The following is a 72,089-nucleotide window of genomic DNA, read 5'->3' as shown; positions in this document are numbered from 1 at the left end:
CTCCCGTCACATCCGGTAAGTCGCTGCGTATATCCGGCGGGGAGTGACACGCCCTCGGCTCGTTAGCTCCGCCCCAGATGGAATCGGTCCGCCCTTCTTATTGGGTGCGGGGGGGTTACCAGGCTCCGCCCTTGACGAGGAGCTGACAGCCAGCCCCTTCGTGGTAACCCCGTGGAGCGCATGGGTAATGGCGGCTAACCGAGCCGGAGTGAGGACGCACACTCCCCGCGCGCGCCGTTGTTGTAGTTGTTGTAGTTGTTGTTGTAGTTGTTGTTGTAGTTGTTGTTTGGGGAAGAAGATGGGAGGAGGTATGGGAAGGTCCTAAACTCACTACTGGTGCCATATACTCGACTTCCGGGTTCGGTTGCGAGAGGACGCTGGCGTTGCATATTCGCCGCTTCTCCGACTGGATGGATGTACAGGGTCCGCTTCTACCTTTCTGACCTGACATCTCACACCTGTCCTGCCTTTTCACACCCGCACGTGCCGCGTGTTCTCCGGCTGGATAACGGAATCTGCTTTTGATGGTACGGAATACGGAATTCGAAAGGCCCGCTCCCGTTGTTTGTGGCCGTGGCCTTGTTTGCCGGTGGCCTTGTGGCCTTGTTTGCCGCTGTGGTCTTGATTAGCGGCTGCAGTCGTTTGCCGCTGCGTTTGCCGCTGCGTTTGCCGCTTTGCCTCCTCGACCTTGGCCTCGTACTCGTCCCTTCGCTCCTGCCTGGCATGGCTCTGAAGTACTCCGCCGCAAGGCTTCTTCTGCTCAATACCCGCTCCACCCCATCATGCATCTCTGCCATCAAATCAAATGGACTCCTCCGACGACCCAGGTACATTCACCGTGGCTCCGGTCGCAAGTTTGTTTATTCGCAATCAGGTCACTCCATCCCCGTCCTCTGGTCGGCTCAGCGCACTCTCACTCTTCGTCCCAGCGCACCTGGTCACAGCAACCCACACGATCGCACCTCTTGCCTACGAACCCTGGCTAAATCACCTGAATTCATCCCTGCTGTTCAAAACAACATCAAGCTCACCCTGTTCAACACCCGGTCCCTCAACAATAAATGCCTCATCCTGAACGAATACATCCTGGATAACAAACTGGACTTTCTCTGTCTCACCGAAACCTGGCAACAACCTCTGGACTACTACACACTCAACCTCACCACACCCAGTGGATATTCCTACGTCAATAAACCACGCTCGGAGGGCCGAGGTGGTGGAATTGCCGTTATCCACCGTCAAGACATCAAGACCAACCTCATCTCCATCTCATCTGCTCCATCATTTGAACACCTGGCTTTAAAACTCTCTGGTCACACGCAGTCAGTCATGGCTGTCGTCTACCGCCCTCCCAAACCACACCCATCATTCCTGTCTGACTTCTCCTACTTTCTGACCCAGCTATGTTCCCTCTCCCCCTCAATCCTCCTCCTTGGTGATTTCAATATCCACATGGACTCCACTGACTCCACAATAACCACTGACTTCACTGATTTACTCACCTGCTTTAACCTCACTCAACATGTCGACTTTCCTACCCATATCCGTGGTCACATTTTGGACCTTGTCTGCTCCACTGGATTAAATTTGCACCATCTCTATGGCTCCGACCTCACCCTCTCTGACCACTTAGCCATCACTCTGACCATCAACATCCCCGCCCCAACACCAAGGCATTATCGCACAATCAACTTCCGTAAGCTAAACGCTCTTTCACCTACCTCATTCTCATCCACCCTCTCTGAAAAAATGTCCACTTCTCCCTTCATTGACCTCCACACCCCTTCCGACCTCACTGACTACTACAACCACACTCTCTCCTCCTGCCTTGACCAGCTTGCGCCTGTAAAAACCAAAACAGTTTCTTTCACCCATTCTGCTCCCTGGTTTACCCCTGAACTCCACCTGATGAAAACTCGTGCTCGCCAACTTGAAAGACTCCGCAATAAAACGGGTCTCACAGTTCACTCCCAAGCCTACAAGGACCACATACAACACTACAAAGATGCCCTCTCCCGCGCCCGCTCTGCCTACTACTCTCAAATTATCCACTCTGGCTCCGGAAACCCAAAAGCACTCTTCTCGACAATAAACAAACTCCTCCGCCCCCTGAACACCACCACCCAGTCATTCACAGTAGACAACTGCATCTCCTTCCTCTCTTTCTTCCAACGCAAAATTGACAACATCTACAACAGCTTGACCACCGCCGCACCCGCTCCCCCTCCAACCACCTGCCCCCCCCTTGTCCTGCCATCCCCTGTCTCGGTTCTCCCCAATCTCTCCTACTGACCTCTCTGAACTCCTCATAGGAATGAAAACTGCCACCTGCACTCTTGACCCCATCCCCTCCAGCTTTGTCAAAGCCTCCCTCCCTGCTCTCTCTCCACTTATCATTGCAACAATAAACTCCTCCCTGTCTACAGGCATCGTCCCACCTTCCCTCAAAATTGCTGCTGTTACCCCCATTCTAAAAAAACCTGGTCTAAACCCTGACACCCTAAACAACTTCAGACCCATCTCCAACCTACCCTTTCTGTCAAAAGTTTTGGAACGCGCTGTAGCCACTCAACTCAAACATCATCTCTCTGCCAATAACTTGTATGAAACATTCCAATCCGGATTCCGCTCCAACCACAGTACTGAAACTGCTCTCCTCAAAATCACCAACGACCTTCTCCTCTCCTCTGACGCTGGCAACCTCAACATTCTCGTCCTCCTCGACCTCAGCGCTGCCTTTGACACCATCGATCACACTATCCTCCTCACCCGACTTGAATCCACCTTTAACGTCACCGGCACTGCCCTCTCTTGGATTAAATCATACCTCTCTGACAGATGCCAGTTCATCTCCATCAATAACTGCAAATCCCCCACTGCTCCCCTCCCCCAAGGTGTCCCCCAAGGTTCAGTTCTTGGCCCCCTCCTCTTCATCCTTTACCTGTCCCCGCTCGGTCACTTAATCCGCCGTCATGGTCTCCAATTCCACTGCTTCGCTGATGACATCCAGCTTTTCATCTCCACCAAGTCCGTCTCCACCGACACCCACTCTATCCTGACAAACTGCATCACTGAAATAAAATCCTGGCTTCAAATCAACTTCCTCAAGCTTAACTGTGATAAATCTGAAATAATCATCATTGGCCCAAAAACGCTCACAAAATCCACCCATAACTTTGCCCTCAACATCGACGGTATCCCAGTATCCACCTCCCCTCACATCCGGAATCTTGGCGTCATCTTTGACCAAACCCTTTCCTTCGACAAATACACTAAACAGATCACAAAGTCAGCCTTCTTTCACCTGAAAAACATTGCCCGTCTCCGCTCGTCCCTCTCCTCCACGGCTGCAGAAACCCTCATCCACGCCTTCATCACCTCCCGTCTGGACTACTGCAATAGCCTCCTCTATGGTTCACCCTCAAAAATCACCAATAAACTCCAATACATTCAGAACTCCGCTGCCCGTCTACTCACTCATTCCCGGACCCGTGACCACATCACCCCCGTCCTTTACAAGCTTCACTGGCTCCCCATCCCCCAGAGAATCCAGTACAAAATCCTCCTCTTGACATACAAAGCCCTCCATAACCTGGCCCCATCCTACCTGGCTGACCTCCTCTCCAGACACACTCCCACCCGCAACCTCCGCTCTGCTGGTACCAACCTCCTGACCCCCTCCATCCGGACCAAATTCAGATCCTGGGGGGACAGGGCCTTCTCCATCGCTGCTCCCACCCTCTGGAACTCACTACCTCACACCATCAGAGACTCCTCCTCACTCACCACATTCAAAACATCACTAAAGACCCACCTGTTCAACGCTGCATTCAACATTCAACCCACAGCATTTAACCCCTGACTATCTCTTCTCCTTCTCCCTCCTTTTGCTTTAAATATTTCCCTATTGATTCTTGTCTTGTCTTTTTGATTCTTGTCTTATATATATGCCGTATTTCGCTGCTGTTTGTTTTCTTGATTCTTGTCTTTTTGCAATTGTTGTTTTCATGTATTGTTATGCATTATGTTTTCCACTCTGTCAAAGCGCCTTTGGGCTTCTGGAAAAGCGCTATACAAAATAAATGAATTATTATTATTATTATTATATAATCACATTCTGGTGCAACGAAGAGTCAGAATTAATGGAAACGAGTCCTTAACTGACATAGACTAAGAATAACTAGCAAGATGTCCGAAAGTTGTCTACATGAGATGCGGTGGACCTGGGCACGACATTTAATGGGGGAAAAAGGGGAAGGTCGGTTCTACAGAGTGTTGTTTACAGACAATGGGACTAGGGAATGGGGGATTGGGGATAGTTGGGGAGTATTGGGGAAATAGGGGAATATTTACAAGCGGATATGGAGGCCAAATCCCATATTCGCAACAATATTTTTTTTTTTTTTATTTATTTATTTAGACCAATCGTCCTTGTCGCGAACCAAAATCGAATTGGCTTGTTCTTGCCACCTACGCAAATCATCCACTAATTTTTGCCATAATCCGTCAACAACTTTGTTAATGTCTTTGTCAGAATAAGTCCACAGCACAACTTTTTGAATAATTGTGTTATATATCGTTTTTGACCCCATCTTTCAATGGCGATGAATCACTTCGGAACCGGATCTTCGCCAAAATCGAATTAATTTGTCCTTGTCACAAACCCAACCTGTCCACCAAGTTTCCTCTGGACATTTTTTTTTGTATACGCAGTCGAGGCGCAAGAAAGAGCTAGTACACTGAATGGATTAGCACGTAACAGAATGCAAAAGGAACAGTACAGACACACTCAAAATAAACAGGAGAGAGGGGGGACACCAACATCAGGGTAGTAGGTCAAGATAGAGGGAGACTTGGACAGACAAAGGGTGTGGAGAAGAATGGGGGCAGAAGAGGATGTATGGGGTGACAAGATGGGGTGGACAAGATGGATAGAGAAGGAAACTCAAAGGAGGAAAAACTGGAATTTTGGATGTAGGAGGGATTTGGGGTGGGTTAATGGGGATAGAAAAGATCATGGTTTGGGATTAGAGAAGATGTGAAATGATGGTAAACAGCTGTCTTGAAGATCTGGAGGCAAGAATGAGATTGAAGAGAATGTGGAAGTTCGTTGCACAGGCGAGAAAAGAGAGGTACGAATGACTGGAGGTGAGCAGTGATCCTGGATTTATGTCGTTTCACCAGAAGAGGGTTGATTGTCGACCGTGTGTGCCCTGCAGAAACCTGGGGGAGGCAGGGTGGGGGGGAGGGTGGAGGGACAAAGCACGGTAAGAGCAGAGTGTGCAAGATCCAAAAGGAGGCGGTAGAAAACAGAGACCAACCAGTGACCTGTCTACTTCATCACGGGAGATTCCAATAATCTTGAAAGCCTTGGTTTCCACGACGTCAAGCTGAGCAAGATGTGAAGCAGAGGAGCCAGCCCAGTGGGGAGAGCAGTACTCCAGCAAGCTGCAGATGAAGGCCTTGTAGAGTTGTAGGTGAATAGATGTTCACGTGCGCGATGGAAGAACTTTGTATGATGGAGGCTGCCTCGGGACTTTGTCAGGGGCTGGCTTTAGAGACCAAATTTGAAATGTGTGTTGCCCGGTAAACTTGGACACAAAAACTCACTCGGGGTTACTCAACTGGAATGATTTTGCTGAAGAGTCACAAAATTGAAACTTTGGAATTTTAATCTGCAATTCACAAACAAACTCACCGTCACACTGGTAACTAGACAAGGCAAAATAGGCAAAAATATACGAGAGTGGCAAAGGCCAAGGTGGCAGTGGCCTGAAACAAGGGAAGGAAGCACAATCCCCTTTGATCTACTCACAAACACGTGTTGTTTCTCGTACCAGACCGACACTAATCTCCTCCAGATATCTTCCCCACGAGGATGGCACCACACGCGGCCTTGTGTGCAAACTTTTCACAAAAATCATGGCAATCGTCCCGTCGTCTCAAACGTCACGACCACTCAGCCTACGTAATTTCCGCTCCCAATGGGCGTGTGGCGTGACCAACACAAACTCTCGCGGGACTATGTTGCCTTCCGGTGCGAGTTAGCGATTTTTTTTACCACCTGGTTATATATGCTTTGCCCAAGGAGCCAAGAAAGATCATGGTTGATAGTGAGACCCAGGAGTTTGTTTGAGTGGCTGAACTTCCTCAAGAGGATTGTAAGAAAGTATATAGGGTGGGGGGGAGGGTTTTGCCAGATGGTCTGAGAGAGAGAGAGAGAGAGAGAGAGAGAGAGAGAGAGAGAGAGAGAGAGAGAGAGGAGAGAGAGAGAGGAGAGAGAGAGAGGAGAGAGAGGAGAGAGAGAGAGAGACTTTTTTTTGACTTTTGACGTCCTTTTATTCCAAAAAATATAAAGTGCATGGATGTACAGTGTATAAAATCAACAAAGGCAAAAACAAGAGAAAACGATGAAGCGAGGAAACAATACAGATACATGCGCTGATCAGTTCAAATTTTACCGAAAACAAATGCAATCTTCTGCAGCAATACTACGAAGTGTAGAAATTATGAACAATCAAGAGAAAAATAATACCAACTCGTTTTGGCGGACTTCACAGACACTTTTCAAACACCATTTTTCTACAAATCCATCAATTTCACCCATGATCTTGGAAAACTCAAACTCATGTTTTAGCCTTGCAGCACACAGTGCATTGAAAAACGTCATGACATTGCATTGATGAATGGGCTTACCATTCCGCTTCTCCTTTCTGGACAGGTAAGTAGCAAGCTTTGCTGTAGCTACAAAAAAGCACAACAGTTCATATTCTTTGTTGTGTTGCCGTCTCTTTTTGAGCCCAAAAATAAAGGATCGAAAAGTAAATCTGAAATTCATTTTGAACGACACAAAGTCTAACCATTCAAATAAAGGAAAAAGTCTTTCACAACCAATAAAAAAATGAAAAACATCCTCATTTACAGAACAAAAGGGGCAACATGCAGATATTGGGGCAAAATTCCATACATATGTATTGCATGGGATGATCCAGTGGGCAAGGCGCCACTGAAGATCACCTGTTCTTTTGTTAATCAGCTTACAATACATTGATTCCCATACAGGTTCATTGGGGGGCCCGGCAGGGAGTAGCCTCTTCCATCGTGCTACTCCATTTAGCGGAGGAATACCAAGAACTTGAGATAACCACCACCTATACAGGCTCTTGCTGCTCTCAGCGTGCAATACACTTGTCCCTGTGCTAACAGGTGGAAGTTCCTTGGGAAAGCAGTCAAAAATCAGTTTCGGAAACGGGGACTCGTTGGGGTGTCCAAAAGTATTCCAAGTCCAAAGTTTCTGTAGCTGATGACGTTTTTGAACAACTTTCCTCAAAATCGTTCCAATTGTCCTCTTGGACCGAATCGCCGTCAAGGTTGAAATTTCCTCCACATTCCTCCACCCGACACCGGAGTTTGGCCGAAGGTGCCATACTTTGTTTATGCCTGCCTCAATAAAGCGTTGGCACAAATGACGACTCTTGAGAACATCAGGGAAGAGAGGATTGAAGAACAGGGGTTCAACCTCGAACATCCCTGGGGAGTAAGTGTCCGCTTTACGGCTCACGGAAAGTCTTTCCCAGGCACTGAGAAGGCTCTGGTAAAATATGGGGAGCGTTGATGTATTCACGTACTTAAGGTGAGTCAGGAATACTTCGAGACCATAGCCGAGTCTACCCGCCTGCTGTAAAATATGGCAAGCCAAGGCATGGTTTGGCAGGTTTTCACCAAATAGGAGGCGTTGAATGGAGCACAGGCGAAAAGCCATGAGACGGGATCTCACGTGAACAAGGCTCTGACCACCTTCAGATGAAGTATGGCATATTACGCTTGGCCGCAGCCAATGATGGCCTCCCCAAAAAAAGTCCACAAGTTTGGCCTGTATCCTGTCCAGCAGCACTTCTGGTGGTTGCAGGCAAATAAAGCGATGCCACAACGTTGTAGCAACCAAGTTGTTTGCCACTAAGACTCGGCCCTTAAATGAGAGGTGCGGTAGGGCTCTTTTCCACAGGTTCAGCCTCCTGTCTATTTCTCCAGTCACACCTTCCCAATTCCTTTTCTCAAATTGTGTAGAGCCCAGGGACACACCAAGGTAATCAACACCATCTGCTTTCCACTCCAAGTTTTCTGGAAGAGCAGGCAGATGTGTTGAGACAGGTAGGCAACTATTAAGGTATGGCACCCAAAGAGCTTTGCTTTTCGTCCAATTAACCTTCAGAGATGAAGCCATGAAAAAGGTTCTTAAGGACTTTACAAGAGCAACAATGTCTTGGTGGTTTTTTATAATGACGCAAACATCATCTGCATAGGCCGATATAGTCATTGGTGGGCTTCCAGGAAAACAGGTCAGGCCAGAGATATTCTTTCTCAGTGTGCAAAGTAATGGCTCCATTGCTAACGCAAAAAGCAAACCTGAGACTGGGCAACCCTGCCGTACCCCCCTCTGAACCTTTATGGGGGGAACCAGTTCATTGTTCACCTTAATTACACTGGAGATGTCAGTGTACAATAGAGTTATAAAGGCCCTGAAAATTACCCCAAACCCACATGCTTCAAGAACATGGCACAAGAAAACATGGTCAATGCTGTCAAAGGCTTTTTCAAAGTCTAGAAAACATATTCCAAAATCATTTTGGTCATGGCGAGCATCTATCTATAATTCCAGTAATCTCTGTGTGTGTGTGTGTCTGTGTGTATGCGACCGCTGTTTCTCGACAACTACCGGTCCGATATACTTGAAACTTGCCAGGTATATTGCTGGGGACCCGAGGATGTGCCTTTTCAAGGTTTCATATTAATCGGAGAAGTAGTTACCGAGCTATGGCGATTTCTTTACCAAACTCCGCAAGCCGTTCGCTTTGGACCAAACCATTGCATGTAAATAGAGGGGGGGGGGGGTTCTGTGGTCGTTACTGGCTTTGCGAATGGACCAAAGCATTTCATGTAAATAGAGGGGGGGGGGGGTTCTGTGGTCGTTACTGCCACGTGGTTTCAAAGTTGTTTTTTGTTGTTGTTGTTTGCTGCAGCTGTTTGCAGCAAGGCAAGGCTTTTCCTTTTTTCCCTCTTCTCTTTCTACTTTGCCTTGCGATTAAATTGCAAAAAACCAAAATACGTTGGCGCTAATTGAATAATTGGGCATTAACACTAAAATAATCGTCACTGCGATATGCGAACTTCCGGACAGTGAAGACTTCACTGCTGTTGTTGTTTGCAGCAGCTGTTTGCAGCAAGGCAAGGCTTTTCTTTTTTTCCCTCTTCTCTTTCTACTTTTCCTTGCGATTAAATTGCAAAAACACAAAATACGTTGGCGCTAATTGAATAATTGGGCATTAACACTAAAATAATCGTAACTGCGATTTGCGAACTTCCGGACAGTGACGACTTCACTTCCGGCCTTACGAAAGTGACGACTAACTGTCTCGATTGTATCTTACCACTGTCTTATTGTTAGATCTATCTATTCTATCTTTGCTTTTCTTTTTTTCCCTCTTCTCTTTCTACTTTTCCTTGCGATTAAATTGCAAAAAAACAAAATACGTTGGCGCTAATTGAATAATTGGGCATTAACACTAAAATAATCGTAACTGCGATTTGCGAACTTCCGGACAGTGACGACTTCACTTCCGGCCTTACGAAAGTGACGACTAACTGTCTCGATTGTATCTTACCACTGTCTTATTGTTAGATCTATCTATTCTATCTTTTCTATATTATACTTACCGTCTATATACTTACTGTCTAGCTTATAGATAGATTGTAGATAAAGACAATGCCCCAATCGAGTCGCCGTTTACGAGACCGAAGGAACGAAGCTGCACGTCGTGCACGCGCAATGGAATCTGACGAAGAACGAGCTGCTCGCCTGACACGCGTCGTTACGCGCATGAGAAGACGTCGTGCAGAAGAAACGGATGAAGAACGGACTGCTCGCTTGACACGCGACGTTACGCGCGTGACAAGGCGTCGTGCAGCTGAAACGGGTGAAGAATGGACTGCTCGCTTGGCAGACAACACTGGACGCGAGGCAAGGCGTCGTGCAGAAGAAACGGATGAAGAACGCGCTGCTCGCTTGACACGCGACGTTACGCGCGTGACAAGGCGTCGTGCAGCTGAAACGGGTGAAGAATGGACTGCTCGCTTGGCAGACAACACTGGACGCGAGGCAAGGCGTCGTGCAGAAGAAACGGATGAAGAACGCGCTGCTCGCTTGACACGCGACGTTACGCGCGTGACAAGGCGTCGTGCAGCTGAAACGGGTGAAGAATGGACTGCTCGCTTGGCAGACAACACTGGACGCGAGGCAAGGCGTCGTGCAGAAGAAACGGATGAAGAACGGACTGCTCGCTTGGCAGACAACACTGGACGCGAGGCTAGGCGTCGTGCAGAAGAAACGGATGAAGAACGGACTGCTCGCTTGGCAGACAACACTGGACGCGAGGCAAGGCGTCGTGCAGAAGAAATCCCTCACCAGCGAGAAGACCGGCAAGTAAGGGATGCCCTGCGCCATCAGGATGTACACCGTGTGAGACTAGAGCAGGCTCACCATGACAATCGCAACCTTGCTCGATACGATGATACCGATTTCTTCCGAGAGGTACTTCATGGTGAGTACAGGCACGCGTTGAGCAGGACCTCAATATTTCAATGCACTAAATGCTCGCATTGTGCTGCTTTGGTGTGGAATGAGGAGAGAAGAGGATTTTGCTGCAACCACGGCAAGGTCGATCTTATGCATGATCCTACGAATCCAAAACCCGGTTCAATTCCATCACAACCTCCAGATGCTATTAAAAACCTTTTCCTTAACCAGGCCTTTGTGAAGCACGCAAAACAGTACAACAACGCGCTGGCAATGGCAAGTATCGGTGTCCGAGAGATACGTATGCCTGGCTTCAATCCTGGAGTGCGCATACAAGGTAAGGTTTACCATTACATTGGTGCTCCTCTTGCCGATCTGGGTTGTACCCCACGCTTTGCTCAGATCTACTTTCACGATCCAGCCCATGAGCTGGATTATCGTCGTGCCCACACCTCGAACAGTGGCCTGAATGAGCAGTTTTTGCTAAGAGCACAACAGGCCATTCATGAGTGCAACCCATACGTCCAGCAATTCAAATCAGCCATTGAGTATGTGGTTCATAATGATAGCGCCAATGAACTGAATATTGTGTTAACAGGTCGCACGCGGCGCCGAGACCTTCATCATGGTACCGTCAACCTTCCCTCACCAGACAGCGATGTGGCTGTCATTGCTCCAGGGGCAATGACAACAGAGCAGTTTGGAAGGCTGGCAGTCGCTGTTCACCTCAGAGGAGGAGGTTTACAGACAATAGATGCCATGCATCCAGCGTATGACCCACTATCATACATACTTCTGCTACCCTGCGGCTCTCAAGGGTACCACACTGAGTTGGCAGGGACAACGCCAACAACTTTCTACCGCTACCATCTACAAGTACGTGATCCTACTCATCACTTCAATCTACTGCTTCGTGGTGGAAAGTTGACACAGCAGTACGTATGCGACATGATGGCAAAAATTGAGTCACACCGTCTCAATTGGATTCGCTGCAACCAGAAGTCAATTAAGGCAGAAAAGTATAAGATCATCGTTGATGCGTTGAACAGTGATGCTGAGGTGCTACCTGGACGCCTCACCATTCTGCCACCGTCAATTTATGGGTCGCCACGTTGGTATGCCAAAGAGTTTCAGGATGCAATGGCTTTAGTCCGAGTCAAGGGAAAACCAGACTTTTTCCTAACATTCACCTGCAACCCAAAGTGGCCAGAAATTAAAGAATCGGTTTTTGAGGGTCAGCCACCCAATGCAAGACCTGATATCATCGCCCGGGTGTTTCATATGAAGGTGGAAGCACTCCTCGCAGACATCCTCAAGCATGACATCTTGGGGCATGTGGACGCTTACGTGATGGTGAAGGAAACGCAAAAGCGTCACCTTCCCCATATACACATGTTCCTGACCGTGGTACCTCGCGACAAGCCCAGAACACCAGCAGATGTCGATCGCGTGGTCTCTGCTGAGATTCCTGACAGACTCACAAATCCGGAACTACACCGTATCGTGACATCACACATGATTCACGGCCCATGTGGGGAATGGAACATCTTGAGCCCTTGCATGGCGGACCGGAAGTGCACAAAGGACTATCCCAAAGCCCTACGACAAACGACAAGCTTCTCTGATGACTCCTATCCCCTGTACAGAAGACGGGCAGAAGCAGCACCTGGTGATCCCATCATGAAGACAATACGAGGCGGTGCTAACGTATTAGTTAACAATGCATGGGTTGTGCCTTACATTCCATATATTGTCCTCAGGTACGATGCTCACATCAACCTTGAGATCGTCTGTGCTGTCACCTGTGTCAAGTACCTGTACAAATACCTTGAAAAGGGCCCGGACCAGTGCCTGGTCAGACTAGAGCCTCATGAGAGGATGCGAGAGGCATTACGACATGATGAAGTGGCACGCTACGAACTAGGGCGTTACATCACCGCATCTGAGGGATACTGGCGCATATACGATTTCCCCATTCAACGCAAGTACCCACCAGTCGAGATGCTGGCACTCCATCTACAGGATGAGCAGGTGATCACGTTCAATGACGAAGGTGCCGTACAGAACGTGGCAGAGTCAGGACCCCCTGCAACAACCCTCACCGCCTTTTTCGAAGCCATGAATCTCCATCCACACATGCGTCATGTTCTATATCCAGATGTATTCCAACACTTCACCTACTTGAGGAAAAGGTTTCAATTGCGGAAGAGAAGGCTGAGTTTCCAGGATAACCGTATGGCTGATACGGTTGGGCAGCTCCCCATTATTCCCGTCAACTCACATACTGCCGAGTTGTACTATCTCCGCATGCTACTGTACCGCGTGCCTGGCCCCACATGCTTTCTGGATCTCCGTCGTGTTGGTGGTAGGGTCATGGAGACCTATCTGGCAGCCTGCATTGCATATGGCATCGTTGACAATGACCAGGAGGTGGATTCTGTTATGGAAGAGGCTGCAAATATTGCATTTGGCCCTGCAGTCCGCGAAGTATTTGCCAACATGCTCATATTCGTTCTCAGAGGCAACCACGTGCAGTTCTGGGAAAGGCACAAGTATGTGCTGTGCGAGGACTTCATGCGTGCAGCAGGTGTGAATGAACCAAATGGACACATTGTGAGTGCAGTGCTACTAGAGCTGAGGAACAAAGTTGAGTGCCACGGCTTTTCGCTCAGTAAGACCTTTGGCCTTCCTGAGCCTGAACCAGTTCATTTCCAGTCTCGCATTCCGCGCGTCATCGAGCACGAAACAGTGCACAATATAGGAGAACTTGAGGCTCACATCGCTCAAACAGAGTGCCTTCTTAATGACGAGCAGCGCGTTGTTGTCGATAAAGTGATGCGGAGTGTGGAACACGGACATGGCTGCATGCTTGCAGTTGATGCAAGTGGTGGGACTGGGAAAACATTCACATTGTCTCATATACTCAACAAAGTGCGAGCAATGGGCAAAGTGGCTCTTGCAACTGCTGCAAGTGGTATTGCAGCTACGCTGCTGCCTAAAGGGGCCACCTTCCATAGTAGGACCAAGTGTCCTCTCATTCTCACTGATGAGTCCACTTGCAACATCAGTGAAAATGACACCACTGCAGCACTCATACGCATGACTAATCTAATGGTGGTGGATGAGGTTTCAATGATGGATCGTCGAGCATTGGAGGCAGCAGATCGAACATTCCAGTGGCTTCGGGGCTCAGAGGAACCATTTGGCGGCATTACAATGGTTTTCAGTGGTGACTGGAGGCAGATCCTTACTGTTGTGCCACACGGTAGCCGTATTGACATAGTTGGAAGGTGCTTCAAGAGCTCATACCTGTGGAGAAAAGTGCAGATACTTCGTCTGAGAGTAAACATGAGGATCATGCAGGGTGCTGGAGAACAACAGGACGAATCTGCTTTTGCAAAATTCCTGCTGGATCTGGGTGAAGGGAAGATTCCTGTCAATCCAGAAGAGGGTGAATTTGCTATTGAGCTCAGGGAACCGCTCATTCTTCCAGGTGAAAAACTTCAGGATATTGTCACTTGGGTGTACGAAGACTTGCATAACAACATTAGCAACCCCAAGTGGCTATGCGAGCGTGTTATACTATGTCCGACCAATTCCGAAGTTGATCAGGTAAATGCCTACATGACGACCATATTTCCAGGGGAGGAACATGTTTGCTGTAGCGTCGATACAGCGGAATCTGAGGGTGATCATTTGTATCCGCCTGAGTTCCTGAACACCCTCTGTCCATCTGGTATGCCTCCACATCGAATCTCTCTCAAGGTGGGTATGGTAATCATGCTGCTGCGAAACTTCGACCAGCAAAGCGGGCACTGCAATGGCTCAAGGTACATCATACTTCAGATCCTTCCAAATCTGTTGGTTGCACAATCTGTGATGGGTGTCAATTCTGGACGCACATTGCTCATTCCACGCATAACCTTGAGTCCATCTGACAACATGTTCCCGTTCACTCTGCGGCGTCGGCAGTTTCCGGTACGACCCTGCTTTGCCATGACTGTGAATAAATCCCAAGGACAGTCGCTACACCATGTTGGGATCTTCTGCACAAGAGACTTCTTCAGCCATGGTCAGTTCTACGTGGCGGCCAGTAGGGTTGGCAGTTCCAGCAGCCTCCGCATTCTTGCCCTGGACGAGGAAACAAAGAAGAAGCGCCGTTTCCTCAGCAATGTTGTTTATGAAGAGGTGCTAACGAGATAAAGGTGTGTACAATGTACATGTAGACAATTTTTATTATTCTTTGTTTATTGATATTTATTTATTGAAGAAAATTTGTTTCGAAAATAATTCATCTAAAAAAGTGCACAACTTTTTTTGACAGTCGTACACCATGTTAGGATCTCCTGGAGAAGTGCCGTTTCCTCAGCAATGTTGTTTATGAAGAGCTGCTAACGAGATACAGGTGTGTACATGTGGACACTTTTTATTATTTCCTTATTGATTGAAGAACAATTGTTTCGAAAAGATTTCATCAAAAAAAGTGCACAACTTCTTTTGGCAGTCACTACACCATGTTGGGATCTTCTGCCCAAGAGACTTCTTCAGCCATTGTCAGTTCTACGTGGCGGCCTGTAGGGTTGGCAGATCCAGCAGCCTCCGCATTCTTGCCCTGGACGAGGAAACAAAGAAGAAGCGCCGTTCCCTCAGCAATGTTGTTTATGAAGAGGTGCTAACGACATAAAGGTGTGTACAATGTACATATAGACAATTTTTATTATTATTTATTTATTGAAGAATAATTGTTTCGAAAATAATTCTTCATAATAACGTGCACAACTTTTTTTGGCAGTCGTACACCATGTTAGGATCTCCTGGAGAAGTGCCGTTTCCTCAGCAATGTTGTTTATGAAGAGCTGCTAACGACATACAGGTGTGTACATGTGGACAATTTTTATTCTTTATTTATTGCTTGAAGAAACATTGTTTCGAAAAGAATTCATCAAAAAAAGTGCACAACTTCTTTTGCCAGTCGCTACACCATGTTGGCATCTTCTGCCCAAGAGACTTCTTCAGCCATTGTCAGTTCTACGTGGCGGCCTGTAGGGTTGGCAGATCCTGCAGCCTCCGCATTCTTGCCCAGGACGAGGAAACAAAGAAGAAGCGCCGTTTCCTCTGCAATGTTGTTTATGAAGAGGTGCTAACGACATAAAGGTGTGTACAATGTACATGTAGACAATTTTTATTATTCTTTGTTTATTTAAGAACAATTGTTTCGAAAAGAATTCTGCTCTGTTTCAATTCTGTTTCAATTTGGTGATAATTTTTTGTAATTTGTTATTTGTAATGAAATTTGTAAATTTTGTAATGATTATAATTGTTAATGTAACATTAAGGGAGGGTGATGTTAAGTTAAGTAAGATCAGTTAAGGGAGGGTGATGGCAGGGTGATGGGAGGGTGATGGGAGGGTGATGGCAGGGTGATGCGAGGGAGATGGGAGGGTGATGGGGGAGAGTGATGGGGCAGGGTGATGGGGCAGAGTGATGGGAGGGTGATGGCAGGGTGATGGGAGGGTGATGGCAGGGTGATGGGAGGGTGATGGCAGAGGGTGATGGCAGAGGGTGATGGCAGAGGGTGATGGCAGAGGGTGGTGGGAGGGTGATGGCATGGTGATGGGCGGGTGATGGGAGGGTGATGGCAGGGAGATGGGAGGGTGATGGGGCAGGGTGATGGGGCAGGGTGATGGGGCAGGGTGATGGGGCAGGGTGATGGGAGGGTGATGGCAGGGTGATGGGAGGGTGATGGCAGGGTGATGGGAGGGTGATGGCAGAGGGTGATGGCAGAGGGTGATGGCAGAGGGTGATGGCAGAGGGTGATGGCAGAGGGTGATGGCAGAGGGTGATGGCAGGGAATTAACATTAACGAATAAGATTTGTAATGTTATAATTAATAATAATAAAGAATTCTGCTCTGTTTCAATTCTGTTTCAATTTGGTGATATGCTTTGCAAACCTTTTTTTTTTTTAACTATTTTTAAACTAAAACAATTCGAACATGGAATACATACTGACACTGCACTTTCAGGTCTCCTACAAATCCTACCCTGTCGCCTCACCGTGGCGTAGGAGTGGCAATGGTCAATGGCATCGAATGTCATGGCTAGCAAAGACAGGGAGGTGATGGGAGGGTGATGGCAGGGACATCATGAGATGGGAGGTAAAACATTTTATTTTATCCTCATATATACACAAAGAATTAAGTTAAGCACCCCCCCCCGTTTTTTTACAACCTCGCACATTACAAGTTTGTTGTCGTCAAAACAGTGTAATATACCCATGATATTGCTATATTTTCTGGAGAAGTGATATTATGGTCACATAAAAACATAACAATCATGCCGTTTTCAATATTTTATTCTGAATAATTTAAGGTGAAATTTTTTGGGAATTTTAGGCATATTTTCACCTCAATTTAAGTATGGAGCTATAGGTCCATCACGGACAGTGTGGATGACGTTTATGTTTTCTAACGTACAGTCATTGTTCTGAGAAGACCTCTAGCGATCTTTGCGTCAATAACGTGTGTAGGACCCACGTGATCGGATCACTGACTCAACCAATCACTTTTTTTCACTTTGATCACTCAATTTCATCAATGGATAATTGCTAATGTCATACCAATCATTATTTGATCTCACATACCTTAGAATATATGCCAATGTATACATATACACAAAGAATATATATTAGGGGGTGCTTACCTTAATTCGTTGTGTAGGGGTGCTTAACTTAATTCTTTGTGTATATATCTTTTTTAGCAAATAGTTCAGAATAATACTTTCTAATAGTGATTTTTACCCCATCAGAACTTGTAATTTCATTCCCACTGGGGTCCTTAACTGATAAAATAAGCTGGGGAGGCTTCGTTTCAGCTTCTAAGTGAAAGAAGGCTTTGCTAGGACTATCCGATACTTTAATGCTTTTTACTCTCAGTCTAACTAGTAGTCCTGCAGCCTTCTCCTGTAATAGTTCCCGGAGTTGGGTCCTTTTTTCAAGGAGCAATTTATAATTTGTCTCATTTTCTTGCTCTGCCATTTTGTTTTGCAGTTTTAGAATTTCGGTTTCCAACCGTGCCAATGTGATTTGACTTTCATGAGTGATGTGGGAATTAAACTGTTGACAAAACAGTCGTATATGAGTTTTCATATTATCCCACCAAAGGTTAGTGGAAGCAAAGAGGGGCTTTTTTCCAACTATAGCTATCCATAGGATGCGAAAGGCTTCCTTAAACAGGGTATCATCCAAAAGACTTGTATTGAATTTCCAATAGGCGCTCCTCCGTTTGAATTGAGGGAAAGGTAGGCCCATCGTGACCATGTGGTGGTCAGAGAAGATGGAAGGGGTAATAGTTGAGGAGGTTACAATATTCCTTAATCGTGGGGTGATGTACCAGCGGTCAAGCCTCGCTAAGGATACTTGGCCATTGGAGCATCGACACCATGTAAACTGCCGGTCATTTGGGTGCATCAATCGCCATACATCCAAAAAAGCCCCACCTGAAAGAAACTGGGAGAGGTCACCATGGGACTCGGGATGTGGTTCCGGTGAATTTCTGTCTATTTTGGGTTCGAGCGTACAATTGAAATCTCCCCCCATGCATATGCACTGATTTGGGTCAAACAAATTTAAATGGTTTATCACTTCAGTAAAGAAGGCTTTACGGTCAGTACTCTCACTTGGTGCATATACATTAAAAATAATAAGCTTCAGGCTATTGATCACCAATTCTAGGGAGGCAAAACGTCCCGAATCACCTCCTGAAAGAGGCAAGATTCAGGTACAAGTCCTGATTTTAACAAAAACCCCACTCCAGCAGATACAGATGACATATTACTGAAGAAACATTTACCTTTGAACATGCTGCACCAGTCATGTTCAACCTTCTCAATAATATGAGTTTCTTGCAGTAATATTACATCAACTTGTTTCCGTTTGAATAAACTATTCACTTGGATCTGGCGGACGTGACTGGCCCCACCGCCATTTATATTGAGTGTTGCAAGATTAAGCGTCTTCATCACTCATTAGTAAATTTTGTCTGACACTGTGAGTACTCACTCTTTGCCTTTGTTATGATTTTCTTTAGTCGATGAAACTGCGATTTTGTTAGGTTTAGTTCCTCAGATTTTTTTATGACTAGTTTTGCAGCCTGAATAAAGGGAGCCAAATCAGGGAAATGATCCGCAATGATGACATTTCGCTGTCGATACGTTTCATTGAGGAATGAGAAAACAATATGGGGAGGGGTTGGGGGTTGATCTGGCATTAATTGTGATAATGCTGTTACCTCCACCTCCTCTTCCGATTCTGATAAATCAGAAAGTGGTCCAATGGGGTCTGGGTCAATACCGTTTTCTTCTCCTGCTATGCAACCTAGCCTTCCCTTGTCTGGGGGGTCCACGCAGTGCTGTGTTTGGGAAACATCAGCACATTGATTACTGATTTCCTCAATTGGCATGAAATCATTATTCCCACATTCCTGTGGATTTATGTTTCCACCCTTATCTGCTATATTGGCAGATTTATTATGGATGTCAGCCTGTTCGGCGACATTCGCTTGGATCAATGATGCACCATTCACGGTATCGTGGCCTGAATTATTTACATCATTAACGTCGTCTGTGTGAGTAATGGAAGCGCGTTGTTTTAGCGGCTGAACCCTGATGCTCTTTTCTGGGTTTTCCTCTTTATTTATTTGGTCCACGCTTTGCAGAGAGATTCCAGGTGCATCCTGAAGAGTTTTTCCACCAACAGCCTGCAAATCGAGCACAACCTTTTTACCTGCTCCAGATGAGTCACTATCATCCGGAGCCCTTCGTTTACTCGTCCCCACTTTACTATCAGTGTCCATTTCAACATTTTGCTGAGGAGGAATAAATACGTTCACGCTTGGAACACTGGATTCACCCTCATTAGGAATTTTAAGCGGTGGCAATGCGTTAACCTCCCCCCCACTGGGAATCTCAATTAGTGGAGCAACGTTAACCTCCCTCCCACTGGGAGTATTCATTAGTGGAGCAGCGTTTACCTCCCTCCCCCTGGGCGTATTCATTAGCAGAGCAACCTCCTCCTTACAAACTATGGCAGTGTGACCTGTCTTGCCACACCTGACACACGAGGCTTTGGGACAAGAACGTTTTAAATGTCCATACGCTCCACACTGAAAGCATGTTAAGGTGGTGGACGATGCGTATAGCTGGAAATTTGCCTCTTCAAAATTAATTTTGAAAGTGATGTTGAGGCCTGTGTCGTCCCCACGGTCTGGAAGGACCATATACACCTGTCTGCGGAAGCTCATTACGTGCTTAACACGTTCATTCCGACACCCAAGAGGGATTGTTGAAATCCTCGATACCATTTTACCGTACCGTGATAGCACGGTCATTAACTTGTCATTTGGGATAAATGGTGGTACGTTAGAAATAACCACTCTCGTCGCGGGAGTTAATAGCGGCGACGCCATCATAAAGTGACCGCTTTCCGTGGTTATTCCCGCACTTACCACGTCATGGACGAGTTCCTCGTCCGAAACGAACACCACCACTTTCTGGTTCATACGCGAAGCTGCACGTATATTTTCATCCCCAACAATGCTCCCCACAGCGAGGATGATGTCCTCGACAGGGACTCCATCCGGAGGCACGCACACAAACGCGTGCTTCCTGGTTAAGCCTTCAAAGTCATCGCGACGAGAGCGTGCATTCGCCATTCCGGCGAAAATACCCCCCCCCCCCTCCCCCCGCTTGTCCGAGCCGGACAAGAGGGTATCAAACCTAAATAAACGAACTAAAGTAAAAAATAAACGTGCATTATAAGCACAGAAATGGCTTACAACGCGCCGTCAACGCCAGTAGGCCGCACCCAAAATGGGCCCGCTCTCAATCCTCTCTCTCTCGAAGGCAAAGGTGTAGAACAGATGAAAACAAATGCCAAGGCACACAGGATGGAAAAGGAGAGGGAGGGGGGCAGGGGAGGGCAGGAGAGGGGGGAAACCTCACGACGGACTCACCAAAACACAGAGCAGTTGCTCACAGCCGCCATGACGCTACACCCAACGTACCGACGGCCGAGAGAGAGAGAGAGAGAGAGAGAGAGAGAGAGAGATGGATGTTAGGATTGAAAGACATATTCCAAGTGTTTGAACAGCTTGTGATTTTTTTTCTCTAATGTCTGAAGAGAGGGGAGAGGCTGCAGCCGGACTGTTTGAAGGATGAGGGATGTCACGGCAGAAGGTCGAGTCATCAGCGATGGTTGATTCAAGGGGATTTTCCAGAGAGTCAGAGAGATCATTTCTGAAGAACACTGCGTTGGGGCACTCCAGGCTTGACAGTGAGGGGATGAAAGGGTTCTGTTGAGAGCCATACGTTGGCTACAAGAGTAGAGGAGGTTAGTACGCCATATGTGGAGTTAGCTTTGGATGTCATAGGCAGAGTGTTTGGAGACCAAGGCAGGATGCTAGATTGTTTCAAAAGCACAAGACATGTCCAGAGAGACAGCCCTGATCCCATGTCTGACATTGAGGGCCTCCATCCACTGTTGGGCAGGGCCGGCGCTACCATTAGGCCAACTAGGCAGCCGCCTTGGGCGCAGACATCAGAGGGGCGCATTACTGAACTTGTAGCAATAGCTCGAAGACTTCCAAAGTCTATGCTGCCACAAGAAGTACTTTTCTTCATACTACAACAAAAACTCCTGCATAATGTGCCTAATGTTTCCGTTGCTTTAAGGATCCTTCTCACACTTCCAGTGTCAGTGGCAAGTGGTGAACGTAGTTTCTCAAAGCTCAAACTTATAAAAACTTACATACGCTCCACAATGCTGGAAAAGAGACGAGTTGGCTTGGCAATTATATCAATTGAACATGCCCAGGCATCAGCACTTGATCTGGTTGAATTTGTGACAAAATTTGCAAAGGAAAAGGCACGAAAAGTGAGATGTTGATGTGTCTGAAATTGAAACTTTTATGAGACATTTTTAACTCTGTTTGTCTGTTTTTTTGTTTGTTTCTCTGTCTGACTGTAAGCGAAATATTGTGGTGACATGACGGGTTGGTTACGCCAAGTATCCTTAAATGGTATATATACTTAAAGGTGTGTGAAGTAAAAGGTTTGAATGTTGTGTTGCCAATGGCTGAGGTATGCAGTATACCGAGTGCCCTTTAGTTCAAAATGATTTGTGTGCAAAAATATTTTATTTTGTATTTGCGAAAGATAATAATCAAAGACTGATTATTTAAAATTTTAGATTTTGCATATCTAAAACTTATTGCTCAAACCAAAAACTGTTTTGTTTATCTGTAATTTCCATGCACACACTCATAAAGGGCCCACTTTCTTTATTTTGCATTGCAAACCACATGTAGTGTCATATTTTTTTAAGTGAAAGCCCATTTGCCCCAACGCGTGGGGTAGCAGGAGCACTGCCATATTAATGGATATTGCGCCTTTAATATTGGTGCTGTTGGCATCTCACGGTATTTATTCTTGCAATTTAAAATAAATTTAGCAGTTTCAAGTTTTCCGCTTTTTATTTTTCTACAAAACATCTTTTTAATAATCGAAGTTGGCAAAAAAAAAAAATTGGGGGGGGGGGGGGGAGGGGATGCAAGTAGCTGGCCTTGCCTAGGGTGCAAAATAGTCTGGCGCCGGCCCTGAGTAGAAGCAATATGTACAAGGTGGAGTGACCCGCTCTGAAAACAAATTGATGATCTGAGATGAAGTTGTTTGGGAAAAGGAAGGATTCCATATCAACTGTGATGATGGATCCCATGACCTTGCTGATGATTGGAAGTAAGCTGATAGGTCTCTGGTTAAGGGGATCAGTTTTTTAACCTTTCTTATGCAATGCAGTGATGTTGGCTAATTTCCATGCAGATGGAAGATGACCTCGGGAAATGATATGGTGACAATGGCAGACAGCAGAGCAGGATTTTATGGCATGTGAGTTGATGTTGTCCGATCAAGTTGCAGTCAGAGTTTAGGGTTCTTCTGCATCCCCACCCCTCCTTCTTGGCATGACGTCAGGCCTGGCACGTGACCTCCATGCAAAGTGGTTTGGGGCGTTTTGTAGTGATGTTATAGAGGCCTTGCATCACGTGAGCATCGTCCATGGCAACCGGTTCCGGCCGCCATCTTGGGTGGCATAAACAACATGGCGGGAAAGCTGTCGTTTGATCAGACGGACCTGTCAGTTTACGCCCGTAGCTTGCCCGTTAAGGCGTTTTCGCGGTATTGCGAGAAACTGAGGCTGTCATCTGCCTGTGGACCCGTACGCGACAGCAGTTACACAATGGTCCAAGGATCACGATGTTTTTCCTAACGTTTCCTACCCGGACATATACAACTTTTTCATTGACAGCACTGTTAGTCCTTGCACCCGCGAGACGCTTCGGGCATACAAGAGCCTGGATGCTAATAAATATTTTGTAGCTGGTTTCGTGTCAGATGTGCTTTGTGTTAGGACTGATAACAGCATCCGAGTGCTGACAGCAAAGGTGAGTCAAAGGTAGAGATATCTTGTTGAGAATTGAGTACTTTAGATAGACTACTTGCTGTTGTAATTTTTGTTTTTATTTTTCAAATGATATGAAAATATATTCAGAGACTAAAAATCAGTAAACAATGGCTCAGTTTTATTTGTGTTGTGTTGTGTTGTTGTGTTGTGTGTTGTTTATCTTTGCCTTGCAAACAGAGAACAAGAACTGAAAAGTGTCAATTATAGAACCAATAATATTTATTAATTTTCATGTTCAACAAGTCTTGGTAAAGAAAAAGTTTCAAAATGAAATGCTACATTTTCAGACCACCTTGATATTACATAAAAGGTTTGACAGAACATAATGAAATATGTATCTGGTCAGTTTAATGCTGAAAGAAGTTTGATATGTTGAACATTAATAATAATAACTAGCCAAAACCCGTGGAACATCCACGGAAGGGAGGATGTGGTGTATGGATAGAGTGTACCATTATGGATGGCATAGGGGATTTGCTTGTCCGAGTAAGAGTTAGGAAGAAAGATGAGAATGAAGAGTACGTATATGAACAACGTATTTATTGCAATCTACTTAAATGACAACGCTACGATATACTTTTGAAAAATGAATGGATTTGTAATAGGAATCGGCATAGCACCACTCTGGGATTGTCCACTCAGTGGACGGCTTGCTGTCGCCTTCGCCTGTCCAATCAGCGGACGGCTTGCTTCGCCTTCGCCCAGCAGACGCCAATACGATGGCGTCGTAAGATGGCGTCGTATCGGCAGTTAATCGGATGCTTTTGGGCCCCAACGTCGGCTAATTCAGATTTTTCGAGTATGTCTGTACGTGATAAACAAAGAGCGTGGTTCGTAGATCGTAAATCCATTAGTGCCGTGGGCATCGGGTCACTGGGTGCGGCGTAAAAGGGATAACAAAGTCGAGTCCTTACGCTATTATTATATAGACGAGCCGAAACCCGTGGAACATCCACGGAAGGGAGGATGTGGTGTATGGATAGAGTGTACCATTATGGATGGCATAGGGGAGCGCTCATGGGATCTTCTTCTAACGTTAAGCTCCAATTTTTTCTCTTTAAGTTAAGTCCAATCAGTCCTCTCTGCTCGAAGTGCTCAGGCCATGCCTTCCTGCTCTCATACTTTTATTTCCGTTCGGTGTAGAAAGAGATTGACATATCGTTCGTCTGTTTTCAGCTCGTTATCTCTAAGCTTCCTTACGTCTCGCCACCTGCTACACCTCTCTGAGTTACGAGGATTTATGCAACGCACCCCGAGTATCGCAACATCACTCCATTGAACTTTATTAAAATGACGATAAAGACGTTTCCTTATATATCCTAATTTAAAATGTTCAAGGGAATAAAAAGACAATTTGGTTCACACCACCCATGTTCACACCACTCGACTGTCCAATCAGCGGACGGCTCGCTTCGCCTTCGCCCAGCAGACGCCAATACGATGGCGTCGTAAGATGGCGTCGTATCGGCAGTTAATCGGATGCTTTTGGGCCCCAACGTCGGCTAATTCAGATTTTTCGAGTATGACTGTACGTGATAAACAAAGAGCGCGGTTCGTAGATCGTAAATCCATTAGTGCCGTGGGCATTGGGTCACTGGGTGCGGCGTAAAAGGGATAACAAAGTCGAGTCCTTACGGTATTATTATATAGATAATTGATATTTTGTAAACAGTGTTATGTTTTGATGTGCCAGAGAGAATATCATGCATATATTATTTCATCAATCAAAGGGTACAACAGATGGACACATATTGCATAAAGTAGCACACACAACAGCCATTTTGTCAACAATGTTTACATCATCTTCTGCATCACCACATACTAAAGAGATAGGTATTGGTCCTTCCATCATGGTGTACTTTTGTTTCCACTGTCCGATCACGCGCTCAACATGAATGCGAACATGAGCAATTTCTCGTGTTTCATCAACTTCTCGTCGTGATAGCTGTTTTCTCCCCTTCGTGAATTGCCTGGTGTTGGCTTAGCGGTTATGGTGCCGGCTTGGGATCCTATGATCCTGAGTTCGAATCCCGGTCGATCGCTGAATTAACGCCAGGGGGGTTGACTCAGCCTGTTATCCTTCCGAGGTCGGCAAATTGAGTACCAGCTTGCTGGGATGAATGATCACGGTGTGTACCCCGATTTAGAATAGGTACACCGTATCCCTGCGCATTGTAAGAGGCAACCAAGGGTTGGCACAGGAAGGGCATCCGTCCATAAAAAACATTGCCTCAAACAGGGAACCATGAGCTCATGGAGCCCGCAAGGCCCGCTCTAGCGGGGAAAATGGCCTTAAAACGATCATTCATATATTCATTCAGTGAATGCTGGAATTTTCAATTCGGCACAATAAATGCAACAGAATCTTCAATAGTGAATCATCGGTCTGCTGGAATAACACCCCCAGGTATAAAATTATTCAGGATTCCACAGTTTTCTGTGATATATTTGTCTGAGACACGTCCACCCCATCCTTTGGAAATGTAAGAAATACTACCTTGGGGGGTAATTGCTATAAGAAACTTAACAGTGTTGTGCTGTTTGTAGCTGCTCCAAGTCTGCGCTCGAGCTTTATAATCGGACGGTTTTTCAATAAACACCTCTGAACAGTCCAAAATGCACACACAATTCCTGAAACATCTCCGGAACCCTAATGGCAGGGTACACCTCAGTTCAGCATGAGTAGGCCATCTTATCAAGGGTCTCAGTCTTATGTACAAAACATGAATCCACTTCCTGAAAATTCTAGATATAGTAGAAGGACTAACGCCAAATCTGTATGCAAGATCTTCACCCTTTAAATTCAGTCGCAGTCTCATGAATACAATCATCAGCTGCTGGAAATTTGTCAAAATCCTAGATTGAAAATCTTTCACACATGGATACAGTATCTCCAAGAGGCACATTAAAGTCGCAAAATTAGGCAAACCGGTGCAGAACAAAACCTTCTTCTCATCAACCTGAAAGCTTTTCCCACTTACAGACAATTTGTTAATGCTTTTCACATACTCTTCATTTTCCTTTTTCAATGAATTGAAGTCAAAGGAAGATCTTGTTTCCAACTCGCTGATGTCCTTCATGGTCAATTCTGTTTGGCATGCCACAGATGTGCAAGTTTCATCATAAACATCTTCGACATCATCCTCTGGGTGAGTGAGTACCATGAGAGCACTGGCTGCTATTCGCCTCTTCATGGACTCCTCTCGCTTCCCATGTCGCTCTTGCACGTTATTGTATCTATAATTAATATAAGATGAAATTCATGTACTATAGATACGATATAGTGTGGTTAAGAAATTAATCTATGAAATTAAAATAAGGCTCTACCTAAAAACTGCTGAGGAAAAGTAGGCATTTGCGATTTGATATAATAAATTAATTGACAAGTGTATTTCAAAGGTCTATTTGTTTGGCATCCAAATTAGTTACCTTGTATAAATTTGAACAATTTTAAACTCAATACTAAATTTCTACAAAGTTGCTTCCAGGAATATTTAAATAGACTATGCAGGTACAGAATAATCTCTTGTATTTTCCATTATTGCAAATTAAAACAGACAATGCAGACTCTTCAAATTAGATTCTAATGTATTTTAGGTTTAGAGTCAAAACAATTTCATTTAGGCCTAGATCTACAAAATTACACAATATTTACAAAAGTCAAGGCTACTTCTCACCTGTCCATGCTTTTGGCTATTTTCTCCTGTGCGAATGGAGTAGAATTGCTGAATATAGTTGGAACATAATCTGGGTGGGTTGGATCAAAACTTCTTCTGCCTGCAAATAAATCAAAATGCGAGTGTAGTTACCTCCCTTTACCCTTTGTTTCCGTTGACATCGCGGAAATCCCAGCGTGGGTATGGCACCTTTGTCGGTCGGATGTGTTTAAAATCGGTGCAATTTTCTGTCGGAATATACGCATGTTATTGTTAATTACAAAATACCTCATCATACTGAAGATATCACATACTTGTGAAATTAAAGCAGAATAAATGCAACACGGGTGTATTCCCGGTGACGAAGTGATGGCTGCAGACGTAGCCGTGTGGGGTCGGCTCCCAATCTTTCCTACTCAGCGCCACTTTCCACAGTCGTTCTAGCGTTGTGTCGTCCGGAAAACGGTAGAATGACAAGCCCGATCCCTTATGAAATCGGGCTGTACATCCGACAGCACAACAACTCTTTACCATCGTGTAGGGGGCAATAAGAGACGAGTTTCAAATTGCCGCCATTACGTATGGTGGCAGAAGCAATGTTTTGCCACCCAAGCGGTCACGTGACTAAGACGATGATGTCACATGGAACTTCCCTATTGTAAAGATTCTAAAGGGGAAATTATTTTAGTGTCTAAGTTACTTTGTTTTCTATATGACTATGGATTTTTATCTCCATGGTGATTGCAAAAGTCGAGATATTTGCAGCCAACATTTGCACCTTCATTTTATTGTATGGAGAAAGACAAAATAAAAATCCTACCGTTGGGAAGGGGTGAGACCCCTGGCCCGGGGGGGGGGGGGCAAGCGCCACCCGGTAGCGGTGAGGCAGGGAACCCCCGTACCCAGTGACGGGTCCCTAAGAGGGTCCGCCCCTAAAAGGGGCCCGGACCTGGAGGACATGGTCCGGAGGCTAGTGGACCAGCAATTAGCGGGGTCTGGACCATGGCAGGCGGCTCCAGCGATGATACGTCGAAGGCCACCACCAAATACCCCAACTCGGATCTACAGGGGGGGTATTTCGGAATTTCGGAGTACGCACCTTACCAGGTGAGGTGTTATAACTATGGCCGGTTGGGTCATTGTGCGTGGGACTGCAGAGCCCCATGCAGTGATGGATCCCGGCACCTGGGACCACCAACTCCGCCCCGCATGGATCGGATTAGCCGACCCCAAACACCCCTCCCCCCACCCCCCCCCCCCCCCCCCACCAGGCCCCGGGAAACTAATAGGTGTCGAACATGCAGGGCCGTGTTCGGCAAAGAAGGATGGTAAAGAGCCCTCATTGATGCGACAGGTCATTTATTGTGGCCAAATTGTCATTGGTAGCTTGACAATTAGATGCAAAATTGCCGGCGTGGGGGTAGACGCGGTAGTGGACACAGGAGCAAGCGCCACTAACATCAGCCCTGTGGTCCTTGATTCGAGTGCGGACGGTTGGGATAATATCCGGTGTCTGGAAAATCATAGTTTGCATTTGGTTACTGGGGTAGGACCATCATAGGACATGGTTTTGTGACCCTCTAGTTGGGGTCGGTTAAAAGAAGGATAGAAGTTTGGGTGGCGGAGGTGTGCGACCCATGCCTAATCGGATTGAACTTGTTGACTGCCAGCGGTTGCAAAATCGATTTGTGTCGGGGGATCCTGCAGGTCGGAGTAGATGAGCTGCTATTAGAGGGTGTGAGCATGGCTGAAGGGACGGAGCTGGAGGCTTCTGAGGCTGTGACCATTCCCCCGGGCCAAGGCAATACTTCCAGTCCAATGGCGGAGTCCTGCAGTCTGGTCGAACCGATGGCAGGACAGTCCGTCCCGGGCTTAGTCACGGGCCGTACCCTCGTAAAAACGGACGGGCCAGGGGTGGCCGTCCGGGTAATTAATATTAGTACAGAACCACGCACTATAGGACGGGGCACAAAGATAGCCGGCTGCACCCCAGTTAGCGAAGTCGCGGAGGTGAGGGACGAGAACATCCAGCCAAGTCGGTCCCAGAGGGAGTCTCTAGAAACTCATAGGAATTGGCCCGATCCCATTTGCGAGATGGTAAACCGGAGTAGTGTAGAGTTGGAGGAGACCCAGCGGGAGGCCTTACACAAATTAATCGAAACTCATTTGGACATCTTCTCCTTGTCCTCCGGGGACATTGGACGTACGGGCCTGGTGAAACATCAGATCCACACCGGTGGGGCCTGGCCTATTCGTCAGCCCGCCCGACGGCTCCCTTGGAGCAAGAGGGAGGAAGCTGATGAGCAGGTAGACAAAATGCTCAGTGCGGGTATCATTGAGTCCTCGGGAAGTCCTTGGATGTCACCGGTTGTGTTGGTTAAAAAGAAAGATGGGACCGCACAGTTTTGCATGGACTATTGCCAACTGAACAATGTGACACTCAAGGACTCATATCCCCTGCCTAGAATTGACGATACCCTCGATGCCGTTGCGGGCTCAAATTGGTTCTGAGCCTTGGACCTTAAGAGTGGGTATTGGCAAGGGGGAGATGGATAAGGCAGGGAAGGAGAAAACGGCATTTTCCACAGGTAAGGGGCTGCATCAGTTCACTGTGATGCCGGTTGGTTTGTGTAACGCCTCCGCCACCTTTGAATGATTGAGGGAGCGTGTGCTGGGCGGCATGCCATGGCAGTCATGCCTGGTGTACCTGGATGCTGTCCTGGTACACACTAAAACATTTCCCCAGGCCAGAGCTAATTTGGACCAGGTGTTTGGGTGCCTCAGACAGGCAGGGTTGAAATTGAGTCCGGCCAAATGCACCTTGTTCACCAAGGAGGTGGCCTATCTAGGTCATGTCATAAGTCGCGAGGGGGTAAAAACAGACCCAGGAAAAATTACCGCAGTAGAGGAGTGGCCCGCACCTCGTAAAATCAAAGAGGTACGGGGGGTTTTGGGACTCTGCTCCTATTACAGGCGCTTTGTGGCAAAATTTGCGGAGATAGCCAGGCCCCTTCAGAAGGAGAAGAGAAGCTTATGGAGAAGAGGGCAAGGTTTAATTGGACACGGGAGTGCAATGAGGCCTTCCTAGCATTGAAGTGGTGTTTGACATCCGCACCCGTTCTAGCTTACCCCACCGATGACGGGACGTTTACCCTGGACACGGATGCAAGCTAGGAGGGTTTGGGGGCGGTCTTGTCCCAGACACAGGAGGGCATGGAGAGAGTGATCGCGTATTACAGTCTACAGGAGGCGACAGACTGCCGATCTGAGGAATGAGGAATGGAGTGGCAGAGAGTGGAGTCATCAGCAAAGAGATAGAGAGGATTTTCCAGAGAGTCGGAGAGATCATTGATGAAGACCAGAAAAAGCACAGGGCCCAGAACACTACCTTGGGGAACTCAAGCCAGAACAGGAAGGGGAGATGAGAGAAATCCATTCAGGGCCACACGTTGACTACGACCAGAGAGGAAGTAAACAAGCCATGCGTGGAGATTTCCATGGATACCATAGGAGGAGAGTTTGGTGAGCAGAGCTGGGTGCCAGACCATATCGAAGGCACGTGATATGTCAAGGGAGACAGCTCTGATTTCCTGTTTGGCATTGAGGACTTCCATCCATTGTTGAGACAGCAGAAGCAACATGTCCAGAGTAGAATAACCTGGTCTGAATCCAAATTGATGATCAGAGATCAAGCCATTGGAGAAGAGGAAGGATTTGATATCTGAAGCAATGACGGATTCCATGATTTTGCTGATAATTGTGAGAAGGCTGATTGGTCTGTAGTTGCAAGGATCTGTTTTTGCACATTTTTTGTGTAAAGTGGTAATGTTTGCTGATTTCCAAGATGCTGGCAGATGACCTTGAGCAAAAGAGAGGATGAAAAGAACAGAGAGAGGGTGAGATAGAGCGGCAGAGCAGGATTTTAGGACCCGTGGGCTGATGCCGTCTGGTCCAGTTGCAGAATCAGAGATGAGGTTTGACAAAAACTTCTCCACCTTGTGAGGAGGGAAGGACACAGAGTCCAGGAGCAGTTGGGTTCGACTGGGTAAGGTGGGAACAGAGAGGGATGGGTTTGGGACACAGGATTTTGAGGCAAACACAGAGTTGAGGCATTCGGCTTTGTCACGTGCGGTGTCAACTGTGTAGCCATTTGAGGTAAGGGAGGGGATGGAGGGGGAACAAACACCAGAAACGGATTTGACCAGACGCCACCAGGATTTGGAGGAAGGAGACAGGTTTGAGAGTTCATTCTTGAGTGTGGAGAGATAGTGCTTCCTGGCACTCCTGAGGGTAGACACACACTTGTTCTGAGCTTGGTGGAAGGAACTGAGATTGCCTTCAGTTGGATTTGCCTTCCAAGAGGCAAAGGCAAGTTGTTTCAGGGCAAGACAAGACCACAAGACCACTGCCTCACCACAAGATTCAGTGTACCATGGACGGGAGGCAGGATAAGACAACTGAAGACGAGATGGGATAAATCTGTGCATGAGAGAGAGCATTTTGCTTTGGAAGAATTCCCAGGAAGAATTGATGTCAGAGGCAGTGGAGATGGAAGACAAGTCCAGATGATTGATGGCTGCTTGCAGACAGTGCCTTTCAGCCTGAGTGAAATGCCAGACTCGTCAGCACTGAGGAGGCTCTCTGAGAATGGCCAGAGAGATGTCCACTTTATCAAGCACATGATCAGAAGAACCGATTGGAGCAGAAGAAGAGCAGCAGACATTTGCAGGAAAGTTTGTCATAACCAAGTCTAGAAGAGAAGATACTCCATTGACTGAGATCCCGGTCAGGAAATTGACAGATTGTGTCAGTCCCAATGAGTCGCAGAAGTCCTTTGCAGAGGTGCCATGGCTGGTGAGAGAGGAACCCACACCCAGCCAGCTGGCATGATGACAGTTGAAGTCGCCACATATGAGGAAGAGAGAGTTTGGATGAGTTGATAGAAGTTGGTCCATGTTGTCAGACAGCGAAATGTAAATGGAGTCATCACTGTTTGGAGGACGGTACAGAACACATATGAACAAAAGGTGGGAGCAGAGAGGAAGCCGTAGCCAGAGGTACTCCTGGGGTTAGGGTGGAGAGAGGGCAGTGCAAGGAGAGTGAGGAAGAGAGTTTTTGATAAAGATAGCAACCCCACCACCAGGACGAGGCTCAGGTCTATCATACCGGAGGAGGGAGTAACCAGGAAGAGATATTAAGGAATCAGAGACATCTTGAAGGAGAAAGTTTCTGTTAAGCAGATCAAGTCTGGATTGTCAGAAGCAACCTGAATGGAGAGATCAATCAGGTTTGAGCGAAGGCCCCGGGTGTTTGAGGTCCATACCGTTAATGAGAGAGGGGGAGCATCGGGTGCAGGACAGGACAGGGGAGGGGTAGGGTCAGATGAAGGATGAGAGGGGGAGGTAGGGAGAGCAGTTGATAGTGTGTCAGAGATTACAGAAGAGTTACAGGAAAGGGAAGGATGAGGAGGACGAAAGGTTTGATGGTGATGGGATGAGGAACAGTGAGGGGTTGTTTGAGGGGGGAGGGCAGAGGAAAGTAGAAGGCTGGGGGAGGTGGAGGTATGAGATAGAAGGGAGATGAAGTGGGGACGAGGCAGCTTTGAGGAGGAGGAGGGAGGGGGAGAATTGGAGAGGGATGGTGGGGGGGGGGGGGAGGAGATTTGAAGGGGAGGGGTTGGGGGGAGTTTTGAAGGGGAGAGGCGAGGCGAGGGGGGAGTTTAGGAGTGGAGTGGCAGGGGGGGAGTTTAGGAGGGGAGGGGCAAGGGGGGAGTTTATAAAGTGGATGATTAATGAAAGACGAACATTTATAACAAATTGGGTGTATTGTGATTTTCAAGTTAGCGATCCGTTTAAGAACGATAGAGGAGGGGTGGAATGAATGTGAATTTAGAGCATGTCGTGAGAAAGAATTATAAAAGATTGAATTTTTTTTTGAAGTGGCTTGAGTTGAAGAGGAAATTGAAAAGAACCTTTTAAATAGGAAGAAAAACAACGTGTTGTAATATACCACTGAATAAAACACTGCAGGGGAAAGTTTAAACATATTTAAACAGAACCGTGAAGAACAATCTTATATTCACAAAATACCAATGCGGAGAGGGAGCCGAGGGATAACCACGAGTCACGTGAACAGGGCAAAAGGTGTAAGGCAAGGAGATAATGGGGGTGGGGCGAGACAGCACACGTGGACACAAGCACACGATGACACAACAGCACATGTGGAGAAAGGGAAATAAATGTTTGTTTGTTTTTGTTTTTGTTTTGTTTTTGGGGGGGGGGGGGGGGGGTTAAACGTTAGACAAAGAGTAGATGTTCAGGGAAGTTCGGGGGAGAAGGGAAAAATCTAAGAACCGAGCAAAAACAGCGAAGGAAAGAGCTTAAGTGAACATCCTTCGACGGGGGAAGCCTCAGGCTACAAGGCCGCACATGCGGGTAAACAGAAACGATTAAATTATGAAAGATTAACACCGATAATCTTCCTAGGGACACACTATAGGTACACACACCGAAAGATAAATACAGTTTCGACAAAAATACAATTGTGAACAATTACTTAACTTCGAAAACGTGGAGGACGTGTACAGCTTCGAAAAACCGTGCCGTCGCCAGCAAGATCCCGCGAAATCTCCCAATGAAACACCGTGATGACGGCACACATGGTGGCACACACATTGATGAATCACCCTGCCTGTGAAACACCGTGATGACGGTTTATAGCTGGTTCGAGATTAGAACCCAGTTTATAGCTGGGTCGAGACAGCTTAGAGGCAAGTATGTTTACAATCCTGCAACCCTTCTTCATCAACCAAACTAGCTGCTTATATATGGTGCTAGAAAAGAAATCACTTCTGTTTCGCTGCGAAGCTCTGGGGTGTGTTCAGTTACCAAGTTTCTTATGGAGAGCTCGCCAAGTGGTTTCATCACTCAAGCAAGCACTCCATTCAAAACCGTTAATAAGGGATGGCTGGCTTAGCAAGCACTTGTTAGCTGCTTAGTAACTGAACACACCCCAGTTGTTTGCTTTGGTATGAACCTCCGTTTAAATTGAGTGAAATGAAGCATTTTGAAAATTTCGAATTATTCTCACTCAGATTTCAACAAAACTGTATTATGCATATTGTTAACTTGTTTAAACTTCTTTCATCAGTTTTTCATGAGTCAGAATGATTTATAGTGACATTAAAATCAGAATTATTAGTTACTTAACTTATCTGCATATGTGCTCTGCATATCTGCATGTTAAAATTAATAACATAATTATAGCCGTATATACACGACATGACCAAAAGTATGCGGACACCCCTTCTAATTAGTGGATTCGGCTATTTCAGCCACACTCATTGCTAACAGGTATATATAATCAAGCACACAGCCATGCAATATCCATAGACAAACATTGGCAGTAGAATGGGCCATACTGTAGAGCTCAGTGACTTTCAACGTGGCACCGTCATAGGATGCCACCTTTCCAACAACTCAGTTCGTCAAATTACTGCCCTGCTAGAGCTGCCCCGGTCAACTGTAAGTGCTGTTATTGTGACGTGGAAACGTCTTGGAGCAACAACAGCTCAGCCGCGAAGTGGTAGGCCACACAAGCTCACAGAACGGGAGCGCCGAGTGCTGAAGCGTGTAGCTTGTAAAAATCGTCTGTCCTCGGTTGCAACACTCACTACCGAGTTCCAAACTGCCTCTGGAAGCAACATCAGCACAACAAATGTTCGTCGGGAGCTTCATGAAATGGGTTTCCATTGCTGAGCAGCCGCACACAAGCCTAAGATCACCATGCGCAATGCCAAGCGTCAGCTGGAGTGGTGTAAAGCTTGTCGCCATTGGACGCTGGAGCAGTGGAAACACGTTCTCTGGAGTGATGAATCATGCTTCACCATCTCGCAGTCTGACAGATGAATCTGGGTTTGGCGGATGCCAGGAGAACGCTACCTGCCCAAATGCAAGGTGCCAACTGTAAAGTTTGGTGAAGGAGGAATAATGGTCTGGGACATTTTTTCATGGTTCAGGCTCGGCCCTTTAGTTCCAGTGAAGAGAAATCTTAACGCTACAGCATACAATGACATTCTAAATCTAGACGATTGTGTGCTTCCAACTTTGTGGCAACAGTTTGGGGAAGGCCTTTTCCTGTTTCAGCATGACAATGGCCCCATGCACAAAGTGAGGTCCATACAGAAATGGTTTGTTGAGATCGGTGTGGAAGAACTTGACTGGCATGCACAGAGCCCTGAGCTCAACCCCATCGAACACCTTTGGGATGAATTGGAACGCCGACTGCGAGCCAGGCCGATTCGCCCAACATCAGTACCCGACGCACTAATGCTCTTGTGGCTGAATGGAAGCAAATCCCCGCAGCAATGTTCCAACATCTAGTGAAAAGCCTTCCCAGAAGAGTGGAGGCTGTTATAGCAGCAAAGGGTGGGGGGGGGGGGGGGGACCAACCCCATGTAAATGCCCATAATTTTGGAATGAGATGTGTGTTCGGGTGTCCGCATACTTTTGGTCATGTAGTGTATCTGACCTTTGAATTGCTATTGAAATTGATATACCTAACATCACCTTCATTGACATCCTTGTTACTTATATCTGGATATAGTGTGAGCAAAAATAACTTCTGCTTCACTGCGAAAGTCAGTGTTGGATTCTTTTGTTTGAACCTTCGCTTAAAATGATTGAAATGAAACATTTTGAAAATTTCAAATTATTCTCACTCAGATTTCAACATCACCATAACGTTTTAAAAACTTTCTTTATAAAAGATGATTTGTAGTACTGGCTAGCACCAGGGGCGCTATACAATACCATTTACATAGAGAACAATGGGGTCTTCCCCCCACATTGAACGACATGCCCCAGATATGCTGCCCTGACAGAAACCATACTTGAGGTACCCTGAGGCGACATGCAAAATTTGGTTGGATTTGGTTCAGTAGTTTTTTAAGTTTTCGACAAGAAGACGAAATTATGTAAACAAACAAATAAACATTTGTTTGTTTACAAATGAACAAGGGCTTAAATAAACAAACAAACAAGAAGACATCATGCGGAGCACGATACTTGCAAAATCTCCCCCCTCCCCCAAAAGTTTTCCATTGATACAGAAAATTGTCCATTTCATCAAGATGAAAATTGACGATCTTGATCATAGCTCGGGTCAACAGGATGAAAAGTGACGATTTTTCAGATGAAAAATGATCATTTTAGAAGTTTGACCTTGAGTTGACCTTTGACCTTTTGACCTCAAAAATAGTTGGTTTCCCAATTAATTGAGGCACTATACAAATGCTGTTCAATTTTCAAGTCAATTGCACGAAAATTGATGGGTTTTCAGATGAAAATTCAAGATTTCTGAAGTTTGACCTTGAGTTGACCTTTGACCTTTTGACCTCAAAAATAGTTGGTTTCCCTATTTAGTGACAATGTGCAAATGCTGTTCAATTGTCAATTCAATCGGATGAAAATTGATGGTTTTTCAGATTTCAATTGATGATTTTGGAAGTTCGCCCTTGAGTTGACCTTTGACCTTTTTACCTCAAAAAAGTTCATTCCCCAATTTAGTGACTCAATATACAAATGCTATTCAATTTTCAAGTCAATCAGATTTAAAATGGCGATTTTAGAAATTTGACCTCCAGATGACCTTTGACCTTTGACCTCAAAATCAATAGGCTTCTCAATTGGAGCGACCTATACAACTTAGTGAAGTTTCGTGATGATCTGTTTAGAATTGTGACCTGTAGGCCGGTGACAAACAAACAAACAGACAGACAGACAGAACCACAAACGCAACCGACCAATATACTTGAAAAATCTTCGATTTTGCAAGTAATAGGAAGAAAAAGAGCAATCAGAGATTGCAAACCCTCGCCAGGATGGATTTTCAGTGGTTTTTTAAGGCTTTTGTGTTAAAACAAATATGGCGGCCGAACCATGTGACCGATGACGTCATCATTTTTTTTTCTAAACTAATTTAATCCTAGATTATGCTCAATAAATTTCATCTTGATCGGATGAAGTTTTGTACTTGTCGAATTATGACGTCATAATGGGAGCATGTATGACATCATCATTAACATATTTTATTCCCCATGGAGAGTTCTTTACAATGAGCCATGTCTCAATTTTTTCCATTCAGCGGTTTTGGAGATATAGACGTGCAAATTTTTTTCGGTTTTTCCAAGATGGCGGCCGAACCACGTGACCTATGACGTCATAATTATCATTAAAAAATTATACAGGTGGAGTTGCACCTATGGTGAAAATTTCCTGTCAATCGGACGTACGGTTGCAGAGAAAATCATATTTATTCTGTGCGGACAAACAGACAGACAAACAAACAGACAAACAAACGGACTCAAATGCAATACCCTCTCCTCTGGCGAGAGTAAATATAGAAATTCACTTTTTAAAGTACGTATACGTACTGTACTAGTACACCCACTCCCCATGGAAGCAGCAGGAAGGGACATCTTATTATCCTCTGTGGGGTATATATATATTACGGTAGATCTATACTCAAGTCCGTTCATCTGTGGTGGATGCGATAAGCATATAATGCCCAAGGATGTTGGGATTCCTCCAAATTTCTTTCAGTTTCATATTAAACAGCAGTAGTGGTTGTTACCTCCGCCACCAAAGGTGGATGGAGGTTATGTTTTCACCCCTGTCTGTCTGTCCGTTTGTCTGTCCATCTGTCCGTTTGTGAACAAAATATCTCAAAAAGTTGTGGACGGATTCGGACGAAATTTGGCAGAGATGTAGTGTATGTGACAAGAACGAAATTGTTACTTTTTGGTGAAGATCCGGATTCGGATCCGGCTACTAAAAATTTTAAAGTGATTCTTCACCATTGGAGATAGGGACAAAAATGATACAGTACATAGCAGGTTATCTCAAAAAGTTATGGATGTATTTGGACGAAACTTGTTGGACTGTTGGGTGTCTAACAAGGAAGAGTCGATTCAATTTTGGTGAAGATCTGAATATGGATTCGGCTACATGAATTATTAAAATTTAAAGTGATTCTTCACCATTGAGAGATCGGGTGAAAAGTGATATATAACATGAGATTTAAAAAAGTTATGGACAAGTTATGAATAAACTTGGTGGATGAGTTGGTTTGGTGACAAGAAGAAGCCGATTAGATTTTGGTTCAGGTCCCGATCCATGTCCGGCCTATCGGTGGATACAAAACATGACCTGTCCATCCTGACGGAGGTGTGCGATCATCCAAGTGCCGGTTTAGTTTACAACCGTCGCACCTGTATCCGCCAGTGTATAAAGTCCATGTCTGCGTTTCCATGGCAAAGACCGCTTACAACAGTCGCCGCAAATTTAAAAATCGTCCACCGACTCCCGATGGCGACTCTCCCCCCCCCCCCCCCCCCCCCCCCCCAGGAGCTCGATGTGTGTGGATCAGACGTTGACAAGGTCGAGCGCATCAATTATAAACGTACCTTTCCATCCCCGTTACGCGATCTCTTCAGGCTCTGCTCGTTAAGTGCAAAGTTGGAAAGTCTTCTCTCACTATCAGCTGGGTCCACATGCAAGAGGAAGAAGAAGAAGAAGGAAAAGCGATCTACGATTCAACAAACCCTGGACGTCGTCGGCAAAAGACGGTTGGGTGTGCGTCGTTTGAATAATCCATCGGATCGTGCGGACTTGGCTGCTCTTGCGTCATCACGTATGGCGTGCCCACGGATGTCCTGCTCCTGCAAACGACGTTTTGTGCTCCTCGGGTTGTTGTTAAACGTCGTCCTCCTGGTCGTGTGCCTGCACGTCGATCTCATCGAGTTTCCCTGGGGAAGCACGTCGCGGTAAGTACCTGTATAGTCTGGATTCGAATCCCAGGTATATATAAACCGTCACCTTGGTGTTGCGACGTGCACGGCGTTAGTCGGTGGACGTTAAACATCCCCCACACGGTGTCCTTCGGGAAGAGCAGGCGAGTTATCGCCGGCACCATGAACCCGTTACTAATGCTGCGCACTCCGTCGAGCGAGTGTCACGTGTAGGAGTGGCGACCCGTCCGGGATTGTAACCCGAGTAAACAAACTGCTTCGGCAGCCATGAAATCGTAGCGATATAAACGCGCAAATTACGAACTGATTTATTTATCTGACGGAGAGGGGGGGGGGTGGAGGGGAGGGAGGAGAGGGGGGGGTGGAGGGGAGGGGGAAGGGGGTACGGTCAGAGAGGTAGCTTGGGGGTTGGGTAAAAAAAAGGGCCAGGGATTGAGCAACAGTCACTTAAATGGTGAACCCTTTAAATCCCAGGAACTACTCGACCGAATCTTAATATGAAGACATCATTTTGATTGGAATGGTGGGCACATCCAATTTACACTTCACAAGCGACGTTCCATTGGACCCCGAGGTCTCTGAGGGTCTTCACAGGGTCCACAAGGATCTATAAAGTACGAGACAGTACGATTGTCTGTCTGTCTGCTCTGGAGTATCATAAGGGAGGCAGCATCTTCAGGAGTGGGAGCGGAAGGGATTGAGGGTTGCCAAACATGGATGCATGATGAATGTATCCATCAATTTGGTTTCATCAATTTGGTTTCAGACCAGGTCACTCTACTCTGGACATGCTGCTTCTGCTGTCTCAACAATGGATGGAGGTCCTCAATGCCAAACAGCAAATCAGAGCTGTCTCCCTTGACATATCAAGGGCCTTTGATACGGTCTGGCACCCAGCTCTGCTCACCAAACTCTCCTCCTATGGTATCCATGGAAATCTCCATGCATGGCTTGCGGACTTCCTCTCTGGTCGTAGTCAACGTGTGGCCCTGAATGGATTTCTCTCATCTCCCCTTCCTGTTCAGGCTGGAGTTCCCCAAGGAAGTGTGCTGGGCCCTGTGCTTTTTCTGGTCTTTATCAATGATCTCTCTGACTCTCTGGAAAATCCTCTCTATCTCTTTGCTGATGACTCCACTCTCTGCCGCTCCATTCCTCTTCCCTCAGATCGGCAGTCTGCAGCCTCCTCACTCTCTGAAGACCTGGACAAAATCACAGACTGGTCAAACAAGTGGAACATGTCTTTCAATCCTGCCAAATCTCACTCTCTTACTATGTCTCTCCGAAAAGATCGACTGGACAACCCTCCCATCTACTTTCTCAACAATCCTCTCCAAGAAGTTCTGTCACTCAAGCTTTTGGGTCTCACTATCTGCCATGATCTTTCTTGGGAAAACCACATTTCCAAGCTGGCCTCCAAAGCCAGTCGCCGACTGGGCATCCTCCGTCGTGCGAAGTCCTTCCTCGGCACACCTGAGCTCCTCACCACTGACAAGGCTTTCATCCGCAGCTCAATGGAATACTGTTCTCCCCTATGGGCTGGTGCTCCTGCCTCACACCTGGCTCGGCTTCACGCTGTTGAATCCAAAGCTTTCAAAATCATTGGAATCTCCCGCGATGAAGCTATCTCTGAGGGCCTTTCACTCACTCACCGCAGGCAGGTAGGTGGTCTTTCTGTCTTCTACCGACTCCTCTCCGGCCTTGCTCCCCCAGCTCTCTCTGTGCTCTGTCCCCCAAATATTCCTACAGGTCGCACAAGATCTGCCAGCAACCCTCTGATGGTTAAACTGCCGAAATCTCGGCTCTCTGCTCACCTTCACTCTTTCATTCCTCTTTTCTCCCGCCTGTGGAACAAACTCCCACACTCCCTTCAATCCCTCTCCTCCCTCCAGGTCTTTAAAACAGCTGTTCACCACCATCTCTTATCTTCCCCCATCCATAACCTTGATCTTTTCTACCCCCACTAATTCACCCCAGATCCACCTTGTTTGAAATTCCAACTTATTTCCTGGAAATCCTGGCAGTGTCCATATGTTTATACCTCTCCCACCCCCCCCCCCCCTTCACATGCCTCCCCCCCTTCACATGCCTCCCCCCCTTCACATGCCTCCCCCCCAAAGCCCTCTCCCTCCCACAGATCTCTCGATGTCTCCATGTCTCTCGGTCCCTGCTCTCAAATGTTGTGTTTGTGTCCTTCCCCCTCTCTCCCCATCTTGTCTACCGCTCCCGATGTTATTTGTTTTATGTGTCTGTTTGTCTTTCTGTGTGATTAATGTTCGCTCTTTCACGAGCCTCGATCTTGTATACAAAAAAAAAAAAAAAAAAAAAAAAAAAAATGGTGACAGATGTATTTGAATTCATATGCAAATTTGTATTAATTTACTGTAAACAAATGTATCTTTCATTATGACACTTGATATCATTGTCATCACCGTGATGTGAACTGTTCGAGAGAGAACTGTCCGACGTGATACAACAACAACCAAATTTGACACCACAATGGCCTGCTGTGCAAAGATGAACAGATTAATTTTTTGGGTGTAACAGGACTTGTGCCCTTTGAAAATATTTTTGCAGATCATAACTTGAGTTTGAAACATCTGAGGTTTTACCTCTGTCATGTGACCTTTAATCGAGATCAAACGTAAACAGTGGGTTGACATCGAACGCAGGCGGACGCATATCCAATATCACCAACCGATGCAGACATTGTACAACAGAGCTCGTTTCGTCCCACCCTGCACAATAACGTGGGGTATAAATTAGCAGTGTAGGTAGATCCTAGACTCGTGGAGGTAGATCCTAGACTCGTGGAGGTAGATCCTAGACTCGTGGAGGTGTATCCTAGACTCGTGGAGGTGTATCCTAGACTCGTGGAGGTAGATCCTAGACTCGTGGAGGTAGATCCTAGACTCGTGGAGGTAGATCCTAGACTTGTGGAGGTAGAACTCGTGGAGGTAGATCCTAGACTCGTGGAAGTAGATCCTAGACTCGTGGAGGTAGATCCTAGACTCGTGGAGGTAGATCCTAGACTCGTGGAGGTAGATCCTAGACTCGTGGAGGTAGATCCTAGACTCGTGGAGGTAGATCCTAGACTCGTGGAGGTATATCCTAGACTCGTGGAGGTAGATCCTAGACTCGTGGAGGTAGATCCTAGACTCGTGGAGGTAGATCCTAGACTCGTGGAGGTAGATCCTAGACTCGTGGAGGTAGATCCTAGACTCGTGGAGGTAGATCCTAGACTCGTGGAGGTAGATCCTAGACTCATGGAGGTAGATCCTAGACTCGTGGAGGTGTATCCTAGACTCGTGGAGGTGTATCCTAGACTCGTGGAGGTAGATCCTAGACTCGTGGAGGTAGATCCTAGACTCGTGGAAGTAGATCCTAGACCCGTGGAGGTCGATCCTAGACTCGTGGAGGTAGATCGTAGACTCGTGGAGGTATAGCGTAGACTCGTGGACGTTGACCAGATGCTGGTGTCTGTTGGCAAGATTGTGACACTCACCGTCCAATTGCAGCCACGTCTGCAGGCATTCACGATATTTACTCCATCTAAGAGGCGTAAACGGCGAAGTTATGTCATTCACGACGTGTTCAAAGTGCATGAAGCACTTTAAACGCGATTTTCCCGAGGCCATGACTAAACATTCAGCGCGACATGGGCGCCGCCATTTTGTATGTCATGTGACCCAAGCAAGTGTTCTGATAGGCCTAGATTCAAAATTAGTGCCTTCGATGCAAGACAAAGGTAGTGCGACATAAACGCGTGGAAAACTTTCAAACTGGCAGGATCTGTTAGTTAAACTTTTTGTATGTGCTACAACTCGGCATGTACTCAGATTACCAGTGATTCTTTTTTTAGTCTCTCTGACCTCGGAACGGGATTGAACGATACACGGTGTCAGCTTGAGGCCGACAAGGAAACAACGAGAGTATAACAATTATTCAGTTCATTTTCACAAAAACATAAAATAAAGCAATATACTACGAAAATATAGAAAGACGTGATTATTTAAGAAAGAGATAATACCAACTCATTTTGGCGAACTTCACGGACATTTTCCAAACACCATTTTTCCACAAACACATCAAGTTCAGCCATGGTCCTGGAAAAATTAAATTCAAGTTTTAACTTTGCAGAAACAAGCGCAGAGAAAAACGTGATGACGTTGCATTGGTGAAGAGGTTTACCGTTACGCTTCTCCTTTCTGGACAAGTATGTAGCAAGTTTTGCTGTAGGTGCAAAAAAACACTACAGTTCATACTTTTTGTCATGTTGACGTTCATTTTTGAACCCAAAAATAAAGGAACGAAAAGTAAATCTGAAATTCATTTTGTGTGACACAAAGTTTAACCAGTTAAATAATGGAAAAAGTCTTTCACAGCCAATAAGAAAATTAAATACATCTTCATTTACAGAGCAAAGGGGCAGCTTGCAGATATTGGGGCAAAATTCCTCACATATGTATTGCATGGGATAATCCAGTGGGAAATGCGCCACTGGAAATCTCCTGTTCTTTTGGTGATTTGCTTACAATACATCGATTCCCATACAGGTTCAGTGGGGGGGGGGGGGGGGGGGGGGGGGAGGGGGGGGCGGCAGGGAGTAGTCTTTTCCAGCTTGTTTCTACGTTTAATGGAGAAACACCGAGAATTCTTCCCCCATCCAAAACCTTGATCTTTTCTATCCCCGCTAATTTCACCCCAAATCCACTTTTTTGAAATACCAACTTCTGTCCTGGAAGTCCTTGGTGTCCTTGTGTTTTATACTTCTCCCCCCCCCCCCCCCCCCCTCCCACGCCTCCTCCCCCCAAGCCCTCTCCCTCCCACACATCTCCCTGCTCTCAAATGTTATGTTTGTGTGCTTCCCCTTCTCTCCCCATCTTGTGTTCCGCTCCCTCTTTTTATATATTTTGTTTGTCTGTTTGATTTGTTTGTGAAATAAATGTTAGCTCTTTCACGAGCCTCGATTCAGTATAGAAAAAAAAAAAAATAATAATAATAATAAATTCAAGATACACAACACTTATACAGGCTCTTGCTGCTTGCAGCTTGTAATTCATTTGTTCCTGTGCTAACAGGTGGAAGTTCCCTGGGGGAGCAGTCAAAAATCTGTTTCGGGAAATATGACCCATCAGGATGTCCATGTGTATTCTGAGTCCATAATAACCGTAGCTGATGACCTTTTTGTACGACTTTCCTCATTATTAAGCCGATTGTCCTCTTGGACCGAATTCCTGTCGTATTTTGAAATTTCTTCCACAGTCTTCCACCCTACACCGGAGTTTGGCCGTCGGTGCCATACTTTGTTCATGCCTGCTTAATGAAGCGTTGGCACAAATCACGGCTCTTGAATACATCAGGGAAGAGAGGGTTGAAAAACAGGGGTTCAACTTCGAACATCCCTGGGGAGTGGGGAGTATGTGTCCACTTTGCGACTCACGGTAAGACCTTTCCAGGCATTGAGAAGGCTCTGGTAGAATATAGGGAGGGTTGATGTATCCACATACTGAGATGGGTCACGAATACTTCAAGACCATAGCCGAGTCTGCATGCCTGTTGCAAAATATGGCAGGCCAATGGGTGGTTTGGCAGGTGCTCAACATATAGAAGGCGCTGAATGGAGCACAAGCAAAAGGCCATGAGGCGGGATTTCACGTGAACAAGGCCTTGGCCTCCTTCAGATGACGTATGGCATATTATGTTTGGCCGCAGCCAATGATGGCCTCCCCCAAAAAAGTCCACAAGTTTGGCCTGGATCATTCCAAGCAGCACTTCCGGCGGTTGTAGGCAAATAAATCGATGCCATAAAAGTTGCAGCAACCAAGTTATTGGCAACTAAGACACGGCCCTTAAATGAAAGGTGCGGTAGGGCTCTTTTCCACAGGTTCAGTCTCCTCTCCATTTCTCCAATCAAGCCTTCAATTATTTTTCATAAATTGTGTGGAACCGAGGGACACACCAAGGTAGTCGATAAAATCTGCCTTCCATTCAAAATTTTCTGGAAGAGGTAGATGTGTCGAGACAGGGAGGCAACTATTAAGGTAAGGCACCCAAATAGCTTTGCTTTTCCTCCATTTAACTTTCAGGGAAGAAGCCTGGAAAAAGGTTCTCAAGGCTTTAACAAGAGCATCAATATCTTGGTTGTTTCTGATTATACGCACACATCATCTGCATAAGCTGATATAGTCACTGGTGGACTCCTTGGGAAACACGTCAGGCCAGAGATATTCTCCCTGAGCGTACAAAGTAATGGCTCCATTGCTAATGCAAAAAGCAATCCTTAGACTGGGAAACCCTGCTGTACCCCTCTCTGACCTACATGGGGGAAACGAGTTCATTGTTTACCTTAATTACACTAGAGATGTCAGTGTACAATAGAGATATGAAGGCTCTGAAATTAACCCCAAAGCCACATGCTTCCAGAACATGCCACACAAAACATGATCAATGCTATTGTCGCGCAACCGCCGAAATTAATATCAGGCGGTCGCGGATGCCGATCGCGAAGGCCTTAACCCCTGAGGCAGAAACTCAATGGCGGACTCCGAAACCAAAGCTACCCAAGCGCGCGGCGATGGAGGGGAGCGGCGAAAGCCCCTTCAGGCTTACCTGTTAAATCAATCACCCGGAAAACTGCGTTCAAGTATATGTACAAAAATAATGCAAGGGTTTATTCAAATGAAAAAGGCAAGGCCAGGAAAATACGCGCCGATAATAAACAAGGTACTAAATTGGGATCCCACACACCGACAGATTTCAAAAACGAGACGAGGGGATATGAATACCAAAAGAAAACGTTTGTTGTGTTATTGTGAACGCGGAGCTCGGTCTTATCTGTGGTCTCGTCGTCTTCCTCTTGTAACACGGCCCCGCTCGGCCGCCACCAGGCCTCGCTCCAAGCACCACAGCAACGCGAAGGCCCGAGCCAACGCCCACTCAGCCCGCACACGACGAGGTCCCTCGCTCCAAGTGCCATGAGGCCTCGCTCCAAGCGCCACGCGTCCAACGCAGGCCAGCGGCTTCACACGAGGGCGATCTCCACACGAAGCACAGAAAGACAGGAACGGAGAGAACGCAGGTGCGACCGCACGTCTCGTCCTTCCAACTTGCTTCTCAAAACCCAACTCGTGCTGCACAACTCATTCACTCGAACCACAGTCCTCGTCTCTGCGAACTCAACTCTCTGGATCAAAACCAACTGCCCCAATGGCGTTCGGCGCTCGTGACTCAACTCGACTCAGGATCCAACTCATCTCAACTCGGGATCCAACTCGTCTGCCAGTCCTCCTGCTCAACTCGACTGCCAGGAATGTAACTGCTCGAAATGGTGTTCGGCACTCGTTCATCAACTCTGCGCATGAAAAGTCCAACTGCCAGTCCTCCTGCACTCGACTGCCCAAAATGGCGTCCGGCCCTCGTTAATATGACCTACTGGCCGGTGATGTCCGCCCTGACACACTGCCAACCAATCAGAGCCTCGTAACTTCCCGCCCTCTGTCGACCCGCTTCGCGCCTCCCGCGCCCATTCACACCAAACGAGCACAGCCCTCCTGGGCGTGGTACTCAAGGTGGATAGGCCTGTCCAGAGGTGTAGGTGGCAGCGGCCATTATCGGCGGTGTCCTGGCCCGGTTTCTTCCTAAGTCATGTCAGGGGGGAGGGCGTTATTTCGTGTTGTACTAAAGGTCCTAACTAATGTCTAAGTGGTGTGCAGTGCCAAAAGGGACAACGGTTTGGCTAACCATGTGAGGACACACAGGGACTTATTCTTAATCCCTACACTACCTATCACTGGAACCTCCTGGTAGATTCACAAGTATACATCTTAACCCGACAAACGCCAACACATGAACTTATTACAAGGTAGTTTTCCTTACCGCGACACACGAAGCATGTTACCTATTCAGCTCTATTCTGCTCTACATATTACTACCCGCCAGACATAACACTATCAAAGGCTTTTTCAAGGTCTAGAAAGATTATTTCAAACTCATTTTGATCGTGGTGAGTGTCCATTAAATCCCGAACTAAAAAAATTGTTGTCATAAATGGATTCGAATGGGGATGCAGAAAGTCTGATCGGGTAGGACCAGAACACCAATGACCTTCTTCAAACGATTTGCCATCGCTTTTTGAAAACAGTTTGTAGTCCGTGCATAATACTGAAGGTGGTCTCCAATTCTCCATCCGCTGGAGATCTCCTGACTTTGGGAGGAGACTCACCACTGCTCTCCTTAGACTTAATGGCATTGCACCAGTTCGCAGGGATTCCTGGATTATATTTAAGAGTTCCGGACCTAAAAGGTCCCAAAATTCCATGTAAAACTCGGCGGGTAGGCCATCAATTCCCGGAGCTTTTCCAGATTCCATTTCAACCAGAGCACATTCTAATTCAGGAAGGGTTAACGGCACATCCAGCTCCGGCCGTTGAGTCTCAGTCAAGGATGGGAGATGGGATGTAAAGAGTTTCATCTTATCCTCACAAACATTTTTTTTTGCAAACAGTTCTGAATAGTACTTTCTAATAGTATTTTTGACCCCATCAGAATTTGCAATTACATTTTCACTGGGGTCCATAACTGATAAGATAAGCCGAGCTGGCTTCGTTTTGGATTCAATGTGGAAAAAGGATTTGCTAGGGCTATCTGATACTTTAATATTTTTTATTCTTAATCGAACTAATAATCCTGCAGCTTTCTCCTGCAATAGTTCTCTAAGTTGGGTCTTTCTTTCAAGGAGTAACTTATGGTTTGCCTCATTCTCTTGTTTCGCCTTTGTTCTCCAGTTTTAGAATATCAGTTTCTAACCGAGCCAGTGTGACTCGACTTTCATGAGTGACATATGAATTAAACTGTTGACAAAACAGCCTTATATGGGTTTTCATATTGTCCCACCACAGGTTAATGGAGGCAAAACGGGGCTTTTTTTCAACTACTGCTATCCATAGATTGCGAAAGACATCCTTAAAAAAGGCATCATCCAAAAGAATGAATGAATATGAATGATCGTTTTAAGGCCATTTTCCCCGGTAGAGCGGGGGTTAGCCTTGCAGGCCCCATGACAATCATGGTTCCCTATTTGAGGCAATGTTTTTATGGCCGGATGCCCTTCCTGACGCCAACCCTTGGTCACGCTCTTACGATGCGCAGGGATACGGTGTACCTGTTCTAAGCCGGGGTACACACCGTGATCATTCATCCCAGCAAGCTGGTACTCAATTTGCCGACCTCGGAAGGATGACAGGCTGAGTCAACCCCCCTGGCGTTAATTCAGCGATCGACCGGGATTACGAACCCAGGATCCTAGGATCCCAAGCCAGCACCCTAACCGCTAAGCCAACACCAGGCATCCAAAAGACTAGTATTAAATTTCCAATAGGCACCAGTATGCTTAAAATGAGGAAAGGATAGACCCATAGTGACCATGTGGTGGGCAGGGAAGATAGAGGGGACAATATTCGAGAAGGCTATCATATTCCTAAAACGTGGGGTGACGTACCATCGGTCAAGCCTCGCTATGGACACTTGACCATTGGAACATCGACACCATGTGTACTGTTGGTCATTTGGGTGTATCAAGCGCCATACATCAAGAAAACCCACAACGGAAATGAAATGGGAGAGGTCACCATGGGCTTCGGGATGTGGTTCTGGTGAGTTTCTGTCCAATTTGGGCTCAAACTTACAATTGAAATCACCCCCCATGCATATGCACTGATTGAGGTCAAACAATTTTAAATGGTTTACCACGACAGTAAAGAAGGTTTTACGGTCAGTACTTTCATTTGGTGCATATACATTAAAAATAATAAATTTTAGGTTATTAATCACTAGTTCCAGGGAAGCAAACCGGCCCTTTATCACCTCCTGAAAGAGGCAAGAGTCAGGTACAAGCCATGCTTTTAACAAGAACCCAACTCCAGCAATACAGCTGACATGTTGCTGAAGAAGCATTTACCTTTAAAAATGCTGCTCCAGTCATGTTCTAAAAATTCTGCTCCTTTTCAATGATATGAGTTTCCTGTAGTAATATTACATCAACTTGTTTCCGTTTGAATAAACTCTTTACTTGGATCTGGCGGATGTTACTCGCCCTGCCACCATTTATATTAAGTGTTGCAAGAGTGAATGTCTTCATTATTTGTTAGTGAATTTTATCTGACGCTGAGAATACTCAGCCTTTGCCTTTGTTATTACTTTCTTTAGTTGATGAAACTGTGATTTTGTTAGGTTTAGTTCCTCAGATTTTTTTTAGGACTAGTTTTGCAGCCTGAATAAAGGGAGTCAAATCGGGGAAGTGATCAAACATGAGATTTTTTCATTGAGAAACGAGAGAACCAGATGAGGAGGGACTTGGGCCTGATCTACCATTGATTGTCATAAAACAGTCACATCCACCTCCTCTTCTGATAAATCATAAATTGCCCGACTGGGGTCTGGATCAATACCCTCAGCCATTCCTGTTTTGTAAACAAGTATGCCAACTTCTGGGGGTCCCCAGTGTTGGGTTTCGGAAACATCGGCAGACTGACTACGACTTTCCTCAAATGGAGTTAAATCCTTGTTTCCACACTCCTGTTGATTTGTGTTTACACCCTCATTTGCTAAATGGGCATAATTATGTTGGACCATAATTTGGTCACCTTCATGTGGTCGGATCGATGATGTATCATTCATTGACTTTGTTGTACCGTTTGAATCCTGTTACACTTCTCCAGGTGTTCCGTTTCATTTATCTGGTCAACGTTTTGCAAAGAGATTTCAGGAGTATCCTGAAGAGTTTTTGCACCGAAGGTCTGCACATCAAGCGCAACCTTTTTAACAGCACCTGGTGTTAACAGCACCAGCACCTGCATGGAAAATGCTGAAGTGGCGTGTAGGACAGTAACGCCAGCATGGATGACATCACAGTCATTACAATCATGCATAGCCCACGCCAACATCTCGGCCAGCACCAACCCGCATTCGGCTTAATATTGTCGTGTTCCTGGCGATAAAAATCTCTCCAAAGAACGGATAGCCAATAGCGAGCTTTTAACTTCGAGGCGACAGATCAAATGCGTATTTTTATATATATGCGAGGGAGGAAGAAAGAGAAAAGGGAAAACACTGAAGCGCCTTACCTGTCTATCCCGCCGGCAGTCCCAAAGCCTGCAAAGAATAACTCAAACAAACACGGATTTAAAATGTACAAAAATAAACAGGTGTATTAAAACGGAATGCCGGGACAAAGAAAAGCGCGACGATAAATAAATTTTCGATATGGAGCGCTCCCGCACACAGAACCAAACACAGACAAAAGGGATGGAAGAACTGGAATGACAATAAAAATGTGTGATTTATTTATGGCACTTATCTGCGAGCGGCTTGAGCCTCGTCAGGAATCGTCAAGGCCCCGTGTGCGCAGTCCGGACCCGGCGGCGTTCTTGGCGGGAAGAAGGCCACAGTCCGCTCGTTTGCGCTCTGCTCGGCCTTGTCAGACGTCTCGCTCACCCCGGCCTAGTCACGCTGCAGCGGCAGTTCCTGGGCCGCGGCACTTCTTGTTTCCTCTGCACGTCTCCCAGTGGCGTCTTCGACACGGTTGGTCCAAGCACAATCATTCCCGAGGTCCAGAACGAGAAAGCCAAAAGGGAGAAGAGAGACAGGAGGGCAAGAGCGACAATGGAGCCAGAGGGAAAATGGAGCAAGAGCAAATGGAGCAGGAGCCAAAATGACGGTTTGAGATTTAATTTTTTTGTTGGGTCGTGACATCCTCGGTGCTTCTCCTCCAATGCCCGCAGGCCACCGCTGCATGTTCAGCTCTCTACCAATCCATACGCAATCCACCTCTGACGTCATCGGTCATACTTTGCCAATCAGCGTGCTGCTTCCTCCTCGGCCTTCCTTCATCAATCAGCGAGTCCCTTCCTACCCCGGCCTTCCTGTTGGTCAACTCCCACCCAATCACTGTCCTTCTGGGCGTGTTTTCGGCCTGCTCGACCTCCATGGTGATATAGATGGTGGTGTCCATCGGCAGTGCTCAGAACTGGCTTCCGGTTGGTTTTATTGTGATTATTTAATGCAGTTAATGAGCATTTCCTGCGCTACTGTCTATGGTGCGGTGCCAAAAGGGACAAAGGATAAGTCACATAGGGAACGACGAACAGGGAATTACTTAACCTAATTCCTGAGCTAAATAACATGCCCCACCCCCTCATGATGGGGACAAATATACAACTTCATCCGACATTCGGGCTAAACAGAGCCTCTACTTATTACATGGTGGTGGTTCTTCTTCTTCACGACAGTCAGAGCATGCTACCTACACAAATCTACCTGGTCTAAAGTAATCTCTACCCCACCGACATAACAATATACTTACTTCAAAGATCAAGGAACTCAAAACATCTCCCCAATTTCACAGACTGCTGCCTCAGAGAGAAGTTGTAAGGCCTGGACAGGCAGGGAGCTCATGAGGAAAGAATGTTTTGCAAGGTCAAACAATAATTATGTCAACAGTTATTTCTCTGAGTCAGACGATTTGACGCTGGTGAGCCGAAATGGGGCACAGTGTGACGCTGTTGTCCCCATCAGCCTAGGGATTTATAATGAAATCTCTCACACTATCATCTTCCATTCTTCCATCCTCCTTTCCCTTCTCTCCCCACTCTTCCCACATTCCCACCAACTCCATATCTTGCCATGTTTTCTTCTAATTTCGATTTTCAGTGATCTAAGGCTTATGGAGGGGCTTGTATTATACATTTATTAATCCCCTACCAGGAGGGGACTATAGGTTTGCTCTCCATCTGTCTGTCCGTCTGTCCGGCCCACCTGTGTTTTTCTGCGCTTTTTCCCATACTCTATAATATATTCAACTGAAACTTGGTACATGGCTTTATTATAACAAGTTACAGAACAAATTTGAGTTTCAAAACGTTTAGCCAAATTTTCACGAAGTTATGGCCATTTCTGCTTGGAACAAGAATATGCATTGGGACTAGTAGGGGACATGAATTGCAAAGCAATTCTTCCTCTTGTTGTATGTAGGACGAGGACATTAGGAGACACAATGCATGAATTACAGGGACATTGGGAGACAATGGACAAATCAATGCAGCATATGGGATTTGAATACAGAGTATGTCGAATGTAGATTGATTGCAGCATTTTGTGAATTTTGAAAAAAGACCTTTTGTGAATACAGAGTATGTAGAATGTAGAGATGTGTGCTCAGATGGGAACACCAAACTGGCGAACCAGAATGAATGTTTGAAAGACAAATGTTCATCATCGTTTATTATGACCAGTGACCACTGTATTATGCTAAATAATTTACTTTGTTTATTTTACTTGTTACTACATACATGCATGTTTCTTATCCAGAACCTCCTACCTCCCTCCCTACAGGCTGTCTGAGTCATCCTGCATGCAAGCAGGTACAACTAAAGGCAGCGACACGCCAATAAGTCGTGAAGAAAACGTTGCTCCTTTTCCGTGTTCTCCACACCATGACATCATGTTCTTGAAAACGCACAAGGCAGCAGGTAGTACGGTACTCAACATCCTGTTGCGATTCGGACAGAAGTACAGCCTGCGCTTTGCATTCCCGAGGAAAACCAATGATTTTAGCTACCCAAACTTCTTCAAGCGGGACTATGTGGACGGTTACACTCCAGGCACCCACTTTAACATCTTGGCCAACCACCTGCGTTTTTGCCATAAGGAGCTCCATGAAGTGATGCCCGTAGGTACCGTTTATATCACCATTCTGCGTGACCCTGGGCTTCTCTTTGACTCCGCCTATCACTACTTTGCGCATCTGGTGCCGTTCACATGGAAGTTGAGTGGTGGGCTCACTGCTGAGGAGTTTCTCCGTGATCCAAGTTACTATTACAGGCCGTCTGGATTTAACGCTCATTTTATGAAAAATCTGCAGGCCTTCGACCTTGGGCTAGACAACAACCTTCATAGCGCAGATCCTCATGTGGATGAGTTAATCCACAATATCGAGCAGACTTTCATGCTAGTCATGATTTCCGAGTACTTTGATGAGTCTTTAGTGCTACTGAAAGACCTTTTGTGTTGGGATTTTGATGACATAGTCTATTTTAAGCTCAACATGAGGGCTGCCGGTACTTTTCAGCCTTCAGGTGAGGCGTATGGCCGTGCGCAAGCATGGAACGGGTTGGACCTTAGACTGTACAAACATTTCAACAACTCACTGTGGCACCTCATAAGGCGTTATGGCATCAAAAGAATGCACAGCGACGTCGTGGAACTTCACAGACGAAAAGGTCAGCTGGCCTATACCTGCTTGGAAAGGGGAGGGCCCGTGATTGCAGAAAATGTGCGAAATAAAGGCCTACAGTCTTGGCAGCCATCAGGTGCAACCAGTATCATGAGTTACAACCTGCATGAAAACTTATCTGCAGAGCTTTACGAGAGCTGCCGCAAAATGGTCATGCCAGAACTGCAGTACCTCAGTGAGTTAGGGGTGAGCTTGTGGTTGACCAAATTATGGTCCTGGATAAGAGAGCTGGTGCACTGGTGAACAACCAGTTTGATTAGCAATTGTTTATATTTTCTTGTTTGCAAAATTGAAAGGTTTATAAAATATCCCCTGAACTGTAACACACACACACACACACACATACATGTATATATATATATGACAAATAAATTATTAATTTAAGAAGATGAGGAAAGAACAGGGTCCCTTATTCAAGTGCTAGACTTTGATAAACTGCGAGGCCTTCATAAACCCAGAGGTTATCTTGTTCATCGGTTCTATTTTATTTCACATTATTTTTGTTTTTGTTTTACCATTTAAATTCATGTGTAAACAGGTCTGTGAGATTATCAAAAGCATCTCCACTCCACCCCAACTATACAACATGAAGTCCTCGATAAGATTTAATGTATTTACATTCTTTTTACATTTTTTACATTCATATTTACAGATTGTCATGGGGACCGCAAGGCTAACCCCCGCTCTAGCAGGGAAAATGGCCTTAAAATGCCTGTTGTTGTTTTTGTTTGTGTATTTACATTCTTTAATCGACCGTCAAAAAAGAGCTCCAACAATACATTTCAAGTTAACATGTAATTTAACTGTAAAATAAAATTGCTGAACTACCATTTCATCAACCGTGCAACTCAAAATCAGTTGATGTTGTCTGTAGAGTACTGGCTATTTCAGTTACGAACCATCCATGGTATCTACGTATATATCCATCCGTAAGATAATAAGACATGGAAACGAGATTGCTTTGCACTTGTGCGAGGATGGGGTGGAGAACCTTATTTATTGAGTTGTGATGACGTATTGTGTTAAACTGCCATCAAGTTACATGTTAAACCATTTTAGTGTTAAACTGCAAACATTCTAATTTCCAAGGTGAGATTTTCTCCACTGGTAGTACAATCTACCAAAGTCTTCTTTTAAAGATGGCAATCTCAACTTTTCATATTTATGGTATGTTGAAATCTTACATATTGCTTCATATTAAAGTTGTGGACTTATGTTTCAAAATACTAAACATAATGCTAAGATATAAATGCCCTCTGATGCCCTCTGATGTTGGATGTATGGATGCGAGTGTCTAAGGCAAAGTGCTGTCAAGCTCTCCTGAATTGACAAAATGTTCAAAACACTTACTCGCCACCATCATTGTATCATCTGCGGTGGATAAAAGTACGGTGTCCTGCGAGACAATTCCTGAGGTCAACCGGAAATATGAATACCAGCAGGTATAAGTCTTTGCGCAAGTACACGAATCATCAACAAACTCGATGCACCCAGGGAAACCATGGACAGATTGGTTCAAAAGTCGACAAAGTCAAAGCATATCCTCCAGAACAATGCACGAGGAGTTGGTCAGATGGATATCTTTTGGCAAGCGCATAAACCTTACGGACAGACAAGGATCGGATATGCTGCGTACAGTGGTGCTGCAAATGGTGTAAACTTGAAATGAACAAATGAAATTCGATGAGTCCTGTTTGTCCAGACGATTAATGGGTGTTTCAGGGTGCCAGTTACACCATCCTGCCCATGTGGTGCAGAACTTATGGCTGGAAGGGTAACATGGGAATTTTTGTCTCTTTGCTACACATGAAGCTCGTTTGTAGGATCGCGAATTCCGAGCGGTTTATCATATTTCTGTTTGATAGTTCATTACTTGCTTCTGCTTAACTGGAGATGTGTGCATGGTGATGTTATTGCCCGTTACCCAGGTACATCTTCAAATAATGAGAGCTTTAAACTGGATGTGGCTGAAGATTCTATTGTTTTATTCAGCCTTTTGTGGGTTTTTTTTAACCTATTGCATTAAACGTAGTACCTAGTCTACAACAGTAGCTCAATATCCATGTCATTTTGCTCGCTTACCACTGATAGAAAAAACCACTGTTGTGCCGTGGTGTGTGCCAGCCCGACCCTTGCCAGCAATTATACCTGTGGCGCTCGAGGTAGGGCACCAATAACGGAGGGGTGTTCGTCCCTTAAATCCTCGACCCTTGCGGTCTTCATTATTCTTTGGAGGATATCCCACGTCAGTATTAGATAGGCTTTCTGCAGAAGACGTCCTGCATGCTGCTTTCTCTATCCGGCCACCTCTTTTACTGCCCTCCTCACACCAGGTACCTGGTAGCTGGGTGTGGGAAGCCACCTGGAAAGTAAGTTAGTTATATGAATTGATAAAGCTGTGAGCTCAGTGATAACAATGAGGTTCTGTTTTTGAACTCTTATATAAAATGGAGAAAAATAAACAAGTGACTGTTTAACATGTGTTAAGAATGCCAAATAAGAATATCCAGTGCAGACAAAGGTTCGTCAAAGATCAACATCATGAAGGAAGTGTTCAAATGGGAACACCAAAATGACCAATCAATGTCCTTAAAACAAATCTTTAGTTAGCTGTCTTTTTTTTGCACTCTGCCCAGGCAAAAATGTCTTTACGAGAGCAATTCTCTGCAGACTACTGCAACTAGAACCGTAACCAAACTCTAGTATTAAGGAGTAATTCTCTGCAGACTACTTTAACTATAACTGTAACCAAACTCTAGTATTAAGGAGTAATTCTCTGCAGACTACTGTAACTATAACCGTAACCAAACTCTAGTATTAAGGAGTAATTCTCTGCAGACTACTGTAACTATAACCGTAACCAAACTCTAGTATTAAGGAGTAATTCTCTGCAGACTACTGTAACGAGAACTGTAACCAAACTCTAGTATTAAGGAGTAATTCTCTGCAGACTACTGTAACTATAACCGTAACCAAACTCTAGTATTAAGGAGTAATTCTCTGCAGACTACTGTAACTAGAACTGTAACCAAACTCTAGTATTAAGGAGTAATTCTCTGCAGACTACTGTAACTAGAACTGTAACCAAACTCTAGTATTAAGGAGTAATTCTCTGCAGACTACTGTAACTATAACCGTAACCAAACTCTAGTATTAAGGAGTAATTCTCTGCAGACTACTGTAACTAGAACTGTAACCAAACTCTAGTATTAAGGAGTAATTCTCTGCAGACTACTGTAACTATAACCGTAACCAAACTCTAGTATTAAGGAGTAATTCTCTGCAGACTACTGTAACTAGAACTGTAACCAAACTCTAGTATTAAGGAGTAATTCTCTGCAGACTACTGTAACTATAACCGTAACCAAACTCTAGTATTAAGGAGTAATTCTCTGCAGACTACTGTAACTATAACTGTAACCAAACTCTAGTATTAAGGAGTAATTCTCTGCAGACTACTGTAACTAGAACTGTAACCAAACTCCAGCATTAAGGAGCAATTCTCTGCAGACTACTGTAACTAGAACTGTAACCAAACTCTAGTATTAAGGAGTAATTCTCTGCAGACTACTGTAACTATAACCGTAACCAAACTCTAGTATTAAGGAGTAATTCTCTGCAGACTACTGTAACTAGAACTGTAACCAAACTCTAGCATTAAGGAGTAATTCTCTGCAGACTACTGTAACTAGAACTGTAACCAAACTCTAGTATTAAGGAGTAATTCTCTGCAGACTACTGTAACTAGAACCGTAACCAAACTCTAGTATTAAGTAGTAATTCACTGCAGACTACTGTAACTAGAACTGTAACCAAACTCTAGTATTAAGGAGTAATTTTCTGCAGACTACTGTAACTAGAACTGTAACCAAACTCTAGCAGTAAGGAGTAATTCTCTGCAGACTACTGTAACTAGAACCGTAACCAAACTCTAGTATTAAGTAGTAATTCTCTGCAGACTACTGTAACTAGAACTGTAACCAAACTCTAGTATTAAGGAGTAATTCTCTGCAGACTACTGTAACTAGAACTGTAACCAAACTCGAGTATTAAGGAGTAATTCTCTGCAGACTACTGTAACTAGAACTGTTACCAAACTCTAGTATTAAGGAGTAATTCTCTGCAGACTACTGTAACTAGAACCGTAACCAAACTCTAGTATTAAGGAGTAATTCTCTGCAGACTACTGTAACTAGAACCGTAACCAAACTCTAGTATTAAGTAGTAATTCTCTGCAGACTACTGTAACCAAACTCTAGTATTAAGGAGTAATTCTCTGCAGACTACTGTAACTAGAACTGTAACCAAACTCTAGTATTAAGGAGTAATTCTCTGCAGACTACTGTAACTAGAACTGTAACCAAACTCTAGTATTAAGGAGTAATTCTCTGCAGACTACTGTAACTAGAACCGTAACCAAACTCTAGTATTAAGTAGTAATTCTCTGCAGACTACTGTAACCAAACTCTAGTATTAAGGAGTAATTCTCTGCAGACTACTGTAACTAGAACTGTAACCAAACTCTAGTATTAAGGAGTAATTCTCTGCAGACTACTGTAACTAGAACTGTAACCAAACTCTAGTATTAAGGAGTAATTCTCTGCAGACTACTGTAACTAGAACTGTAACCAAACTCTAGTATTAAGGAGTAATTCTCTGCAGACTACTGTAACTAGAACTGTAACCAAACTCGAGTATTAAGGAGTAATTCTCTGCAGACTACTGTAACTAGAACTGTAACCAAACTCCAGCATTAAGGAGCAATTCTCTGCAGACTACTGTAACTAGAACTGTAACCAAACTCTAGTATTAAGGAGTAATTCTCTGCAGACTACTGTAACTATAACCGTAACCAAACTCTAGTATTAAGGAGTAATTCTCTGCAGACTACTGTAACTAGAACTGTAACCAAACTCTAGCATTAAGGAGTAATTCTCTGCAGACTACTGTAACTAGAACTGTAACCAAACTCTAGTATTAAGGAGTAATTCTCTGCAGACTACTGTAACTAGAACCGTAACCAAACTCTAGTATTAAGTAGTAATTCACTGCAGACTACTGTAACTAGAACTGTAACCAAACTCTAGTATTAAGGAGTAATTTTCTGCAGACTACTGTAACTAGAACTGTAACCAAACTCTAGCAGTAAGGAGTAATTCTCTGCAGACTACTGTAACTAGAACCGTAACCAAACTCTAGTATTAAGTAGTAATTCTCTGCAGACTACTGTAACTAGAACTGTAACCAAACTCTAGTATTAAGGAGTAATTCTCTGCAGACTACTGTAACTAGAACTGTAACCAAACTCGAGTATTAAGGAGTAATTCTCTGCAGACTACTGTAACTAGAACTGTTACCAAACTCTAGTATTAAGGAGTAATTCTCTGCAGACTACTGTAACTAGAACCGTAACCAAACTCTAGTATTAAGGAGTAATTCTCTGCAGACTACTGTAACTAGAACCGTAACCAAACTCTAGTATTAAGTAGTAATTCTCTGCAGACTACTGTAACCAAACTCTAGTATTAAGGAGTAATTCTCTGCAGACTACTGTAACTAGAACTGTAACCAAACTCTAGTATTAAGGAGTAATTCTCTGCAGACTACTGTAACTAGAACTGTAACCAAACTCTAGTATTAAGGAGTAATTCTCTGCAGACTACTGTAACTAGAACCGTAACCAAACTCTAGTATTAAGTAGTAATTCTCTGCAGACTACTGTAACCAAACTCTAGTATTAAGGAGTAATTCTCTGCAGACTACTGTAACTAGAACTGTAACCAAACTCTAGTATTAAGGAGTAATTCTCTGCAGACTACTGTAACTAGAACTGTAACCAAACTCTAGTATTAAGGAGTAATTCTCTGCAGACTACTGTAACTAGAACTGTAACCAAACTCTAGTATTAAGGAGTAATTCTCTGCAGACTACTGTAACTAGAACTGTAACCAAACTCGAGTATTAAGGAGTAATTCTCTGCAGACTACTGTAACTAGAACCGTAACCAAACTCTAGTATTATGGAGTAATTCTCTGCAGACTACTGTAACTAGAACCGTAACCAAACTCTAGTATTAAGTAGTAATTCTCTGCAGACTACTGTAACCAAACTCTAGTATTGAGTAATTCTCTGCAGACTACTGTAACTATAACCGTAACCAAACTCTAGTATCAAGGAGTAATTCTCTGCAGACTACTGTAACTAGAACTGTAACCAAACTCTAACATTAAGGAGTAATTCTCTGCAGACTACTGTAACTAGAACCGTAACCAAACTCTAGTATTAAGGAGTAATTCTCTGTAGACTACTGTAACTAGAACCGTAACCAAACTCTAGTATTAAGGAGTAATTCTCTGCAGACTACTGTAACTAGAACTGTAACCAAACTCTAGTATTAAGGAGTAATTCTCTGCAGACTACTGTAACTAGAACTGTAACCAAACTCTAGTATTAAGGAGTAATTCTCTGCAGACTACTGTAACTAGAACTGTAACCAAACTCTAGTATTAAGGAGTAATTCTCTGCAGACTACTGTAACTAGAACCGTAACCAAACTCTAGTATTAAGTAGTAATTCTCTGCAGACTACTGTAACCAAACTCTAGTATTAAGGAGTAATTCTCTGCAGACTACTGTAACTAGAACTGTAACCAAACTCTAGTATTAAGGAGTAATTCTCTGCAGACTACTGTAACTAGAACTGTAACCAAACTCTAGTATTAAGGAGTAATTCTCTGCAGACTACTGTAACTAGAACTGTAACCAAACTCTAGTATTAAGGAGTAATTCTCTGCAGACTACTGTAACTAGAACTGTAACCAAACTCGAGTATTAAGGAGTAATTCTCTGCAGACTACTGTAACTAGAACCGTAACCAAACTCTAGTATTATGGAGTAATTCTCTGCAGACTACTGTAACTAGAACCGTAACCAAACTCTAGTATTAAGTAGTAATTCTCTGCAGACTACTGTAACCAAACTCTAGTATTGAGTAATTCTCTGCAGACTACTGTAACTATAACCGTAACCAAACTCTAGTATCAAGGAGTAATTCTCTGCAGACTACTGTAACTAGAACTGTAACCAAACTCTAACATTAAGGAGTAATTCTCTGCAGACTACTGTAACTAGAACCGTAACCAAACTCTAGTATTAAGGAGTAATTCTCTGTAGACTACTGTAACTAGAACCGTAACCAAACTCTAGTATTAAGGAGTAATTCTCTGCAGACTACTGTAACTAGAACTGTAACCAAACTCTAGTATTAAGGAGTAATTCTCTGCAGACTACTGTAACTAGAACTGTAACCAAACTCTAGTATTAAGGAGTAATTCTCTGCAGACTACTGTAACTAGAACCGTAACCAAACTCTAGTATTAAGGAGTAATTCTCTGCAGACTACTGTAACTAGAACTGTAACCAAACTCTAGTATTAAGGAGTAATTCTCTGCAGACTACTGTAACTAGAACTGTAACCAAACTCTAGTATTAAGGAGTAATTCTCTGCAGACTACTGTAACTAGAACTGTAACCAAATTCTAGTATTAAGGAGTAATTCTCTGCAGACTACTGTAACTATAACTGTAACCAAACTCTAGTATTAAGGAGTAATTCTCTGCAGACTACTGTAACTAGAACCGTAACCAAACTCTAGTATTAAGGAGTAATTCTCTGCAGACTACTGTAACTAGAACTGTAACCAAACTCTAGTATTAAGGAGTAATTCTCTGCAGACTACTGTAACTATAACTGTAACCAAACTCTAGTATTAAGGAGTAATTCTCTGCAGACTACTGTAACTAGAACCGTAACCAAACTCTAGTATTAAGGAGTAATTCTCTGCAGACTACTGTAACTAGAACCGTAACCAAACTCTAGTATTAAGTAGTAATTCTCTGCAGACTACTGTAACCAAACTCTAGTATTAAGGAGTAATTCTCTGCAGACTACTGTAACTAGAACCGTAACCAAACTCTAGTATTAAGGAGTAATTCTCTGCAGACTACTGTAACTATAACTGTAACCAAACTCTAGTATTAAGGAGTAATTCTCTGCAGACTACTGTAACTATAACTGTAACCAAACTCTAGTATTAAGGAGTAATTCTCTGCAGACTACTGTAACTAGAACCGTAACCAAACTCTAGTATTAAGGAGTAATTCTCTGCAGATTACTGTAACTAGAACTGTAACCAAACTCTAGTATTAAGGAGTAATTCTCTGCAGACTACTGTAACTATAACTGTAACCAAACTCTAGTATTAAGGAGTAATTCTCTGCAGACTACTGTAACTAGAACTGTAACCAAACTCTAGTATTAAGGAGTAATTCTCTGCAGACTACTGTAACTAGAACTGTAACCAAACTCTAGTATTAAGGAGTAATTCTCTGCAGACTACTGTAACTAGAACTGTAACCAAACTCTAGTATTAAGGAGTAATTCTCTGCAGACTACTGTAACTAGAACCGTAACCAAACTCTAGTATTAAGGAGTAATTCTCTGCAGACTACTGTAACTATAACTGTAACCAAACTCTAGTATTAAGGAGTAATTCTCTGCAGACTACTCTAACTATAACTGTAACCAAACTCTAGTATTAAGGAGTAATTCTCTGCAGACTACTGTAACTATAACTGTAACCAAACTCTAGTATTAAGGAGTAATTCTCTGCAGACTACTGTAACTAGAACTGTAACCAAACTCTAGTATTAAGGAGTAATTCTCTGCAGACTACTGTAACTAGAACCGTAACCAAACTCTAGTATTAAGGAGTAATTCTCTGCAGACTACTGTAACTAGAACTGTAACCAAACTCTAGTATTAAGGAGTAATTCTCTGCAGACTACTGTAACTATAACTGTAACCAAACTCTAGTATTAAGTAGTAATTCTCTGCAGACTACTGTAACCAAACTCTAGTATTAAGGAGTAATTCTCTGCAGACTACTGTAACTAGAACCGTAACCAAACTCTAGTATTAAGGAGTAATTCTCTGCAGACTACTGTAACTATAACTGTAACCAAACTCTAGTATTAAGGAGTAATTCTCTGCAGACTACTGTAACTATAACTGTAACCAAACTCTAGTATTAAGGAGTAATTCTCTGCAGACTACTGTAACTAGAACCGTAACCAAACTCTAGTATTAAGGAGTAATTCTCTGCAGACTACTGTAACCAGAACCGTAACCAAACTCTAGTATTAAGGAGTAATTCTCTGCAGACTACTGTAACTAGAACTGTAACCAAACTCTAGTATTAAGGAGTAATTCTCTGCAGACTACTGTAACTATAACTGTAACCAAACTCTAGTATTAAGGAGTAATTCTCTGCAGACTACTGTAACTAGAACCGTAACCAAACTCTAGTATTAAGGAGTAATTCTCTGCAGACTACTGTAACTAGAACTGTAACCAAACTCTAGTATTAAGGAGTAATTCTCTGCAGACTACTGTAACTATAACTGTAACCAAACTCTAGTATTAAGGAGTAATTCTCTGCAGACTACTGTAACTAGAACCGTAACCAAACTCTAGTATTAAGGAGTAATTCTCTGCAGACTACTGTAACTAGAACCGTAACCAAACTCTAGTATTAAGTAGTAATTCTCTGCAGACTACTGTAACCAAACTCTAGTATTAAGGAGTAATTCTCTGCAGACTACTGTAACTAGAACCGTAACCAAACTCTAGTATTAAGGAGTAATTCTCTGCAGACTACTGTAACTAGAACTGTAACCAAACTCTAGTATTAAGGAGTAATTCTCTGCAGACTACTGTAACTATAACTGTAACCAAACTCTAGTATTAAGGAGTAATTCTCTGCAGACTACTGTAACTAGAACTGTAACCAAACTCTAGTATTAAGGAGTAATTCTCTGCAGACTACTGTAACTATAACTGTAACCAAACTCTAGTATTAAGGAGTAATTCTCTGCAGACTACTGTAACTAGAACCGTAACCAAACTCTAGTATTAAGGAGTAATTCTCTGCAGACTACTGTAACTATAACTGTAACCAAACTCTAGTATTAAGGAGTAATTCTCTGCAGACTACTGTAACTATAACTGTAACCAAACTCTAGTATTAAGGAGTAATTCTCTGCAGACTACTGTAACTAGAACTGTAACCAAACTCTAGTATTAAGGAGTAATTCTCTGCAGACTACTGTAACTATAACTGTAACCAAACTCTAGTATTAAGGAGTAATTCTCTGCAGACTACTGTAACTATAACTGTAACCAAACTCTAGTATTAAGGAGTAATTCTCTGCAGACTACTGTAATTACCTCCACTACCGAAGGTGGACGGAGGTTATGTTTTCACCCCTGTCTGTGTGTTTGATTGTGAACAGGATATCTCAGAAAGTTGTGGACAGATTCGGACGAAATTTAGTGGAGAGGTTGGGTGTGTGACACGGATGAAGTGATTCGATTTTGGTGAAAGCCGAATCCAGATGCGGATACCAAAATTAAACATATTTTGAAGTGATTTTCCACCATTGAGTGATAGAGCCAAAAACTATATATAGCATAATATTTTAAAAAAGTTGTGGATGAGATGATAAAACTAAGTGAATGAGTTGGGTAGCTTACAAGAACAAGCCGATTAGATTTTGGTTCAGCTCCGAATCCAGATCTGACCTATCAGTAGGTTACAAAACATAAACTGTTAAGCCTGGTGGAGGTATGCGCTCTACCGAGTACCATTCTAGTTGGTACTGTTATCACTTCAGTATCACTTACTATAGTATACTTAAATCATGATAGAGTAGCCCATAGTAATATTAAAGTTAACTTAAACTGCCGGCAAGTATATGAGAGTACAACCACTTCTAACTACACTATATCATTTTTGCCTGGGATTCTTCAAATCAACTGAATTTGTGAGAATGAGAATTTACAGTAGCTGAGTAGATTGTCTTAGATCGAGAATGTGATGAGTGTAACAAGCTAGTCCACTGTACTGGTGGGGTATACCTAATGGGTTGACTTGTTTGGCATTCCGTTTGAACCTTCAGCCCATTCTGATACGATTGAAGGTTTAATAATAATAATAATTCATTTATTTTGTATAGCGCTTTTCATGAAGCCCAAAGGCGCTTTGACACAGAGTGCAAAACATAATGCATAACAAAACATGAAAACAACAATTGCAAAAAGACAAGAATCAATCGGGAAATATTTAAGCAAAAGGAGGGAGAAGGAGAAGTGATAGTCAGGGGTTAAATGCTGTGGGTTGAATGTTGAATGCAGTGCTGAACAGGTGGGTCTTGAGTGATGTTTTGAATGTGGTGAGTGAGGAGGAGTCTCTGATGGTGTGAGGTAGTGAGTTCCAGAGGGTGGGAGCAGCGATGGAGAAGGCCCTGTCCCCCCAGGATCTGAATTTGGTCCGGATGGGGGGGGGGGGGGGGTCAGCAGGTTGGTACCAGCAGAGCGGAGGTTGCGGGTGGGAGTGTGTCTGGAGAGGAGGTCAGCCAGGTAGGATGGGGCCAGGTTATGGAGGGCTTTGTAGGTCAAGAGGAGGATTTTGTACTGGATTCTCTGGGAGATGGGGAGCCAGTGAAGCTTGTAAAGGACGGGGGTGATGTGGTCACGGGTCCGGGAATGGGTGAGTAGACGGGCAGCGGAGTTCTGAATGTATTGGAGTTTATTGGATTGGCAGCGGGTTTATGTAGAGGAAACAGTAACTGTACTATGTTGATTTATCCACTGTCTACTGTTCTTCTAATTCCTGTAAAATTCACGTTTCCTAAGGAATAATTGTGCTACACACACACACACACACACACACACTCACACACACACACACACACACACACACACACACACACACACACACACACACACACATGTTAACGTTATGTTAACGTGTATAAACAGCACATTGTGCCGTTTTTGTGGGGCACTTCAACCATTAGTAAAAATATTATAAACCACAAACACATGTGATTACCTTTTTAAACAGTCACAAATGCTGTTTAACACAAAACTGAAAGAATTTTGGAGGAATCTGGACATCAGTCTATGTTTATCACATTGACGAACACACCTGATCGTAGATCTACTGCAGTCTATATACCCCACAAGGGTTAATAGCACGACCCCTCCTGCCGCCTCCGTGGAGTTCTTCCGAGGCGTTTTTCATGGCGTTTTTCCAAAGCCGCTTCTCGTTACAAAAGTAATAGCAACACTTATGATAATAGCATATCATTAATGATATTACAAAACAATACCCCCACTCCCCTAGGGGTTTTGTGACGTGCGATATTGCCCCCCGCCATCCCTCTGTGGAAGTGTAACTCAGTGTAACTTATTAATTGGCACTGGTAACTTATTAATTAACACTGGTAACGAAGCAGATACATTTTACCTGCAAACTCTGTGAAAGACGAGTTCGTAAATGAGTGTCAGGAATGTGCCCGAACATGGTAATCTCTTGTCCACCTGGTCACAGCCCCTGGCTGGAGCACCCCCCTATCGTTTGGTAAACGGAACTCACAGCAGGAGGGGAGCGAGCTGATGCCAGGACTTGGTGCATGCATGACCTCGGGGCATTAGCGGAGAAAGGATTAACGTTCAGCGGACAGGGGATTAAGTCCAGTTTGTCCATATAAACGAGAGCAAACGTTGAGTCAAGCAGACTTGTGAGCAGAAGCTCTGACCGACGGAACGGACGAGGACTCATCATCAGACCCTCTGCCCGACGGGAGTGGCGGAGGAACATCGGCCGAACGAGAAGGACCATGCGAAAAGAGTTAACCTGGTCCATTGAATTAAGCGGTATTATTTGGTAATTGGAATGAAGTGAATAACCAGTTAATAAACCAGACCTTTTGTAAAACCTGTGTCCGGTCATTGGAGTCTTGAGTCTCCCCCACTACTTCCCCTACAATTTGGAGGCACCGCTGACATCAATTGTACAAACAAGTCTTTAAAAGGTGAGTGTGGCTTGTTTTTGTCCAATATGATTTACGAACTTGGAAATAGTTTTGTACATACATGGGGGAGGAGGTGGTCCTGGGGGTTCCTTGCGCACCGATGCCGCGATATAGATGATATGAAGTCACGAATGGTACTTCGATAAACGATTGTACCTATTATTCGTGTTTTTCTAAATGATTTCTGTAAATACGTATTTTTTGCGCTGTCTAAATAAAATGCACCAGGTCGGCGCTGGTCATTAAAGGCCTTACTGTGACCTGGGAGCAAACGGAGCATTCGTGCACCATGCGACCATTTGCTTCCAAGACGTGTAAGGCCGGTACACTCGTTTACACACCCGTACACGTGTAAAGTAGTTTTTTTTTTGCACTTGTTCAAAGCACTCGACTTGCTCGGCGTGCGACAGGGAGCCGGGAAATGGAATTATATTTATATATACAGTATATATTTTACCTCATTCCAATTTATGGTATTGCGACAAAACGGCTTATATCTTTGGAACGACTGGTCGGATTTAGACAAATTAAACGGAATTGTGTAGGACGAAAGCCGTAGGTCCAAAGTAAAAAAAAAAAAAAAAAAAAAAAAAAAAAAAACGAGGGTGGAGGAGAGAATTTTTTTTTCAGTTTTCCCGCCATGTCTAAAACTCGTTCGATCAACAAATAAATTCATGACAGAATACCCCACCTCATGCCGGTCCAGAATTATTGTGAAAGATGGCGATTGGATGAAAATTGCATACCAACACTCCCTCACTGTCCCTCATTGTCCCTCATGTCCATTCCGGCACCCTGTCTCTTGCTCCCGCTCCTTCTCCCTCCCCTCCCTCTAGTTCCCATAGGCGGACGTTTTGCGAGAAGCAAAGCGTTTTGCAGGAAGCTTCCAGGAAGCTTCCAGGAAGCAAAGCCAGGGCTGTTGCTTTTTGTGTATTTTCTCTGCGCCCCATACTCGCAGATTTGGTTGGTACAAATATTTTATTGAAAGGTGAAAGATACTTTTGTGGAAAGCAATGGCAGACCACCCATTGTCACCACTTTCATGAGCTCAGAGAAATAAAAAAATTCCAAATTCCACTCTGATGGCTCAGTGGAAATCGGCAGCAGAGTGGGAATCGGCAGACAATGGAACAGCTAGCGACGAGTGTTTGTGAGTAACAACCACCCTCTGGTCGAGGCTCATAGGAGGGGTGATGCTTACTGATTCGGCACGCTTACAATAGATATTAATGGCGAAGGTTGTGGTTGGTTCGATTTAGCGAAATGGACGTTCTTTGAACGGGTTAAATGAGAATTTTCATATTGGATGTCAAAGCAACGAAGAGTTTTGTGGGATTATGGGGTCATATCGCGACATCATGGAAAAGCTGGTGTAAATGGTGGGATGTCAGAGGTAATGGTGTGGTTTAATGTTCACACTGTTTTGGAAAATAATGCTCGATGCAACATGATCCTAAAAAGAACCCATCCCTACATCTAAGGATCAGGAAGGGAAGGAATGGAAAATTTGAAGTATTAAAGTTACGGAACTCAAAATGTCTGGGTTTGGATGTAGTCATTAAAGGATTGAGTCATTCATTGGTTTGATGATGGTCCTAATATTTTGATAAATGTTTGATAATGGTCCTGGTAATTTTATTCCTAGGAATAATATTGCTAGTGTTTTGTCTGAAGATTTTAATGGGATTTTAATAAGATTTTAATGGGATTTTAATAAGATTTTAATGGGATTTTAATAGGATTTTAATGGGATTTTAATGGGATTTAATGGGATTTTAATGGGATAAATTGGGAACATTCAAATGTTGGGTTGTGCTAACGTTTCCACAACGTTGCTACAACGTTTCACTTTCGTTGTTGCAACGTTTTGCTCCAACGTTTTGGGAACATTCAAATGTTATGTTTTGCTGACGTTTCCACAACGTCGCTACAACGTTTCACTTTCGTTGTTGCAACGTTTTGCTCCAACGTTTTGGGGACACTCAAATGTTAAGTAAATCGGATAAAAATTCACGAGTTATTTAATTATTAGCGATTAAGGAAGTACTTATTTAATTAATTACATTTCGTATTACATTACAGTAATTACATTACAGTAATTACCTGAGGTAATTACAGTAATTACAGTTCCGGTAATTACAGTAATTACAGTAATCATTACAGTAATTGCAGTAATCTTATTACAGTAATTACATTACATTAACTCAGGCACCTTTTGAGTAAGGAAGCTGATATTTGGACATGACACTGACCAAGTGATGTGGCTGTCAAGGAAAATTTTGATTTATTGATTAATCATTTAATAAATTAACTCGTTGATTTATAAATGACTTATTTAATTAAAAGTCCTCAGAGATACATCTTCGGATGAAATACTTGCAGATTGGTTATGCTATGAGCCAATTGATTAAGGAAAATATTTTGTGATGGCCATATTGGCAATTTCGTGGCCATATTCGTGGCAACTCAGTTAGTGCCACTGCACCTTTAAAATGCATCCCTGCGTTCATTTTTCGATCGATTGAGTTGAAATTTTGAACAATCGGATCTGGACTGTCGTTGTTAACGACTCTAGCACGCACTCATCCAATCAGGATGGAGCTGTATGGTCCCCGGATCATCACTGCCCGCAGTGTTAATTAGTTTTACTTTTTCTCTTGGTCATATAATTTTGAAGACATGCATGTCATGATAGAGGAAATGTTTGTTCTGTTGAACGGAATAAATGTTGTTTATTTGTGTGGGTGTGTATTTCTTGTGTATTTTGGATATATTTTCACGACTAATTCCAGTTAACATCCTGCAAAAATTTGCTCGTTTGCTGGCCGAGTCGAAATTGCGTTGAGTTCCTATGGCATGCGCCATTAAAAGCGCTGTGTAATGGTTGAGCTCCCTTTATTTCGTTTTGGTCATGCGGATGAGCAAACAAAGTGACAAATGCTGCGGCTGGAGCAGTAGAAGCGATGTTTTTTTAATGGAAACGATGTAATGAGTAATTAAAAGTGGGAGGGGGCAACACCACGCATACCTCTTTTAAGGTGTGTATAAACCCTGGAATAAACGTGGGAGGGGGCAACACCACGCATACCTCTTTTAAGGTGTGTATAAAACCTGGAATATTTCAGCAATCAATACAATGCTGAAACTATGTAAGTTAAGTTAATGAGTAATTTAATGAGTAACTTAATGAGTAATTTAATAAGTAATTTAATGAGCAATTTAATAAGTAATTTAATGAGTAATTTAATGAGTAATTTAATGAGTAATTTAATGAGTAATTTAATAAGTAATTTAATGAGTAATTTAATGAGTAATTTAATGAGTAATTTAATGAGTAATTTAATAAGGAATTTAATGAGTAATTTAATAAGTAATTTAATAAGTAATTTAATGAGTAATTTAATGAGTAATTTAATGAGTAATTTAATGAGTAATTTAATAAGGAATTTAATGAGTAATTTAATGAGTAATTTAATAAGTAATTTAATAAGTAATTTAATGAGGAATTTAATGAGGAATTTAATGAGGAATTAAAAGTGGGAGGGGGCAACACCACGCATACCTCTTTTAAGGTGTGTATAAACCCTGGAATAAACGTGGGAGGGGGCAACACCACGCATACCTCTTTTAAGGTGTGTATAAACCCTGGAATATTTCAGCAATCAATGCGATGCTGAAATGATGTAATTTACTGTGTAAGAGGGTCGACCTTGGGTTTGTTTGGGTTTGTTGTTTATTTTTGTGGGTGTGTATTTTTTGTGTATTTTGGATATATTTTCACGACTAATTCCAGTTAACATCCTGCAAAATTTGCTCGTTTTCTGGCCGAGTCGAAATTGCGTTGAGGTCCTATGGCATGCGCCATTAAAAGCGCTGTGTAATGGTTGAGCACCCTTTATTTCGTTTTGGTCATGCGGACGAGCAGACAAAATGACGAATGCTGCGGCTGGAGCAGTGGAAGCGATTTTTGAATTGTTCAATGATTATTCGATATTGTTATGACTTATTGTCAATAGGTATACTAAGTGGCCATGAGGTAGCCTGTTGCTATGTACAGTTTTATTCTATTGTTGATTATACCACACAGCTGTGGTGATAAAGGAAATGTTCGTTTTAAATAGATGATTATGATAGGACCATGACTATAAAATCATGATGATTATTATGAATGATATCATAGGGTTCAAATGCAGAATGATTGCATGAACTTGGGAAAGAACTTTCAAGCCCTATGGGATAAATTGGGTGTTACAAGCGATGGAGTTTCAAAATTTAGCATGATTGAAGGAATTTTACAGTCTTATTTCAGGAGTTTTACGAAATTTATATTGCCAAGAGATTTGGGTACTATTAAAAAAAAAAAAAAAAAAAAAAAAAAAATGATGAGATATTTTTCCCAATGAACTTTTATATCTGCCATCCATTTTGGCTGTCCCACGAATGAAGGATGAGTTGCCTTTAGTGGTTGCAAAGAAAATTTGTGGAGACCAGGCAAAATGGGGAAATATGTCAGATATGACCCTAGGACAGGACGGTGATTCATCAATTGACATGAGGTACGAACCCGAGGTGACGACCGATGAAATTCGATCTCAGTCAATGGATGGACCTGTCCTGACATCATTGGGGAAAGGGCTTATGCAAGGAGTCATCCAAAATGATTAATTTGATTTATTGATGAATATTGATGAATTAATTGAAATTGAATAATTGATTGAATTGTTGATTGATTGAATCTAATTGATTGAATTTAATTGAATAAATTTAACTGAATAAATTGAACTGAATAAATTGAATTGAATATATTGATTGTTTGATTGATGAAAATGCGGTCTCAAGAAAGAAGCTTTGATATCTTTTCGAGATATTATCAATGTGGAGACAACCTGGGAAAATTGAGCAAGGTGGTGAGTTTATATACAGATATATATGTGCGGTTACCATTGTGTGATTTCCCCGTCAACAGAGCGGACACCTGAGGATTCACCCATTTCATACTGACCCTCCGGCTCATCTGCAAATACTGATCTGTGAGATTGGATTGTGCAAAAGCCACAGCTGAGGGAGATTCTCTGGAAATCACCGTGTGAACAGGTGGAGAGATCCTTCCTGGAGGTACGAGTGAAGCTTTAGAGGAACCTGGAACAAGCTACAACACATCCAACGCTACTTTGATAAAAGGCAGAATGGGAAATGGAGCCTGCAAGAATACACAAGGACAACCAGAAATTCCACAAAAAGGTACTTGTACACATCATATGTACGACCGTTATGGTGCCGAAGCTATAAGGCAGGTCGAGAATTGGTATTTGTGGACAAAGGGACATGATGAGGAGTTTCCAAGAGATGGTACATTTGAGCGAAGTCGATTGGAAAGATTGGAACAAAGATTGAAAGCCAGGAAGAGACAGAATCTAACGGTAGACTGGCTTGCATTCCATCTTTGGGATGGTGAATCCAGACAACGGGAACAGCAAGAACGGATAACGGATCTAGAACTTAAAATAAAAAGGATACAGGATACAGTGGAGGAGACAAATGCACAACTGCCCTCGAAATTAGGAATGAAAGTGACAGTTGTCCCATCTGATTTCCAGTTGTCTCCCCAAAAAGGACGGTACAGAGAATTTTTTCGTGTTTCAGGAGATAACGAGAGATTGCAGTGGCAACTCAGGGATGTAGAGATGTAGCCCAGCAATACAAGTGCACAGGTGCACAGCCCAGGCAACGACAGAAACCGGTGTTTCAAGTGTGGACGGATGGGACATTGGAAAAGAGGATGTCCGTATACCAAAAGGAAGACAAGTTAATAGGGTAAACCAAGATCAAGGGTACCAGTGCTGACCGATACCTCAGACAATGATCAGGCCTTCATTGCGACAAATCCCAAATGACGATTGGCCTCAACAAATTAGATTACTGGACAAACATGAATAACCGTCGATGATTCTTGGGTCTGAAAAGTTTTCGGAGCAAGAATTATTCATTCTTTCTTTTGCTTGTAAGCAAATTAGTAATTAATTGATCAAATGCCGAAATTGGATCTTTTATGTTGGGCACACAATTTTAAATTTACAAAGTTGGAACAATTGCTTTGCAAATTTTTGAAACTAAGTGACAAGAGTCACATGATGATCAGGTGGGAATTTCGGACTAGTGTTCCGCATGATTGATAGGTCAGTGGTCGACTGACATGCAAATGGGTGTGTAGTCAAATTTGGATAAATTATGGTGGGAACTGAAAGGGTAATTTCAATGTGACATTATAGGGGTTTTCTAAGAATAAACTTTTTGGTCTATTTGTGTATTAGCAT

General features: G+C 44.1%; 1 protein-coding gene and 1 long non-coding RNA gene across 2 annotated transcripts; one reads left to right on the top strand and one right to left on the bottom strand.

Annotated features, from left to right (window-relative positions):
* Positions 1-23,289: 23,289 nt before the first annotated feature.
* LOC144888871 (uncharacterized) lies at positions 23,290-38,741 on the bottom strand. The gene is made up of 3 exons (XR_013621434.1): positions 38,207-38,741; positions 26,764-26,863; positions 23,290-26,323 (listed from the first exon to the last, which is right to left on the bottom strand). It is a non-coding gene; the product is annotated as an uncharacterized LOC144888871 (long non-coding RNA).
* GAL3ST1 (galactose-3-O-sulfotransferase 1) lies at positions 38,057-53,673 on the top strand. Its single transcript, XM_078768460.1, has 2 exons — positions 38,057-38,566; positions 51,938-53,673. Exons 1-2 carry the CDS (start codon positions 38,109-38,111, stop codon positions 53,079-53,081), a joined length of 1,602 nt encoding a protein of 533 aa, XP_078624586.1. The 5' UTR covers positions 38,057-38,108; the 3' UTR covers positions 53,082-53,673.
* Positions 53,674-72,089: the final 18,416 nt, after the last annotated feature.

Source organism: Myxine glutinosa, chromosome 14 (genome assembly GCF_964187855.1).
Source record: "Myxine glutinosa chromosome 14, kmMyxGlut1.1, whole genome shotgun sequence".
Classification (NCBI taxonomy): Eukaryota; Metazoa; Chordata; class Myxini; order Myxiniformes; family Myxinidae; genus Myxine; species Myxine glutinosa.
This window is presented reverse-complemented; position numbering and strand designations above follow the sequence as displayed.

Excerpts from the sequence above, each read along its gene's own strand:
- GAL3ST1 (XM_078768460.1), top strand. The coding sequence starts at position 38,109 with ATGGCGACTCTCCCCCCCCCCCCCCCCCCCCCCCCCCAGGAGCTCGAT. Across the intron at positions 38,567-51,937 it reads CCCTGGGGAAGCACGTCGCG|GCTGTCTGAGTCATCCTGCA; the intron begins GTAAGTACCTGT and ends CCCTCCCTACAG.